Raw genomic sequence first — 72,089 nt, 5'->3', positions numbered from 1 at the left:
CGGTTTGATCTCCAGTAACCAAGATGCGGAGGATGCGCTCAGGAGCCGCCAGGCTCCCGCCGCGGGTTTGCCGGGCCAGGGCGCACCATCCCCGGGGCAGATCCGGCCGAAATGCCGCTGGTCTTTCCCCGGGAGCCCCTGCTCCCATACAGGTGGATGGCTTCGGTGTCGGCCGGTCCGAACAGGTCACATTCCCGGTTAAAGCCGCTGTGACGCGCGCTGCTGCAACCCGACTTCCAGGTTCCCGAAGCTGGATCAGATCAAATTCTCCTGGTTCCCACCCGCTTTAGGAGCAGGGATTTCAGGGGTCTGTCCCAGGTCGGATCAACTTCAACCTGCGAGATTTTCAGGCAAATCTGTCGGTTTGATCTCCGGTAACCAAGATGCAGAGGATGCGCTCAGGAGCCGCCAGGCTCCCGCCGCGGGTTTGCCGGGCCAGGGCGCACCATCCCCGGGGCAGATCCGGCCGAAATGCCGCTGGTCTTTCCCCGGGAGCCCCTGCTCCCATACAGGTGGATGGCTTCGGTCCCAGCCGGTCCGAACAGGTCACATTCCCGGTTAAAGCCGCTGTGACGCGCGCTGCTCCACCCCGCTGGGGAGAGACGGGCTCTGCGCGGTGGAGGATCCGCACAACGGGGTATGAAAAGTTTATTTACTGTTGTGCAGAAAGTGACTGACACCGAGGAAATTCGGACTGGCGCAGCTGAATTAGCGGAGCTCTTTAATGCAGAAACAGAGGTTTTGCTCCCGCTCTATTTTTTAAATAAGCGCTTGTGTGCTTGTGTGTGCGTTCTGCATGTGTGTGCGTTCTGCAGCGGGTGTGTGTGTTTTCCGGCCGGCGTGTTTTGCGGCACGCGTGTGTGCAGCTCTGCTCTGTAGACTGCGCCTTTTGGGTCGGTGCGCCATATGTATGTTTTAAATCTAAAAATGACACACAAAAATGAGGGTGCGCCTTTCCACACGGTGCGCCGAATGGTCGCGAAAATACGGTAATTCCGAATGAAAATGGCCATTCCGAATTAAACTTAATTCTGATTTTAAATCCGAAAGCACGCAGTAAACGCTGGTCAAGAGCAGAGACCATTTATTTAATAAATAGCTTGGAGGACCTGGAAATAATTAAAAGAACAGATGGAAACAGGTAGACGTACAGTAATTTCCGGTCCGCCCCCCTATCCAATCAGAACCTTCCCAACCCCCAGACCTGTAGAGGAATTGGATAAAGCCGATCTAACGTGTTTTCCATGTAAACCTCAATTCGGAATTACTATTTCCATGTAAACTCAAAGGAAAATAGTTTAATTCTGATTTATTTAATTCAGAAAAAATTAATTCCGAATTAAAAAACATCATGTAACCGTGACCAGTGAGCTTTTAAGACAGGATTTCACTCTTCAGTGAGACTATGTCAGGTGTACTAGGTGCAACTTTCTGTGAGTCAGCGTTGATATCTGCTTTGTGGTCCGATGTTATTAAAGAACTGAAGTTACACGTAGAAACAAACTATTTCAATTTCTTGTGTGGGAAGCAAACTAACTGAAGCCTTCTTACCGGCTTCAACGATGATCATAAGCCTGCCGTTTCTCTTCAGAAGACTCTGGTGAAACTTGATCGTTTGACCAAGGTTGTTCACGTAGTAAATCATCTGTGGATAAAAACATTGAGGGAAATGTTTCATTTGAAGACTTTCTGAAGCATGAATGCTACACATGCAAATAACACTTCGTTTTTGTTTAAAGGATGTTTGCCACAAACACTGCATGATTATTATTCAACGCTTCCATCGGTCCACACGGTGTACCAGCAATGAAGGACACGGCATGGACACATTTTTGTTGGCTCGTTGGCTACAGGTGAAGTCACATTTTTCTTACCAAAAGGAAAACAAAAAGTGCTATATTAATGATTAAGCTACACTTTACACAGAGTCACCGCTGTTCAGTAATATCTAAGGCAGCTAGAACAAATTTGACATAAGTGACATTAAAACAAAAGGAAAGAAAGGAGGAAACCTAAAATCCTGACCTGCTACACAAATACCTGAATCATGTGGATGAAGTCAAACTTCTTGATGTCTCTCTTTGCTTTCACTTGCTTCTCATATTCTTCACTGGACATGATATGCCAAGAAAATTCAATATTGTCAAGGCTGGAGGTCTTTGCTACCAAAGCTTTGAGGAAGGAAAAACAAAGGTCAAATCAGTGACACTAACACATATCATAATGTAAATACAACACAACAAAGCACTTAATATTCAGTAAATATTCTGTTTTGTAGGTATCAGAATCAGAATCAGAATCAGGTTTATTATTGGCAGTTTAGAAAAACATGTTTTTGACTTCGGATACACCAGCGGCGACACAATGGTTTTATGCGCCTATTTTACCAAGGGTAACACTGGGATGGGGGGGGTGGGGGGGGACACATCTTCACACTGAGTATAATACGCAGTGTCAAGGTGCAAAAAACACCTCGGCACATAAAGCAACAATTGTCCTTGACCAAGGACAATTGTCATTGTCCTTGATGTTATCAAACAGCTCGGTACAGTTCTGAAAACAGGTCCACAGATGTTCCTGGGACAGGGGAGGGCTAGTGGGGGCAGAGTCCCTTGTTTTTCATTCCACCAGGGAGATTGTGACTGGAGCAACCGGCCAAGCTGCCCCGTCAAGGTCAGATTATAGAATCAACAATTGTATTGAAAAGACAGGCAGACTCAGTAATTTTCCGTCTGCTTAAAGTCTCTGGTTCCGCAATGGCGACTCCAAACAGACGAATTTGTGATCAATTCCCGCCAAGCCGAGCTTCCAAATTCTCCAAGGTCTTATCCATCTTGCCAATGAGCTCAGAGACCGCCGCTAGCCTGCGATTCTGTTCAAGAGTCGCATCCAGCTTGCGGTTTTGCTCTCCCAACGTTAAAGTCTCAGTGTTAGTCGCAGAGCTTATCCCTTCAGCCACGTCCGGCAGCTTGGGAAAGGGCCAAAGCAGCTGTCGACGACTTACACGTTTGTCAATATACCAGGAATCCCCCCACTCCAATTAGAAGAAATCCTGCTATCATAAATCCAATTATGAAGGCATCTTCAACGTCCTCGACAGACAGAATCGCCAGACACAACGGTCTCCAATGTTTATAAGAGTCCATTGTGTATCCGGCAAAAAAAGTCCCATCAGGGCAGGAGGGCTCCCTTGTCCCCTGACTTCTCGTCGCAAAAATTTGGTCAATTGTGCTGAGAGACCAGTTAATCAATTCCATGATTGTAGAATTACGGGGGAGTGAAAAAGAGAGGCTCTGAAGACAAGACAGGATAAAGATCAGCAGCAGGGCAGATAGGGAGGGAGAGGGAGCAGAAAAGCGTCCGCCATCACCGAGAGCCAGAAGAAGAGTTACGATCAAGAACAATCCAAACTCCAGCTTCTTCCTCCAGTTAAAAAACATGCACGTCAGGTCGTTAGTACGGAGCCCCTAAAGGGACACCGATTTTTTTTGTATATAAGGAGTTTTACGCGCGCGTGTGAAACCTTTACGCACGCGCGTAAAACCTTTAAGTGAGCACGTAATGTTGTTTACTTGCAAGCAAAGTGGTTATGTCCTTATAATGAAGTCCCAGGTTAAAATATAGCTCAGCTAAATCCTGTAATGTAATTTCCATTCATAAACAGAGCAGGGAGCAACTGAATGGACTCCTGTTCCAGCAAAACTCCCATGTACTTGTTTTTACACACTCACGTACTGTAGAACAACTTTTAGGCGCTCACTTATAAGTTTTGCGAGAGTGCGTGAAACTTTTTAGTGAGTGCATAAACGTTTTACGTGCTCACGTAAAGAACTTTACATGCTCACTTAAAGGTTTTACGCGCGCGCATAAAGGTTTCATGCGCGTGCGTAAAACTCATGTATTTGCAACCTTGCTCTTGTGATCATGACAGTCTGTGTTGAGTGGTGAAAAGGCAAAAAACAACTTCTTTTTTTTAATTTTTTTTATTCAATTTAATTTTTAATTTGTATAGCGTCTAATACAACAGATGTTGTCTATAGACGCTTTCCAGAGACCCAGAACATAAACCCCGAGCAATTATTACATAAACAATGGCAAGTAAAAACTCCCCTATAGGGAGAAAAGCCTTAAGCCAAACAGTGGCAAGAAAAACTCCCCTTTAGGAGGGAAGAAACCTTGAGCAGGGACAGGCTTTATTAAATGTAAAGGGGGCGTGGGGGCATCCACTGCTAGTCTAAAACGCGAAAAACACATGGAAACAGCACACAAGCCTTGGAGATCTGTAAGAGAAAAAACAAACAGACACGAGAAAAGGCAGAGACATAAGCAGCAACCATTTCAGGTCCCTGAGATCATGCGACCAGGAGGTCCACACCCCCCAGGCTAACGACCCCCACCCAGCGAAAGGCCAGCCTGCCCGGAGAGACGGGGCCACCCCGACCGTTGATGGGAAGTGTCCACATGGGCCACATTATTTTCTCACCTCTTTAAAGTCACAGAAATATGAACAGGTACATCAAGTTTCACATGTCCCTTGTTTAGTTGTTCATGTTTTTTATTGACTCTCCAGGTTGTGTATATAAATAAAAATGCAATATCATTCAAGCTGATTGTAAATTAAGATATAAGTTCAGCAGTGTTAAAAAAATCTTCCTATTACAAATTAAATGAATGTGTGATACAACATTAATACCTTTAAAGTTGTTTGTGAGCTCTGAGCTACCCTCCACGATGTCTGTAGCGATGGGACCACCAGGGAACGTCGACTGCCAGAGGGAAAGCATCTGGACGTCCAACTCACCTGGAGAAAACTGTGAACTTTAATGCTTTTAATGTTATATTACGTTTATAAAAAATATCAACATGTGAACTCTACAAATTTCAAACTGGAGTTACTGACCAGTTTTACAAGTACAGTACATCCTGATCTCTGTCTGCAGAAGGAAGCTTTGTTTTGGAAGCTCTGTTTTGTGATTTATGTGACTTTTTAAAGCTACTTCACTTGGCGGACTTTGTATTGATAGAGCCGACCTGCTCTCCTGCTCTGTAATGACTATTGCCAGACGACGCGTCTTGTTTTGCGTTCTGTTTTTTACATCGGTGCTGGAAATCTCATACACCGCCCCGCAGCTACGGCATTGGCGCAGCTTCATGGCTCCATCTGACAAAGGGTTTACAGCCCACTTTCAAGAGTGTGGGATTTTGAAAAACAGACCTCGCTACATCCATAGAGGCTCGCGCAGCGGCTTCAACGTGGAATCAGGAAATAAAACAAGTCTCGGAGTCATCGTCAGGAAAAACATCGTGAGACTACCCAATACTAGGCACAACGGAAGACACGGAGTGGATTGCAGTGTATCACGGAGCTTTCAGGGATATTCAACCCGAGCTCTGTCTCCTACCACCATGGAGCTGCTAAACACACAATCCCTCACTAATAAATCCCTCCTCATATACGACCATATTCTGGACAAAGCTTGACTTCATGTGCCTAACCGAACCGTGGCATTAACCAGGAGACTACTCCGTGCTTAATGAAGCATGCCCTCCAAGTATGCAACTCCAAGTGCCCGGACAACTTTAAAATCAATCTGTATTTCAGTATGCGTAGTAAAACTATGGAACAGTATCAATGTGGAGATAAAACAATGATCAAGTGTGACTACATTCAAGAAAATGTATAAAGAATCCCTTTTTATGAGGTACATTATAAAGATGATGAACTGCATTAACAATCTATATGGTCAGTATAGTATGTAGTAGTATGTATGTGTGTACTATATGGTCGGTATATATGTGTATGTGTGTGCATATTATGTACATGTGTATGTATGTGTGTACTTAGGTATATATATATATATATATATATATATATATATATATATATATATATATATATATATATATATATATATATATATATATGTTATTGTGTATACAATGCATATATGCACAGAAGGATGAGTGATATCATAATGATAATGTAGAATCGTCAGACTCGTAGATAAGGTGTTGGTGTCAGAGGGAAGCAGACATGGGGAGCTGGACATCAGAGAGCGAATGTTGTTGATCTTTGATCTGAAAAAGTCAATGAAGCTGTTGCATTGCTCGTCTGTAGCCTCAGTTGAAGAGGATGGTTGTGGCTTCAAGAGATGGCTTATGGTTGAAAAAAGCTGTTTGGAGTTGCCAGGATTTTTATTGATTAACCTGGAATAGAATTTTGAGCGAGCATCTTTAAGAGAGTTGGAGTAAGCCCTTTGATGCTAACGGTAGGCCAGTTTATGGACAGTGAGCCGAGTGTCTGCAGCATCGCTCCAGGACACGCCTAGCTGTTTTTATTGTCCTTAGCTCATGTGTGAACCAGGGAGCGGAGCGGGAGAAATTGACCTCACATGACTTGACAAGGACATGGAGATAAACACTGCTCGGGGATGTTTTGTAGAGTTCCACTAATTCTATTTGACGCTTAGGTCTAATATGAATGAATGAATCCTTTGCTTGAACATGGTTAAAAAATAAAAATAAAAAATATATATATATGACATAAAGAGTCATGGGTGGTGTCATCGGACTTAGAGTCCTTGACCTTTATTGGTGAAAATTGCACGCGCATTGTTCATTGCTGCTTGCAGCTTTAATTATTATTGTTTCTTTTTGTTAGCGTATGAGTGCACCCCCAAGCCCACCACTGCACTTCCATTGGATTGTGTTTTTTCTAAATGTAACTTTGTGGCAGCCTAATTAATTTGAGTCGGTTCTTTTTAATAATAAATTTGCACATATCAATACATACTGTACCTCCACCGCTTCCAACTCCAAGAACATCCAAGCTTCCTTTAAGTGCTCCAATTCTGTAGTAAAGATGAAAATGGCATAAAAAATGAATGTTAAAAGTGTAAACTGATATAAAAAATATACATGGACACGTTCTTATCTGTCTGAGACCAAGCATTGCTGTGTGAAAAGATTGGCCAGAACATGTCAGGGTTTGACCCTTCCTGTCTTATTTTGAAGCCCGTGTCTTTGTGTTTAAGATTGGTTTGACCTTCCTGTCTCTCATTGGCCCTGATTGTCTGCACCTGTGTCTCGGTACCCCTTGTGTATATCTGGTGTTGTCTTTCCCTTGCTCCCGGGTGGTCCGTATTGTTTCCTCCCTCTGTGTTTCCATGTGTTTGCAGTTTTTTATTCTAGTTCCAAGTTTTTTTGTATCCTGCAAAGCAGCACTTTTTGTTAGTTTAAAATAAATCCTGCTTTTTGAGAACCCCTGCCTCCTGCTCTCTCCTACATCTGGGTCCGAACAAAAACCGTCTTCTTTTTTTTTTTTTTTTAATAATTTTTTTATCCCCGATTTTTTTACCCATTTCATCACCCAGTGCTCATACCTAAGTAACAGTCCTGGGCATTGCTCCCCTCTGCCAACCCAGGGAGGGCCCTACACTGAGCTCAGGTCTCTTTCAACTTTCAACCGATGCGAGTTCTACCAGCAGATGGCGAAATGGACGGAGACCAGTTGGCAGGGGCAGGAGTCCCCCTTCTGGGGAACACGCCGGGCTCAAGGCGGGCCCAGGCGTTTTCAGCCCCAGGGGAAATGACAGCGGAGCCAGCCCCAGCCTGTTCCGGTGGGTCCTGGACGCACCGTCCAATGTTCCCGAGGTGGTCCCGGACGCACCCGTCGCTGTTCCCGTGGTGGTCCCGGACGCACTAGAGCCAACACCTAGGCCCCCGCCGAGGACCCGGTCTCCCCCTCAGCCAGTGCCAAAGACCCGGTGTCCCCCAAAGCCGGCCCCTAGGATTCTATGTCCCCCGAAGCCGGCCCCTATGACTCTATGTCCCCCAAAGCCGGCCCTTAGGGTTCTATGTCCCCCCAAGCCAAGGCCCCAGTCCTGAGGACGCCCCTGTGCTCGGTCCCGAGGACGCCCCTGTGCTCAGCCTGCTCAGTCCCGAGAACGACTCTCTGGCGGGTCTGCCCGGCCCCGAGGACGGCCCCCAGAACTTTGACTATGCTTTTTGTTAGTTTAAAATAAATCCTGCTTTTTGAGAACTCCTGCCTCCTACTCTCTCCTACATCTGGGTCCAAACAACTACCATTTCCTAAAAGAACACGTTTCTGGATTTAAAAGCTTTATTCTACCAAATGAAGCTGAGAAAAAACTACAGTTGTCCTAAAGCACTCAACACACTAATTCAAAGTATTGCGAATCAAACCTCCAAATCTGAGAATCAAAATTCAACATCAAGAATTCCAAAACCCAGAATGTAACCAAGACATTAGAATCTCTACGAGAAGGTGCGATCATCTTTCTCTATTACACTTCTCTTTTCTCGCGATCAGTCCTGAAATGGTCTCTGTTTTGTCATTTGAGCTTCCTCTTCTTGCGGTTGAGGAAAAAGCTCAACTAACAATGGAGATGGTTTTGCTTTAAAAGTGGTGGAGACAGTCAGGCATGGACTGGCAATAGGGGATATCGGGCAATGCCTGGTGGGCCCATGCACATCTTTGGGCTGGGGCTGGCTGTCATAATTGTACCCCCCCCCAAAAAAAAACAAATTGGGTACGATACACGAAAAGCAAGCACTGGTGTAATTTCTTGAAGGACGTTGGGCTAATCCAATGAAATCTAAGAAGACCAAACACTTGAATAATTATAACAGCCTTGCCTATAGTTTTGTGCACAACCTTGTGTGTGTGTGTGTGAGAGAGAGAGAGAGAGAGAGAGAGAGAGAGAGAGAGAGAGAGAGAGAGAGAGAGAGAGAGAGAGAGAGAGAGAGAGAGAATATTTATAATCTTTGTTTTCAATCGTACTATGGCTGAATTCCAATCTCCCCCCTCACAGACTCACACACTTACGTGCGCGCTCCCACGACTTGCATAAGGGTTCAGGGCTGTCCCATTCCTAAAGTCGTTAAGGGTTCAGGGCTGTCCCGTTCCTAAAGTCGTTAAGGGTTCAGGGCTGTCCCATTCCTAAAGTCGTTAAGGGTTCAGGGCTGTCCCATTCCTAAAGTCGTTAAGGGTTCAGGGCTGTCCCATTCCTAAAGTCGTAAAGGGTTCAGGGCTGTCCCGTTCCTAAAGTCGTTAAGGGTTCAGGGCTGTCCCATTCCTAAAGTCGTTAAGGGTTCAGGGCTGTCCCATTCCTAAAGTCGTTAAGGGTTCAGGGCTGTCCCATTCCTAAAGTCGGTAAGGGTTCAGGGCTGTCCCATTCCTAAAGTCGTTAAGGGTTTAGGGCTGTCCCATTCCTAAAATCGTTAAGTGCGCGAGGGCTCCCAGCAGATATTAGAGCCCTTACTGCTCACTTCCCGTAAGTCAGCATCTCCGCAGACTTTTGGAAAGGGAATTACCCACAGTTCATTGCGTTGTGACATAAAAGGAGGTTACCAGGGAGAATGTAAACAAAACAGGGGGCGGAGGAAAATTCAATTCAATTCAATTCAATTTTATTTATATAGCGTCTAATACAACAGATGTTGTCTCTAGACGCTTTCCAGAGATCCAGAACATGAACATAAACATAAACATAAACATAAACATAAACCCCCGAGCAATTATTATATAAACAATGGCAGGTAAAAACTCCCTTAGTGGGAGAAAAGCCTTAAGCCAAACAGTGGCAAGGAAAAACTCCCCTTTAGGAGGGAAGAAACCTTGAGCAGGACCAGGCTCATAAGGGGGGACCCTCCTGCCGAAGGCCAGACTGGGGGAGTCAGGGACGTCGACAGCACACAGCAGGCAGGTGGAAGCAGCAGCGGGATGACCAGAGGTGGGGGGGGGGGGGGGCGTCAGCAGCACACAACAGTCATGTGGAAGCAGCAGCGGGATGACCAGAGGGGGGGGGGGGGCATCAGCAGCACACAACAGTCATGTGGAAGCAGCAGCGGGATGACCAGAGGGGGGGGGGGTGCAGGCAGGCGGAAGCAGCAACAGCAGACATCCACGTAGGCAGGTGGAAGAAGCAATGGGATGACCAGAGGGGGGGGAGGGCCGGGAACACAGGCCAGAACGCAGCTCCTGAGGCTCCGGCCTGCAAACATACACAAAAGAGAAAAAAGGGGGGCCGGCACAAGAAACTACAGGAACAATGGACAAAAATGATAGCTATGAGATATTTATAATAAATAAAAATGGTAATGGAGAAGAGAGGCAGGGAAAAGGAGAGGAGAAGAAGGGTGAGAGGCACCGCCCAGCGGATCATGTCGGTGCCCCCCTGCAGCATAAGCCTATAGCAGCATATCTACCGCGAAGCTATATTTGAGACTAACTATTATAGTTTTGTTCTATAGCTGCGACAATGACTACTGACTCTAACACACTAAAGTTTACACTACCTAGAGATTTACCAACACCAGCTAGAGGTTTACTTAACACTAACTATAAGCTTTACTAAACAGAAAGGTTTTAAGTTTAGTTTTAAAGGTGGAGGTGGTGTCAGCCTCCTTAACCCAGATTGGAAGTTGGTTCCATAGTAATGGTGCCTGATAGCAGAACGCCCGCCCTCCAAATCTACATTTAGATACTCTAGGAACTACGAGTAAACCTGCACCCTGGGAGCGGAGAGCTCGGCCAGGAACATAAGGTACTATCAAATCTTGTAAATACTGCGGAGCTAAGCCGTTTTGGGCTTTATATGCAAGCAATAAAATTTTAAATTGAATTCTGAATTTTACAGGTAGCCAATGGAGCGACGCTAACACTGGAGAGACGTGGTCTCTCCTGCGAATTCCTGTCAGTACTCGTGCTGCTGCATTTTGGATCAGCTGGAGCCTATTCAGCAAATTACTTGGACATCCTGCTAACAACACATTACAGTAATCCAGTCTAGAAGATACAAACGCATGAAAATAATTCATTTGCGACTGCGAGACGAAAGAAGTTCACCTGTAAATATAAATACATAGCCCACTGGTGATTTAAATTCAGAAACTGTTGTCCCGTGATGATTTTTCAACGGACCTATTATTTCCTTTACAAACAGGGAGCGACCAACAAACGGAGGGAAGAAAACCAAAAAAAGGACAAATGAAGTTTTGGACTTTCTTCAAGACTAAAGAAAAGAGGCTGAGGGAGCTGGATGAAAAGGAAGAGGAGAGGGAAAGAAGAGGGATGACCAGTTATCTAAGTCAATTGACATTTTTGGGAAGATGGAGGACAAAATGTAGTTTTCTTCATCATTTTTTTATTCATAAATTGAGGTTCAATTTCTTTTGTTTTCATTTTATATTAGACAAATCCTCAGTTAACCTGGTGTTGAATAAACAAGACTTGCTTTTCTTTAATCTGAGTACAATGTTTGAATTAAGATTCCCTATGTTAACAGAAATGCATACATGTAAATACTAGCAAGATAGTTTTAGATCCAACACAAACAAGTCAGGCAGTAATTTGGTTATTCATTTATTTATGACCACAAAATTTAAGTTGAACAAAAACGTTGCAGTAAATAGTAATAATATAACTGTAATATTTAGCTCAGGTTACCATCAATTTATACGCTCTCTTACAAAAATGAAATGACATCATGCTCAAGATGGAAAGTAATATTAGTTGGTCATAACACAGCTGGAATATTTAACTCAGGATACCATCAATTTACACACTCTTACAAAAATGAAATTACTCGGCGATTGAGCCTGGCATACTGGATGAAAGAAATACACTACATTAACAAGGAAATACATATTGTACTGTGCGCATATTTAAATTGTGTTCTTTGTTGAATTTTATGCTCCTTTATATAGACTACCACTTTGTTTTCAAACATCCGTAGGATGATCATTCCCAAACTTATAATACCGGTATGTAACATTTTGATCTGACTAGGAATTTTTTTAATTGAAATGTTAAATAAAGTTTATTATAAAAAACAACAAAAAAAAAAACATTTTTTGATCTGACGTGTTTCCGGTTTCTGCTAAGTGCTGTCCCATTCTTATTTCTACCATTTGGAGCCCTCACACCCTCGCACACTTGATCAGTTCCAGCTGACGTCACTAAGGTCTGTGAGGGTTCAGGGCTGGAGGGTTTAGGGCGGAGATTGGAATTCAGCCTATAAGTAGACTTGGTGTCCAACTTACCACATAAGCTAACACTTTATTTTGAAGGAGCTTGAGGCCGGTTGAGGCAGAATTTATGAAAAAAATTCTTATACGTTTTAAGTTTTCTAGTAATAATGTCAGATGAAGCGTTCCAAACCAAAGGAATGAGCCCTCTAGTGTATCTCTCCTTTGCCTTGAACAGGCTGTGTGCTGCAAAATGTGCTGCAATTCGGGCCCGAATTTCCCGCACTGTCCTGTGGATGTGACGTCACATGACGCTGCATGCACGTTCTCCCCGTTCTCCCGTGCCGGCTTCACTGTTGGCTGCAGTACCCCCAGCGGCCGTCGTGGTGAAGGGTGGCGCTAGAGAGTCTCATTTCTTAAAAGGAGCCTCAAGCTCCTTTAAGGTGTCCATCTACATAAAAGTGACATGAGCCTTTTTTTGGCAAATTGAAAACCGGATTTTACACTCAACACCAGTGAGAACGACTTTGTTTTACATGAATGGTATTATATTTTCATGTGCATTTAAATGTGAGCAAATTTGCTGATCACAAAAGTTTGGCTGCAGTAAAGACATCCACATCTCTTTTACCTTTTAAACTCTTCAGCCAGGGAGTGGTGAACATATTGAAGAATGGCTCCGTGCTCCCCTGACTGTTCCAAGTACAACTGAAACCTGTCCACATAGCTGCCCCCGTAACAGGTCGTGGGCTTTGCGTCTGCGCTCATGCTCCTGTCCTGTCACGCCGCTGTGAGGCCAAAAATAAAGCCGTTATTTGCAACAAAGATAATGCAAAGGCTTTAAATCACTGAGGTCCTTTTAAGGGTCAACAACCTTGTCTTGTATATGGAGAATTAGAGAGAAGCTCAGCGGTTCTTCTGCTTGAAATGCAGGGCCGGTCCCCCTTCTCTCACACTGGGGGAAGGGGCCTCTGTTGTTGCCAAATCCGTGTATTATGAGCCTTTTGGGACTTTTTTCCCCCCTCAAAAGTCGTTCACAGATACTAGCTGTCACTGGTAGATGATTAAGATGTACAACTTAAAGTTAAGTCAGTTTTTATGCTAAAACTCAACTCTTAGGCTTCAACGCAAGTATATATAGTTTTTCCGTGGTGTCGCCACCACTTTCTTATATTGCCTACATTAATTAGCCATCTTCAGTAACATTTAATGTCATTATATATATATATATATATATATATATATATATATATATATATATATATATATATATGTGTGTGTGTGTGTATGTGTGTGTGAACAATATTTACGAGTGGATGAAACATGTAAATAAAGGGTGTTGATGTTAGAAAGGGAGACAGATTTCAGAGCAAGTGGGCACATTTTTAAAGGCTGTGTGGAGCAGGAGTTATTTAATTTCAATTCGTCCAGTTTTATTTCCGTGAGTTCTTTCAAGGAGGCATTTTTACACTGTAATAACTTCTTTAAAGGAGCTACTGAATGTGTAAGCTCAGCGTACATTCAACAGTACAGAATACTGTTTATTCTCTACCGCACTTGCGGATTTTGCACTTCTGATTAAATGCAAAACTGCATTTTGTTACCCTGTATTTTACATGTGTAATGACAATAAAGTTGAATGAATCAATCTGATCAAGTAAGCAGATCTTAACTGAATAATTCACTTAATGATCAGCACGGTAAGTCCCGGTTAAGCCTGACTTACTATGTCTTTGTTGATTCCATTTATCAAGATTTATCAAGTGACTTAGACTTGCTGTCTGTTTTTAAATGCAGTCACCTGATTTTTATAGAAAGAGATGCTTGTTTATTTAACAAGATCTGGCAACACTGCTTTCATTACGCAATTTATGAACTTTGCGCAAACAAGGGCCCCCCCCCCTGCTCCTGGGCTGTCACTCATTTACTTTAACACGTATTTCAGACCTGAACATTTCTTGTGAGAGGGACTCCTGAAAAGGTGAAAGTGCTCTGTGGAAAACAATGATTATTTTTTTATTTATTTATTTTTTTTTCCCTTGTCTGCACACATATTAATGATTGATACCATGACGGTAGAAACCAAAAGCATATATAAGTGCATTATTACTATATTTAATATATATACATATATATACGCATACATATGCGTACACATACATAAATATACAAAATATACACATACAAAACCAGTGATTTTTTTTTTTTTTGGGGGGGGGTGACGACATCCACTGCCAATCCAGGAAGCAGGAACACACGGAAACACACGTCAAGCACTGGAAATCTGCAACAAAAAACCACAAACAAAACACGAAACCGGCACGGAGCCAACCAAAACAACAATGGCCGGGTTTCCCAGATCCAACCTCTCTTAAGGATTTAAGAGAGGTTCAAAGAAGGTTTGAACTAAGAGAGAACCCTAAGATATGGGTGTTTCCCAGATGACTTCTTAACACCGTTCTTTAGTTTCGCTCTTTCAGAAGCTCTTTGGAGGAGCTGTCCGGTTCTGAAACCAAATCAATCGATGCCAGGCAAATCGATCACCGATCACTATCAGCGCATTTTCACACGCAGCACTGCTACCTAACGCACTAATTCCCTGCTGCCTGTGCGTTATAATGAAAAATTAAGATGATAAATATAATTCAATGACCCTTTTTCATCCAAACGGTGCGTTACTCCGTTATTTCTGGCTACAGTGAGGCTTTTTTTCCCCACACGCAGAGACCGGGAGGAAACGTGGTGGGCGTGTGTGTGCGTTCAAAACCATGAGCCAAGAGAAGGCGAGTTTCGCAAATCGCAACGTGGAATTACAGCAATCCCTGGTTTTTCGCAGGGGTTATGTTCCAAAAAGAACCCATGATAAGTGAAATTCTTTTTACAATTATAGAGGGCTTCAGATTGCAGAGATCATCCCCGCCACGCACGTATTCCTGCTCTTCTGATGCTGCTGCATCCCGACTCTCTTTAATATAAACCGACACCATTGATTATATTTGAGACTGTAATGAACGATTCATCAAAGGATCCCGTTGATCAGCTGCTGCTTCCCTGTCATCACATAGGTGCGCTCGGGCTCGGGCTCGGGCAGAAGGATCGGTGTCGGTCCGACAGCACGTCCAGAGGACTGAAGTGCTGACGCACGAATGCGTTCATAAACAGTTCTGCTTCGCGCACGGTGACGCGGTTGATTTGCATGCTGTATAGCAGCCAAATCATCAAATAAATGATATTCATGATGATCGTTTTATTTGTGCGTAATGCATAAAGCATATACAGGAACACACTTGTTATTCCTTATTTTTCTTTTTTTTTCCCCCTTTGCTGTCACCAATAAATGCTAAACAATATAAATCTAAAGTATAAAATAGATCAAAACTTGTGCGGGGTGCATTGTTTTAATATCTCATTGCTTGGTGTGATATTGATTTGCCTGACGCGCCTGGATCTGTGAGTCTTTGTTCACTAAGATGGTTGTAAAGACTGGGTCAGCAGCATCTCTCATTTCCTTCTTAATGAAAGAGGTTCTTAAGCTAAGAGCGACTCTGGGAAACGCGATTTTCTTTCACAGGCTCCTTAAGAAGGTTTGAAAGAAGTCTTTCGCTGTTAAGAACTACTTAACTGATCTGGGAAACCCGGCCAATAGCATTTGACCTAAATCTTGAGATCTGATCGCAGTCTGAGCTAAGCTACCGCTACTGCTACCTAACCCCAAAAACTAGAGAGCCAGCATGCAGGTGAACAAGCCAGTGTGTATGTCTATGTGTGTGTGTGTGTGTATGTATATGATCATGCGTGTGTGTGTGTGTGTGTGTGTGTGTGTGTGTGTGTGTGTGTGTGTGTGTGCGTGTGTGTGTGTGTGTGTGTGTGTATGTATATGTTTGTGTGGCTGTGTATGTTTGTGTATATGCATGTGACTAAGTGGCTATGTGGGTGTGTGTGTGTGTGTGTGTTGTGTGTGTGTGTGTGTGTGTGTGTGTGTGTGTGTGTGTGTGTGTGTGTGTGTGTGTGTGTGTGTGTGTGTGTGTGTGTAATAAATCAAACAAAGCTCTACCTGAAGTGTATCTATAGTGGGGGAGGGGGGGGAGCAACCCCGCCACCCGCGAGACCAGAGGCCGACACGGAAGAGCCCGGAACCCAGGCCACCGGCAACCCCACAGAGGTGAGAAGCAGGAGGGAGGCAACCCACCGCCTGCGCCTTCAGTGTTGAATGTGCAGTGTCTATTTTGCTGTTAAAACCGTGAGGCGGGGAGTGCCGGGCCACGCGGGACAATGCCCCCCACGACCCGGACCCCCCGCCCTTCGCCTATGTGCGTATGAATCGTGTAGGGGGGGAAGGATGGGGAGCGGAGGCCGAAGCCAGGAGGCGGTGTTCCGCAGGGTTCAGTGCTAGGGCCAATCTTGTTCAGTTTACACATGCAGCCGTTGGGAAGTATAATCCAGAATCACGGCATACACTTTCATTGCTATGCTGATGATATGCAGCTCTATTTGTCTATGAAGCCGGATGAAACAGAACCGTTACTTAAACTTCAGGCATGTCTTAGGGACATCAAGGACTGGATGTCCAGAAATTTCTTGCTTCTAAATTCAGATAAAACAGAGGTTATCATTCTTGGTCCAGAGCATCTTAGGAAGGGACTAGATGGTGTTGCGATGGCTTCCAGTGCAACTGTGAGAAACCTTGTTGTTGTTTGGTGTTGTTTTCGATCAGGATTTGTCGTTTAAACCATATGTTAATCAGGTTTGTAAAATAGCGTTTTTCCATCTCCGTAATATTGCAAAAATTAGGAAAATCCTCTCGCAGAGTGATGCAGAAAAACTAGTTCATGCGTTTGTATCTTCTAGACTAGATTACAGTAATGTGTTGTTAGCAGGATGTCCAAGTAATTTGCTGAATAGGCTCCAGCTGATCCAGAATGCAGCAGCACGAGTGCTGACAGGAATCAGCAGGAGATTCAGATTCAATTTAAAATTTTATTACTTGCTTATAAAGCCCAAAACGGCTTAGCTCCGCAGTATTTACAAGATTTGATAGTGCCTTATGTTCCTGGCAGAGCTCTCTGCTCCCAGGGTGCAGGTTTACTCGTAGTTCCTAGAGTATCTAAATGTAGATTTGGAGGGCGGGCGTTCTGCTATCAGGCACCATTACTTTGGAACCAACTTCCAATCTGGGTTAAGGAGGCTGACACCACCTCCACCTTTAAAACTAAACTTAAAACCTTTCTGTTTAGTAAAGCCTATAGTTAGTGTTTAGTAAACCTCTAGCTGGTGTTGGTAAATCTCTAGGTAGTGTAAACTCTAGTGTGTTAGAGTCAGTAGTCATAGTTGCAGCTATAGAACAAAACTATAATAGTTAGTCTCAAATATAGCTTTGCGGTAGATATGCTGCTATAGGCTTATGCTGCAGGGGGGCACCGACATGATCCGCTGGGCGGTGCCTCTCACCCTTCTTCTCCCCTCCTTTCCCTGCCTCTCTTCTCCATTACCATTTTTATTTATTATAAATATCTCATAGCTATCATTTTTGTCCATCGTCCCTGTAGTTTCTTGTGCCGGCCCCCCTTTTTTCTCTTTTGTGCATGTTTGCAGGCTGGAGCCTCGGGAGCTGCGTTCTGGCCTGTGTTCCCGCCCCCCACCACTCCCCCCCCATCCCCGGTCATCCCGTTGCTGCTTCCACCTGCCTGCCTGCAGCCCCCCCCCCCCCCACCCCCCCCCCCCCCCCTCCCCCCCCCCCCCCCCCCCCCCCCCCCCCCCCCCCCCCCCCCTCCTCTGGTCATCCCGCTGCTGCTTCCACATGACTATTGTGTGCTGCTGACGCCCCCCCCCCCCCACCTCTGGTCATCCCGCCTGCATGCTGTGTGCTGCTGACGTCCCTGACTCCCCCAGTCTGGCCTTCGGCAGGAGGGTCCCCCCTTATGAGCCTGGTCCTGCTCAAGGTTTCTTCCCTCCTAAAGGGGAGTTTTTCTTGCCATTGTTTGGCTTAAGGCTTTTCTCCCACTACGGGAGTTTTTACCTGCCATTGTTTATATAATAATTGCTCGGGGGTTTATGTTTATGTTTATGTTCATGTTCTGGATCTCTGGAAAGCGTCTAGAGACAACATCTGTTGTATTAGACACAATATAAATAAAATTGAATTGAATTGAATTGAATTATATAATGTCCTGACATTTTGTGCCCAGAAAAATATTCTTATGCACTAAATCCCGGATAAGGGCCGTCAGAGTCGGGACAATAATGGAAAACACACCTCTGGACCTTCTCACTGGTCTTCTGTACTCCAAATCTAATGCCTTCCAAAGAATATGGAAACCATTTCTTTACTATATTAATGTAAATGTTTCTGCTTTACTGATGAGAGCATTTGTATAAAAAACAGTATTAATTACTTGTATTTAGTTTTTCTTCCCCTTGTGTAGCTTCCACTGTGTTGCACTCTAGGTTGCATAATGTACCTGTTATATTCACACAGAACTGGGGCCGGATTCACCAATATGATCTTAAGAATGAATGTCTTAAGATCTAAAATTAAGAAGTTCATAAGAAAGTTCTTAAGTGCAATTCCTCAATATTTTCTTAAGAACTGTCATTTCTTACGAATTTCGTATTTTTCCTACTTAAGAACTTCTTAAAATATGTCATTGCATTGCATGCGCCAACAAACAACATTTATAGGTAGTTTGGTCTTAACCGTCAGTCACTCACTAAACATGGAGAAGGAGAAAAAGAGATGCAGGAACTTTTCAAGGTTATGGGGGATGAGATTAATGTGTTGATAAAGGTGATATTAGAGTCTTACACAGAAGACATTTTAAGACAGGTCAAGGTTGTCTTAAAATTAAAAAAAACTTAACTTTTATTTCAAGAATACCATTTATTCTTAAGTTTTTTCTTAAGAAGAAACTTAAGAAGAAAGTTGAGATAATACTTTTTTGGAGAATATGATTTCTTCTCTTTTTTCTTCTTAAGACTGAACTTAAGAAAAAAATGACATTTAAGAAGATTTGTTTTCTTAAGAATGTTTTGTGAATCCGGCCCGATTGGTTTGGGTTCTTGCGTGACTATTCCCAGCTTCTTGTTGTTTTATGGTATTACTATTTTCACTGGTCCTGTCTTTGGTATGTTTGTTTATGAAGAAAAATTAATAAACACATTTAAAAACAAAAAAAAAAGGAAAGTAGATGGTGTTGAGCTGTGTGTAACAAAGACAAGCTCCTCTGGCGCTGTGACAAAGAACCAGCCAATAAAATTCGCTGTGGATCCAATTAACTCATTTAAAAAGGAGAGCAGCCTTTGTGCAGGAAGCATCTTTACCAGCCGGGTTTTATGAGAGGAAATCACTTTTATGATGCTTATACAACTGAAACAACCGTTCATCATTTTCAGTCCAGTAATGCTCGCCCCCAAGATGGCGTCATTAGCACACAGATGCTGAACACCAACGATGTTCCTCTGACAGTTACTGTTCAAGACAGTTCTGCCAGTAAACTATATGAAAAGTAGATATAAAAGCCAGTACCAGTTCTCACCCACACAAATACGACCCACCAGAACTTTCAGAAATAATGCACAGATACATTCATGCCATCTAAAATGAGTTCAGTCTCCAGGAAAAGACAATTACTCAGTTTTTATTTATATTATATTTGCAAGGAAACGATTATTCTTGGACAACGGAGCTTTAATGTTGATTGGCAGAAAATCCAAAATCAGCTATAGTCAGTACTCGAGTTGTAAAAACAATCAGGGGGATGGTGGATTTGATCATATGGGGACAGATAATTTGTGCTGATTACAAATAATATAATATATTACAAATAATAGCAGTGACCAAAACAGCTGCAGAAATACTGCAGGAATGACATAGCAGCAGTTAAATGCAGCCTTCTGTAAGCTTTAAATATCCACTGGGCTTACATCAAATACATCAAAACACAACAATAAAAAACACTTTTCTGAACTTATCAATATGACTCTGTCCTTCACAGGATAAGTAACATGGATCACTGCAAAAACTCACAATCTTAACAAGAATATTTGTCTTATTTCTAGTTAAAATGTCTCATTTTAGTAAAAAAATCTCATTACACTTAAAACAAGACTCATCACTGGGAAAAACAACAATTTTCACCTGTTTCAAGTATTTTAACTTGAAATAAGAAGAAATTCTGCCAGTGGAACAAGATTTTTTTGCTTGTAATGAGAAGATAAATCTTGTCCCACTGGCAGATTTTTCTACTTATTTCAAGTGAAAATTTACTTGAAACAGGTGAAAATTGTCAAATAAGTTATTTTTCTGGTGATGACTCTAAATGTTGAAATAGCAGTAAAACCACATTCATTGATGAAATGACATAAGGGATGGAAAGGAGGGATGGCAGTTTTACAGGGGGGATGATTTGGACTGTTTTTATTTCAGGGGGGGTTCCATCCCCCCTCATCCCCCCTCATCCCTCCTCATCCCCCTCATCCCCAGTACTGGCTATGGCCAATTCAAATTTACATGAAGCTAAAACCTGAAACTAATGTCTGTTTCTGATTTATTCGGGGATATTTCAGTGAATAATGGAAAAAAAACATACATTTGATGAAAAAACTATACATCTAAGACATTTGTTTCTTTTTGCACAAAAATATCATCATACTGTGGTGAAGGAATAACAATCTAATATTAGCTATTTACTGAATCAAATAAATGAAGGCTTGGTGTTCACAGGAGTTAAAAGGCAAAACCAGACGAATGATTTCCACCGTGTTCAAATAATTCAACAGTTATATTTGGGTCAATGACGTGACGCCTACATTTTCTGAAAAACAGATTTTTTTTCAATTCAAAAAAGGTTTAAATGGATAAAAAAATACCATATACATGACCTACCTGTCCCACATATGGACTCACTTCAATTTTACAAAAAATACTAGTTATTTGGGATCTTGTTGTCGTTTTAAGCGTCTAAATGTCATGTGGTGCAACCGTCCGACCAGGACTCTGGTTTTGAAACTCTAAATGTAAACTCTAAGTTTGATCACTTTAAATGTATTTAAATCAATCTTCTTCTATCTGACATGATTTCTGAAGTGTCTTGTAGTGTGTAAGATTTATACACATTTATATTCATATTTCCATCATAATATACAAACAAAGTTTGACTGATGATCATTTTATGAAATATCATTAAAAAAACAACCATTTTTGTATAATACTGAAAACTTGTAAGAAAGAGATGTCAATATGTTAAGGAAATTAATGTATTTTAATATAAATCATGGTTGCACCACATGACCTTTTTTAAGGCTAGTGCCAATTCATCTTGACAAAAAACTCTGAAATCACTTAATTTTAAATCTTTATATGGATTTATGTGTACACAACATTCTTAATGTTTGAACTACTGCTATAGATATTCTGTTTTTTATGATTTTAAAATTGACCTGTTGAAAATCCTTATTGGTCATTGAGCCATTAACAATCTAATAGAGCTTTTCTGTGGCGTCAGCAGAGTCTCCAGGTTTCTGATCTAAGACGATGACTCCCAGGTTGTTGTTGAAGATGATCCTGCCGTCTGAGGCTGCGCTGCAGTCGGGGTGTCGGAGCAGCTCCAGCACTCCGGCTCTCAGCTCAGGAGAAGCTGTTTTACTGAAGTCCAACACCTCTGTGAGGAAGTCGAGCAGCAGCTCTCCCTTCTCGTCCCCCTCACTGAAACACTCGGTGATGTCCATCTGGGACGGCAGCTCGTAGCTCTGGTAGCTCACCGACTTGGACTCCAGGAGGCTTTTAATGTCACCGGTGGTCACGCACTGACTTATTTCAGTGTTGCACAGCTGGTTCCTGTAGGTCCGCCACAGCTTTCCCCAGCCGCTCTTCTCTGGAACAGACAGTCACAGAAACCAAACCAGTGACAACAGTGTTGCTGGAAGCACACTCGTCATCTGCTGGCATCTAAATGTAGCGGATGTATAGAGGGAATGTTCATGACATCACAGACTGCGTTTCCATGCATCAATAACCCTTTTAAAACCTGAAAATTGGCAATAACCCGAATTTGCACGGCCATGTAAACACCAATAACCAAATTTGCTCATATTAGGGTTTTTAAAAACCCCAATATGACCCCTGGGTTACTCCTTTTAAACCTGAATATTGGGTCATGTAAACGCCAAACGGAATATCCCCATCAAACAGAACAGGAATTTGTTTTCTGCACATGTTCTGTTCACAAGGAATCCTGGTCTTTTTAGTCCAGGAAGTTCTTCTAAACACGGAGAAACCAAGACCAGGAGGAGACTAATCACTTCATAAATGTAATGAAGGATATGAACATTTCTGCATTTGTAGACGGTAGAAAGTACCGGGATAGAAGATTTACAAGAAGGTGAGAGAAAAGTTGCGCGAAGCAGAATTTGTTTTGAATTTGGATACAGGAAGAAGTGGAAATGACGGTAATTGCGTCATCACGTTCTCCGTGCGTCGCTGGTTTGATCCAGATATCCCAAATGATTAATTACCATGTAAACGGAATATTCAGAATGTTTCAGTAACCGGAATATTAGCAATAACCCGAATTTTGACTGCATGTAAACGTAGTCATAGATTTAGCAAGAAATCGGAGTTATCGTTTTACAGACTGACGAAAAATAAGCTTAAGAGAGACAAATGGGTTGCTGCAATTCACAGAAACAACTGGATTCCAGACACCGAAACGTGGATTTGTGGTTCCCATTTTGTATCAGGTAATGTTGGATTTTTGGGTAGCTAACGTTAAACGGTCAAATCATAAAGTTCAGTGTCCTCATCACTTTAATTTCTACAACAAATCCTGCCTGGAAGTCGGACCAAGCGTCAAGACATTTGTAAGCCTTCAAGCTTTGCTTCGTGTATTTCCCCGGCGTAGAAATTAAGTACATATAAATATCAGGAAACTGGATTCTTGGCCAAATATTAATGTCCATGGACCACTGGTTCTTGGTAACTGTACCAAATATTAATGTCCATGGACCACTGGTTCTTGGTAACTGTACCAAATATTAATGTCCATGGACCACTGGTTCTTGGTAACTGTACCAAATATTAATGTCCATGGACCACTGGTTCTTGGTAACTGTACCAAATATTAATGTCCATGAACCACTGGTTCTTGGGGTAACTGTACCAAATATTAATGTCCATGGACCACTGGTTCTTGGGGTAACTGTACCAAATATTAATGTCCATGGACCACTGGTTCTTGGGGTAACTGTACCAAATATTAATGTCCATGGACCACTGGTTCTTGGGGTAACTGTACCAAATATTAATGTCCATGGACCACTGGTTCTTGGTAACTGTACCAAATATTAATGTCCATGGACCCCTGGTTCTTGGTAACTGTACCAAATATTAATGTCCATGGACCACTGGTTCTTGGTAACTGTACCAAATATTAATGTCCATGGACCACTGGTTCTTGGTAACTGTACCAAATATTAATGTCCATGGACCACTGGTTCTTGTGGTAACTGTACCAAATATTAATGTCCATGGACCACTGGTTCTTGGTAACTGTACCAAATATTAATGTCCATGGACCACTGGTTCTTGGGGTAACTGTACCAAATATTAATGTACATGGACCACTGGTTATTGGGGTAACTGTACCAAATATTAATGTCCATGGACCACTGGTTCTTGGTAACTGTACCACATATTAATGTCCATGGACCACTGGTTCTTGGTGTAACTGTACCAAACATTAATGTCCATGGGCCACTGGTTCTTGGTAACTGTACCAAATATTAATGTCCATGGACCACTGGTTCTTGGTAACTGTACCAAATATTAATGTACATGGACCACTGGTTCTTGGGGTAACTGTACCAAATATTAATGTCCATGGACCACTGGTTCTTGTGGTAACTGTACCAAATATTAATGTCCATGGACCACTGGTTCTTGGTAACTGTACCAAATATTAATGTCCATGGACCACTGGTTCTTGGGGTAACTGTACCAAATATTAATGTACATGGACCACTGGTTATTGGGGTAACTGTACCAAATATTAATGTCCATGGACCACTGGTTCTTGGTAACTGTACCAAATATTAATGTCCATGGACCACTGGTTCTTGGTAACTGTACCAAATATTAATGTCCATGGACCACTGGTTCTTGGGGTAACTGTACCAAATATTAATGTACATGGACCACTGGTTATTGGGGTAACTGTACCAAATATTAATGTCCATGGACCACTGGTTCTTGGTAACTGTACCAAATATTAATGTCCATGGACCACTGGTTCTTGGTGTAACTGTACCAAACATTAATGTCCATGGACCACTGGTTCTTGGTAACTGTACCAAATATTAATGTCCATGGACCACTGGTTCTTGGTAACTGTACCAAATATTAATGTACATGGACCACTGGTTCTTGGTAACTGTACCAAATATTAATGTCCATGGACCACTGGTTCTTGGTAACTGTACCAAATATCAATGTCCATGGACCACTGGTTCTTGGTAACTGTACCAAATATTAATGTCCATGGACCACTGGTTCTTGGTAACTGTACCAAATATCAATGTCCATGGACCACTGGTTCTTGGTAACTGTACCAAATATTAATGTCCATGGACCACTGGTTCTTGGTAACTGTACCACATATTAATGTCCATGGACCACTGGTTCTTGGGGTAACTGTACGGGTCACTGTCAAGTCCAACTGATGCTAATTTAAGCCCATAATCGGCTGTTATCCCCTCTTTTCCACAGTTTCCCCTGTTAGTTACAGCTTTTTTTGCCACTGGTCCAGTGGGGAAGTGACGTCAATGTTATAACCAATGGAACACTGACTAAATACAGCAGCACTTTTCTCACATTAGAATTAGCTCTATCCACTTACCAGACACGAGAATGATGAGGAGCTTCCCATTTATATTGAGCAGATTTTGGAAGAATTGGATGGTAGCAGAGGGATCCTTCACGTAGTACAGCATCTGTTGATTTCAGGACATAATGAGCTGTAACTGCATGGAAAAGTGCATATTGACATTGCTAGGCTAGACAGATGCTCTAATGAGATGAATTGTTGTCAAGTACAGCCTAATGCGTATCACCTGAAATGTGTCAGAGACGTAGCCTGAGAGCAGGAAGTGCATCAGCACCAACCTGTATCATGTGAATGAAGTCTGCCTTCTTTGTCATCTTGTTGAGTTTCCAGTGCTCCTCAAAGCCCGAGGCCGTCATCTTGTTCCAGGTAAACCTGATGTGGTTCAGGTCTGCTGCTTTCCTCGACACTAAGACTTATGGACAAATGACAATTACAACGTGTCATTGAATTTCACAGAAATGAGACGATGCCAAATTCAGATTCCTCCCGGCTGCTCCTCTTTGGCTTGTGTAGATAAAATGTTTTCTATCTAACATTTAGTGGAAAATGAATGCAGAAAAGAGGTTTTTGTAAGTAGTACTGGAGTTGTAAAAAAGAAATCAGGGGGAATGGTGGATTTTTTAATATGGGGACAGATAATTTGTGCTGATTACAAATAATATATACAGTATGTGATGTATTTCATGTAATGAATGTGGTTTTACTGCTATTTCAACATTTAGAGTCATCAGCAGAAAAATAACTTATTTGACAATTTTCACCTGTTTCAAGTAAATTTTCACTTGAAATAAGTAGTAAAATCTGCCAGTGTGACAAGATTTATCTTCTCATTACAAGCAAAAAAATCTTGTTCCACTGGCAGATTTTTCTACTTATTTCAAGTGAAAATCTACTTGAAACAGGTGAAAATTGTTGTTTTTTCCAGTGATGAGTCTTGTTTTAAGTGTAATGAGATTTTTTTACTAAAATGAGACATTTTAACTAGAAATAAGACAAATATTCTTGTTAAGATTGTGAGTTTTTGCAGTGATCCATGTTACTTATCCTGTGAAGGACAGAGTCATATTGATAAGTTCAGAAAAGTGTTTTTTATTGTTGTGTTTTGATGTATTTGATGTAAGTCCAGTGGATATTTAAAGCTTACAGAAGGCTGCATTTAACTGCTGCTATGTCATTCCTGCAGTATTTCTGCAGGTGTTTTGGTCACTGCTATTATTTGTAATATATTATATTATTTGTAATCAGCACAAATTATCTGTCCCCATATGATAAAATCCACCATCCCCCCTGATTGTTTTTTACAACTCCAGTACTGGGTGTAACAATATATTGTGCCACGAAATTTCGCGATACAAAAACGTCACAATACTTGTCGTGGAGGTGACAAACTGTAGAGCGATATTGGATTATTAATATGAATATATTGTGTTTACTAGTAACATCCTGTTGGTGCAGCGGGATCACGTGACGACCTCGACCCGCGGACCAAAATCTGACTCCGCTCAGAAGAAACTAGTACCGTTTTGGTCTCGATCACGGGACTCTTGGGGGGTTTTGAGCTCCTAACTTTTACTTCTAAGGTGAGCATGAATCAATGTTTTTTATGATGTAAAGATTGTGTCATCCCCGACGGTGGGAGGATGAAACGATAACGGGGTTCACCTTACGGCCTCAGGCTGGAGCAGGTGAAGCTCTGAGCCCTGGCACAAGATCAATAACAGTCATGTTGCATTTGGAGTTTGGGACTCTTCATAGTTTATTTTGCTTTAATTTATGTATTTAATACATAAATTAAATACTGAATCTGAATCTGAATCTGAATTAATTTTAGAGAAACTATTCAGTTTGTGGCAAAATATTTGTACTAAACCTGACATTTACTTTTAGTTCAGTTTGTGGAAAATGGTTGGCCTGGCTTTCTCTTTAAAACTTAAACAGTTATAAAGAATTACAAACTGGAACAATAGGGCAAACGTACAGTATTGTTTTGTATTTTGTGTCTTTCAAATAAAAGACAATTTTTTCCAGTCATATGTTCCTCATTCAAGGTTGTTAAAAAAATACTGCTAGAATATTGTATCGTTATCGTGACCTCGATATCGTGTATCGTACCGTATGGTGAGATTAGTGCATCGTTACACCCCTATTAGATACTAATCCTGATGAGAAAATATAAAAACAAAGAGTTGGACTCTAACACGAGGAACCAGGTGATCTGGGGATCATCGCTGTCACTACAGTCTTCACACGGACAGCTTGAAATCTCAGAAGTCTATACGTTAATAATTGGCACTAACTATTATTCTCCATGTGAAAACTATTTGTGATAAACAGGGGTCGGCAAACCCGCGGCTCTAGAGCTGCATGCGGCTCTTTAGCGCTGCCCTAGTGGCTCCTGGAGCTTTTTCAAAAATGTTTGACCTTTTTTTTTCCTTTTTTTTCTTCTTTCTTTTCTTTTTTTTCCTCTTTTTTTCTTTTTTTTCTTCTTTTTTCCTTTTTCTTCTTTTTTACTTTCCTTTTTAATCTCGACATTTCGACTTTTTTCTCGACATTTCGACTTTTTTCTCAACATTTTGACTTTTTTTTCGACATTTCGACTTTCGCCATTTGCCTTCATTCTAAGGCTGATACAAGACTTTTCATTTTTTGCGGCTCCAGACATATTCGTTTTTTGTGTTTTTGGTCCAATATGGCTCTTTCAACATTTTGGGTTGCCGACCCCTGGTGATAAAGAAGCGAACCTGCGGCTGAGAACATTCCGTAGCAGTAACAGTTACTGTCGGTGTGGAAAACTATTTTTGACGAAGTTACACCTGGACTGATAACATTTTAGTGCTTTCCTAAGAAACGTCTTGCTGATATCAAGGATAAAATGAATAGTGGTGCTGGATGTTCAAGGACCAGGACTCTACAAACACAACTGTAGCTCCATTACTAATTAATTAACGTGAAAACCAAGAACTGCTTTGAAACAGTCTCAGCATTAAAAACTCAATAAGGCAAATACCTGTTTTTTGGTAGTCAAACAGCCTTCTCAACAGATTTTGGAGAGCTAGTAAGCACAGATATCGATGTTCAACTGGAGATGACCATGAGCCTGAGAAAAGCGCACCTTTGTAGTTGTGTAGCTGCTGGCTGCTGGGCTCCACCACCTCGTTATCCACCGTCACCCCCGGGTGCTTCTTGTGGAGTTCAGAGAGCATCTCCAGGTCAATCTCACCTAGAATAACCAAGATGATATTCATTTTGAAAATAAATCGTCTCTTGCAAACCAAAACCTTGCCCACTTTCCCATTTCTTCCTAATGCAGTTCCAGTCCAGCTGGAGCTGCAGATGTAACCATGACGCCGGTAACCAGCTCTGAGCCGGGCAGAAAACAGGACAGTTAGAATGACAAGGTTCAGGGTAGGTAACATGAAAACCAGGCCGAGTGCTGTCATACTTCTTTGAGCCCTACTGAACCATGTAGAGGTTCATTCTCATTTCTGTTTCTGTGTGAAGGCGACATCACGGGCTTCAGGGGCGGCTGCGGGGGGGCGGTACTCCCCCAGCCAAGGGCCCAATGGGGCCCACCGCCCGTGAGATTTTTTTTTTCTTTAATTTTTTTTTTTTTGTGGCACCACTTGGTTCATATTAGGTATAAAGCATTGTATAATATGTTGTGCTGAGATTTTCACACTCACAGTTAACATTAAAACACAAATTGCAAGTGAATCTACAAATGTATTTTGGGTAAAATCATTCGTCATACAACATCATGGATCACTTGTCAACAGAGCAGTACAGCCTAAACATGTGCTTGTCTGATTATGTAAATGCAATGTATGAGATGTATTGATCGGGCATTGTTTCAGCATCGCCGACAGCGCTTTGTCCATCATGCGTAGAGTGCGTGTGTATGTGTATGTGTGTGTGTGTGTGTGTGTGTGTGTGTGTGTGTCTGTGTGTGTGTGTGTGTGTATGTGTGTGTGTCTGTGTGTGTGTGTGTCTGTGTGTATGTGTCTGTGTGTGTATGTGTGTGTCTGTGTGTGTGTGTGTGTGTGTGTATGTGTGTCTGTGTGTATGTATGTGTGTATGTGTCTGTGTGTATGTGTGTGTGTCTGTGTGTGTATGTGTATGTGTCTGTGTGTGTGTGTCTGTGTGTGTGTGTGTCTGTGTGTGTGTATGTGTGTCTAGGCTTCGGTATTTTCCCGGGAAGACTCGGCGGGAGGAATTGGGAGCCTACACATGGTCCAAAATCGAGAGGTAAGCAATATCTTTACATTTTTAACGTGTGTTTAGCGTATTTTGTATGAAAACGTAAACCCAACGAGGTTTGTTTATTTAGTGTTCGGTAACAACTTTTTAAGTCTTTGTCGAAAAATGTTGAGCATGGCCTACCCCAAACTATGAAATGGTATCAGTAACTCACTTCACGTTGTATATTTGGATTTCTTATTTACAAAAACGTTATTTAATCGATGCATTGAGGTAAATTAATCTCGTATCAGTCAGGTCTGGTTCAGTATTGGACTAGTTAGCTGCCTTCACGTTTAGCAACCACATTTTGTTTGTCGTCATTACGGTGTGCACAGGTGTTTTAATATCTGATTAATCCTGGATGTTATCTTTATGTTCAGCTGTAATGGACCTTATTTTGATTTGGGGTTATTTTAATATCCATTTTCGTCATGCACAGTGTAGGCTACTCGGGAGAAATTGCGTGTTTTTAGAAGTAGTTTTGAGCTTTAGGGGACTTTTTTGTTGTAATGCAAAAAAATTCAATTCTAAACTTTTTTATATGCAAATGCAAGTATAAGTGAAGCTGTCTTAAACGTTTTACTTGTAGGCTATTTAGTTTTTGCGTTGTTCTTTAAAGGGGACATATTATGGCATTTAATGTATATTTTAAACAGGCCTTGAATGTCTTAAAAACAATCTAAAGTTTGTTTTTTCTACATAAATCAGAAATTCAGCCTGTGGGCCATGTCTCTAGTTTTACCGCTTTTCACCTAATTTTCTGTGCTTCATTTTAGGGGCGGGGAGGTTATAATAATGAGGCTCTGCGCTGATTGGCTGACGTGTAGTAGGGGAGGAACAAAACCTCCGGCCAGAGCAGCCGGCTCCGTACACAAAGCGTGTCGTGTCCCATGCGAGAAGCTTCTGCGACAAAATCAATTCCATTGCTTTATTTTATTTATTTTTTGTATTGGACTGTCCTAACTGTCCGCGAGTTTAACGGTTTCAGTGTGGACAGAGAGAGTTTAACGGTTTCAGTGTGGACAGAGAGAGTTTAACGGTTTCAGTGTGGACAGAGAGAGTTTAACAGTTTCAGTGTGGACAGAGAGAGTTTAACGGTTTCAGTGTGGACAGAGAGAGTTTAACGGTTTCAGTGTGGACAGAGAGAGTTTAACAGTTTCAGTGTGGACAGAGAGAGTTTAACAGTTTCAGTGTGGACAGAGAGAGTTTAACGGTTTCAGTGTGGACAGAGAGAGTTTAACAGTTTCAGTGTGGACAGAGAGAGTTTAACAGTTTCAGTGTGGACAGAGAGAGTTTAACAGTTTCAGTGTGGACAGAGAGAGTTTAATGGTTTCAGTGTGGACAGAGAGAGTTTAACGGTTTCAGTGTGGACAGAGAGAGTTTAATGGTTTCAGTGTGGACAGAGAGAGTTTAATGGTTTCAGTGTGGACAGAGAGAGTTTAACAGTTTCAGTGTGGACAGAGAGAGTTTAACAGTTTCAGTGTGGACAGAGAGAGTTTAACGGTTTCAGTGTGGACAGAGAGAGTTTAACGGTTTCAGTGTGGACAGAGAGAGTTTAACAGTTTCAGTGTGGACAGAGAGAGTTTAACAGTTTCAGTGTGGACAGAGAGAGTTTAACAATTTCAGTGTGGACAGAGAGCGTCCGATGTCACGCAGCTTGACACGATAGTCGGACACTCATTCAGTTACAAGGTGTAAACGGAGCCTGAATTACGGTTCTGCGTTAAATCGACGCGTACCCTACGCCGTAGGCTCTGCGTTGGTGTAACGCGGAACCATAAATCAGCCTTTAGTCCCCTCGTCTTCACACACGAAGATTTAATTTAATTCTAAACAGGTACACCAGTTATTTACTCCAATTCCTCATTTCATTTCATTTCTTATGTTACAAGACGAATGAATCATGTTAACGGTAAAGAAATTACAACACTGAATTTTCACAAATGACAACTTTATTGTTAAAAAAATAAAACATAAGTTGTATATAAATAACATGTATGCACTATTGCTGGCTCAAGGAAGAACCGTGCATCTTCTGAAGGTGTCGTTGAAAAGCTTCAGGTGCTTGGAAGATCTGAAACCAGACAGAAAAGAATGTATTACTATTAGAGCTCCGGTGTTAACACTGGAGCCACCGGGGCCCGGGGTCCGGAGCTGCTCACGGACCGGACCGGTGAGGAGCCCCGGGGCTCCGGTGCTCCGGAGCTGAGCTAAATACTTAGCCCATGCAAAAACAAACTTTTAGACAAATGTAAATAACATAAAAAAAATTAACGTCACTTACCACTGACTCGTGTGCAGTTTCCGGGTCTGTACTGTGGGAACTGATCCTTTTATGAGGGTAAATGTCGATGCAAAATCTAATTTCTACTCTCCCTCGCTGTGGAAACAGCCAGCGCTTCGGAACAATGGCTGAAGCTCCAGCCGGCGGACAGAGTTGTGGGCGTGGTTTCAGCAGCGGAGGCCGAACCTAGGGAAATCTGCGGGCGGGGGAAACAGACCCTGCAGAAATTCATGGGATTTCACCTTCCCTGTGTTGGCAGGGTGAGGGGAGACCACTTTATATATGTTAAAACAAGAAAAAACGTGTTTTTCATAATAGGTCCCCTTTAACTAATACCGGGCCGGTACCATATAAGGAGTTACTTTTTGTTGTGTAAACCTGACCCCCAGCTTTGGTCATATTTGTCACTAAAATGTTCAAAAATGATATCTTTTTTTAGAAAGTAATATATGTTTGAAGCATTAAAATCATATACAATAAAAATGATCTTTTTGATGCAACCATTTCTATTTCATTTTTTCATTTCATTTTTCTTTCTATTTCATTCAAACACCCTAACACTGGGAGTTAGAAGTGCTCAGTGAGCCTCATCTTTCCTGCTTATTCATTCTAGCTCAGTGATGTTTCAACTAAACCTTCCATTTTCTTCTGGTTTACATTTTTCCCCCAAATATCCTGTATTTTAGTGCATGATGGAGAGAGGGCACTCTTCCACATCTGTGAGTCAGAGTGAGCAGAGTCCAGAATTTGAGCTCCAGCCCAGCTCTGTAGAGGTAAGTCAAGTTTTCCAGGAGTTTGTCATGGACAATTTAAAATACTACAACGTTTACTACCTTCCCATCTATTGGTCTGAAAGTCACATTCCCACTGATGTTCTTGTCTCCTAATAGCAACCTGCCACAGGAATACCTCCCTGTTGAATGCATTGCTTGGTTGTTCATGTTTCTGTTGTCACTTTAGTTTGGTCCTGCTGTCTCTAAAGTGTTTATTTTTTTATTTTTCCTGTCAGTGTCCTAAACACCATGTGGTGCGTGGGGATATGTCTGCCTTTGACAAGTGCAGTCACTGCCTGGGACCTTTTGCTCCTTTGAGATGGTGGGGGTTCAAATGTCAAGGTAAAAAAAAATCTATTGAGTGCAGTGCTTGTAGAAAGTAATAGTATCTTGACTGAAGGGATAGGGTCCAAACCCAAAAAGACACATGGTGCAAATGGCCACAGTTTATATTTCAACCCAGACAACCGGTTTCGATGACCATAACCTCGGTGTATGGGTCACATGACAGAACTAACCGACTAATGGTAGATTTATTTGTAGCCTGATCATATGCAGTACAATCTGCAATGCAATCATGGGTGCCGTCTAGGGGTGTAACAATATATCGTGCCACGAAATTTCGCGATACAAAAACGTCACGAAACGTGTCGTGGACGTGACAAACTGTATCGCAATATTGGGACAAATGTATCCAGTCAACACAAGCAGACGCTGATTTCTTTTTCAATGTAGTGATTTTTTTTAACACAAGAGGGCGCTCGGAGCTAGTGGGTGACTAAACTGCGCCCCCCTCTCCTATCTTTCCAGCGCTTGTTGTTTCAGTGCGCGTAGGATTACAAATACAATGGAGAACGTAGCAATAGAAGACGCCCCCGCAACATTTAAGTCACCGGTATGGCAGCATTTTGGCTTCCCAATTGTGGATATAAACGGCGACCGAGTGGCTGACAAGTCGCAGACAATATGCAAGCATTAGCCCCTTTCACACAGCCAGTTCGAGGCGGGAACGTTGCGCCTTTAAGCCGCCTCGCTGTTCTGTGTGAAAGTCACGGAGGCGGAATGGGGGGGCCAAGTGGCCCCACCAATAAGCCGGCAGCGGAGGTAGTCACAGAGCCGTCACAGAGACGAAACGGGGTCTGTGTGAATGACACAGCCGGCATGCCGGCATGCCACTAGACGCTGACGCTGTCGTCACGCCTCTGATTGCGGAACGCCGGCATGCTGTGTGAATTTACAGACGGGAGCGGCGTTATGCCGGCGTTGTATGGTTCTGTGTGAACCAACAAAGGCGGCGTATTGGCAGGACTTCTTTACACCAATATTGCGGAATCTCTGTGTGAAAGGGGCTATTGTAAGAGAATCCTGCCCTACGCCGCGGCTAACACAAGCAATATGCAAAGCCACATGCAGCGCCATCACGGTGAATTACGGTCAGCGGTGCCTGGGAAGAGGGTGACGTTACCTAAAGGTCAGGCAACGTTGACAAAGGCCTTTCTTCCGAAATTTGCGCATCCAGTGCACGAACCACTGCAATAACCAAGGACATTGGCATTTTCATGGCAGTGGATATGAGACCATTTTCTGTTGTGGAAAATGAGGGATTTAGGCGACTACTCCATACGCTGGAGCCAAAATACACAATCCCGTCACGAGACTGTACGCGAGGCAGGCTTGGAGCTGCACATCAAGTGCTTTGCACATACGATCAATCTGGCTACTCAGGCTGGCCTTCGTGTTGTGCGCATCAGCCGTTTGCTCGGGAAGGTGAGGCGTGTGGCCTCTTTTTTCCATCGGAGTACCACAGCTGCGGCAGTGTTCACTTCCAAACAGAAGCATTTACAGTTGCCGCCACACAAGCTCATCATGGATGTTACGACTCGGTGGAACAGCAGCTTCGACATGCTCGAGCATTATCTGGAGCAGCAAGCAGCCATCGCAGCAGCTCTCACTAGCCCGCAGATCAAACGCAATGCCCGAGACATTGATACTCTGGACAGCTACGACATCAGAGTTGCAGAAGACCTGGTGAAACTCCTCAAACCATTGCAAACCGCCACCACAGTCTTGTGTGACGAGAAGACTCCTACTGTGTCAGGTAGGCCTATTTATAAAATATATAACAGTTGGAGCAAAATTAAGTAGGCCTGTATGGCTTTCTTCCTTTCATCTTCCACATAATAATTGAAACAATTCCTGTGTATGTGTGTATGTGTGTGTGTGTGTGTGTGTGTGTGTGTGTGTGTGTGTGTGTGTGTGTGTGTGTGTGTTGAGAAGGGGTTGCTTGTTTAAAGGGTCATTCCACTTTATGTTGTTAGATCACAGATGAGGAGACTGGTGCCAGGGGAGTAGCAAGTGAAGATCCCACAGATAAAGAAAAGGGGGCTGCAAGAGCTGAGCTGCAAGTGGAAGACCCTCCTTCCAAGAGGACAGCACTTGAAGATCTACTTGGGGACTCATTTTCTGCTGAGCCAGCAGATCAGCCATTACAGGGAGTACAGAGAGAGATTGATATGTACAGAAGAGAGGCCTCTATTCCACTCACTAGTTGCCCTTTGAAGTGGTGGAGAGACAATCGTTCTCAGTATCCTTTGCTGTCTCAACTTGCCAAAGCATACCTCTCCATCCCTGCTACCTCAGTTCCAAGTGGCCCCCCCTTCTCCTCCCTTTTCTCTCTTTTGTCCTGCATGTGGTCGTGGGTAGCTTGTAGCTTGCATTACGGAGCACAAGTCTTTCCCTGACCCTGCACCCCAACCTGGGACTTGCTGATTGGGCCGGAGCTTCGGGAGCTGCGTGCTGGCCTGCGGTCCCCACCCCTGGTCATCCCGTTGCTGGCCCCCCCTTCTCCTCCCTTTTCTCTCTTTTGTCCTGCAGGTGGTCGTGGGTGGCTTGTAGCTTGCATTACGGAGCACAAGTCCTTCCCTGACTCTGCACCCCAACCTGGGACTTGCTGATTGGGCCGGAGCTTCGGGAGCTGCGTGCTGGCCTGCGGTCCCCACCCCTGGTCATCCCGTTGCTGCTTCCACCTGCCTGCTGTGCTGTTGCCGTCCCTGACCCACCAGTCTGGCCCTCGGCAGGAGGATCCCCCCTTATGAGCCTGGTCCTGCTCAAGGTTTCTTCCCTCCTAAAGGGGAGTTTTTCCTTGCCACTGTTTGGCTTAAGGTTTTTCTCCCACTAGGGGAGTTTTTACCTGCCATTGTTTATGTAATAACTGCTCGGGGGTCATGTTCTGGGTATGGGTCTCTGTAAAGCGTCTAGAGACAACTCTGTTGTATTAGACGCTATATAAATAAAATTGAATTGAATTGAATTGAATTGAATTGAATGTGTGTTTTCAACAGCAGGGGACATAGTTACTGCCAAAAGATCCCAACTGCTGCCAGAAAATGTGGATATGCTAATATTCCTGAAGAAGAATATGTCCATCTCTTAGGCTCCTAATAATAATAAATAATGTTTCCCCCCTCGAACAAGAGACGTGATTCTCACATGAGATCTCGTGAGAATCATGCGTGAGTGGCTTCGCATGGAACTTTAACCATCTGTATCATATGCATTTTATCTCCCAGAGCACTCGAAGGAACGCAAAGTCTTATTTGAAAAAATGCGAAATAAGGGAAGTTTTAAACATAACTCGCGATTCTTCAAGGTGAAACGGGTCAATTGAAAGTAAAGAGAAAGCCAAAAGCTGCTGCTATGGCTGGAAATTTTGTGCACTGTATGCACTGCCTGGGTTTATATATCCGTAAGGAACTATGGAGACATGTGCGTCGATGTCCCTGTAGGCCAGACAACAATGATCCGGACAAACAGACTGGGAGAACCAGAGTCCTGGCTTTGGCTACAGCCCAGGAGACAGTGTTCAGCCAACAGTTCTCAAGTGGAATGTGAAAGATTTTGAGCTCCATGAAGGTGGATGAAATTGGCCTGACTGTGAGAAAAGACCTTTCCATTGTGCACTTTGCCCAGTTACTTTACAACAGACATGGGCCCGGTTTCCCAGATCAGTTAAGTAGCTCTTAACAGCGAAAGACTTCTTTCAAACCTTCTTTAGGAGCCTGTGAAAGAAAATCGCATTTCCCAGAGTTGCTCTTAGCTTAAGAATCTCTTTCATTAAGAAGGAAATTAAAGATGCTGCTGACCCAGTCTTTACAACCATCTTAGTGAACAAAGACTCACAGATCCAGCCGTGTCAGGCAAATCAATATCACACCAAGCAATGAGATATTAAAACAATGCACCCCGCACAAATTTTGATCTATTTTATACTTTAGATTTATATTGTTCAGCATTCATTGGTGACAGCAAAGGGAAAAAAAAAGAAAAATAAGGAATAACAAGTGTGTTCCTGTATATGCTTTATGCATTACCCACAAATAAAACGATCATCATGAATATCATTTATTTGATAATTTGGCTGCTATACAGCATGTTCTCGCTGCAAATCAACCGCGTCGCCATGCGCAAAGCTGTTTTTATGAACGCATTCGTGCATCAGCACTTCAGTCCCCTGGACGTGTTGTCGGACCGGGCTGTCCAGGCAGCCGTGACACCGATCCTCCTGCCGTGCCCGAGCCCGAGCCCACCTATATGTGTGATGACAGGGAATTAGTGCATTGAGGAGCAGCGCTGCGTGTCTCCACCAGTGTTGTGCTAGTTACTGAAAAATAGTAACTAGTTACCGTTACTAGTTACCTCATTAAAAAGTAACTCAGTAACTCAGTTACTTAGACCAAAAAGTAATGCGTTACTATGAAAAGTAACTTTTTAGTTACTTTAAATAAAAACATTATTTTAAATGCTCCTATTTCATGCCCCTCTAGCCTTCATTTTAGCAGGTACTGTATGGATTTGCATTGTGCATCGTGTTCTGCATTCTAAACAGTCTCTCCGCTTCTTCACTTCCTGTGTCAATAACGTTGGTTGCTTAGCAACAAGCCGAGAACGACCAATGAGCTTCAGCAGCAGCTGAAGAACAGGAGCCTTTGATGAATCGTTCATTACAGTCCTGAAATATAATAACCAATGGTAGCATGTCAGTTTATAAGAATCTTTTTGCCCAGAAGAAAAAAGAGCTAAGACAACGACCCATAACTATTTTCTTCTCTTGAAAAAACCCACCTGCACCGCGGGGTTTAGGAGAAAAAGACGCTACACAGTCGGGATGCAGCAGCTCAGAAGAGAAAACGTGCGAGGCGGGGCTGATCTCTGCAATTTGAAGCCCTCTATAATTGTAAAAAGAATTTCACTTATCGGGTTCTTTTTGGAACATAACCCCTGCGAAAAACCAGGGATTGCTGTAATTCCAAGTTGCGAAACTCGCCTTCTTTTGGCTCACCATGACCGTCATGTTTTTGAACGCATACACAGCCACTACGTTTCCTCCGGTCTCCGTGTGTGGGGAAAAAAAAGCTTCACTATAGCCAGAAATAACGGAGTAACGCACCGTTTGGTAGCGGTAATTGCGTGACTGAATTAAAAAAGTTATGTGTTAGAGTATTAGTTACCGCAAAACTAACGGCGTTACTGTAACCCGTTACTAAATAACGTTAGTCCCAACACTGGTCTCCACACCCGCTGTGTCTCCACACATCCGTAAATACAACGTTGATGGATGCAATAGTGAAAACGGTCAAGCAGCTAAAAAACTTCAGAGTATTTTTTTGAGGTGAAGGATTCTGTTTTACTAGTCAGGAGGATAAAATGTGGTCCTATATGCTGCATGATCGTTAAGTTAATTTCTCCTTTCGTCCATCTTTCACATTTAATGAAAACAATACATTTCCTCATTATTCTCTTACCAAGACTACTTCTTATTTAGTTGCAGTCTTGTTTTCATCATGAAAAAGGGTCATTGAAGTATATTTATCATCTTAGTTTTTCATTATAACACACATAACGCACAGGCAGCAGGGAATTAGTGCGTTAGGTAGCAGTGCTGCGTGTGAAAATGCGCTGATAGTGATCGGTGATCGATTTGCCTGGCATCGATTGATTTGGTTTGAAGCTGGGGCACACGCTACACAAGATCTGTGACATCGTTCACTGTCGAGCTCTGATGGCAGAGGATGACAGACTGGTTAAGTTGGCTGAAACATTCAGTAAACTGTATACCTCCAACTGGTGTGAGCTAGTTTCCCACAGTGCTATCAACACGCTGAGTAGTGCAAAGTATAGTAAACCAGCAACACTGCCCTTCACAGAGGACGTTCAGACACTACACCAGTACCTGCAGAAGTCTGCAGACTCTGCTCTTAGCAGCTTGAGGGAGGAAGCCACAACCAAGACCTATGCTGAACTTAGTAAAGTTGTTTTAGCTCAGATCATTCTATTTAATCGTAGACGTGCTGGAGAAGTGTCAAAAAGGCTTCTCAGAAGTTTTGAGGAACGAGACAGAACAAAGCTGCACCAAGATGTTGCCATGGCCCTGTCCAAGCTGGAGAAGCAGCTGTGCAGCTATTTCACCCGTGTGGAAATTGTTGGGAAGAGAGAGAGGAAGGTGGTAGTTCTTCTCACACCGTTTATGGTGGATGCCCTGTCACTATTGACAAGTAAAAGAAAGGAATGTGGAGTCCATGACGACAATGTTTTCCTGTTTGGAAGAACTCAAGGTCTGAGCCACTACAGAGGACAGGACTGCCTGCGGGTTTATGCAAGCCAGTGTGGAGCAAAGCACCCAGAGCTCCTTAGGTCCATCCATCTGAGCATGTCGCCACACTCTCTCAGATCCTGAATCTGAAAAACAATGAGCTTGACCAGGTTGCAGATTTCCTTGGACACGACATCCGTGTCCATAGGGACTTCTATAGGTTGCCAGTCCCAACCATGCCGTTGGCCAAGATTTCTAAACTACTGTTGTCCATGGAGAAAGGAGATCTTTCTGGCCTAGAGGGGAAGTCCCTGGATGAAATTGAGATTGAAGGTGAGTACAGATGTAGGATCATAGGATTCTGGTTTTTGCTCTTTTTTTTATTTTTATCTTTAACATGTGTACTGTACTGTGCATTGTTTTTTTTGTTTTTGCTAGGTGTGAAGTAATGCTAAGTGAGAATGCTCTCAAAAAGTACATTGCATTTTAATCAATTTACTTATCCAAAGTGAGCAAATGAAAGAAAATATAAATCTAAACAAGTTGAATATTTGGTGTGACCACACTTTTCCTATTAAAAAGCACCAGTTCTTCCAAGGACACTGATGTTGGGAACAATCTGGTTGCAGAATAGAGAATGAGGTCGAGGTCTTCAGCTAGTTCTGTCCCATCTTTGAGTCATCAGTCCAGTGTGCCTGCTGCTGTTTATCTACAGCCCTCTCTTCCAACCTGTCTAAAACATAGCTGAGTTTTGTCTTTAATGTATTAAGTCAATTACCACGAGTTTACTCAAGTAAGTGGTCGCAAGAATGGTAACCTATTAGGAAAGGTTTCTCATGTGACTTGAGTAGTCTTGAAATAAATCCTGATTTGCTCTTTAATTTTCAGCACAATTTTTCATTACATTTCCTATTATTATAGGGCAGCACGGTGGCTTAGTGGTTAGCACTGTTGCCTCACAGCAAGAAGGTCCCCGGTTCGACTCCCAGGCCCGGGAGGTCTTTCTGTGTGGAGTTTGCATGTTCTCCCCGTGCTTGCGTGGGTTCTCTCCGGGTACTCCGGCTTCCTCCCACAGTCCAAAAACATATATATTAGGTTAATTGATGATTCTAAATTGCCCGTACGTGTGGTTGTGAGCATGGTTTGTGTGTTTCTATGTGGCCCTGTGATGGACTGGTGACCTGTCCAGGGTGTAACCCCTGCCTCTCACCTGAAATGAGCTGGGATAGGCTCCAGCAGACCCCCGTGACCCTGCAAGGGATAAAGCGCGTATAGATAATGGATGGATGGACATTTCCTATTATCCAAATTCATATATCGTTCAAGACTGTCCCCACAAGTCGTTAAACCAGTAGGACCTCCAAGTCAAATGTTGACGGGTGTTTCTCTGGATGATTAGATCTTGTTTTTAATTTGCCAGGTCTCTTCAGTGGAGACATGTTCAGTTTTGAAACTGAACTCAAGCTCTCATCTGGTTTTGGAACTGAAATTGAATCTCCAATTTAATTCCACTCAGATAATGTTTATCTGCTCTTGTCTGATGAATCGCTTTGTCCAGATGAGATATCATTCAGTGACACTGAAGCTAAGGACAGTTGCAGTGATTAGCAGCACAGAGGCTAAAGGACTACAACTTGAAGACATGCACTGTCTGGGTCAGTCCTCAAGCTGTTCTGTCATGGAGCCATCCCAGAGCTCTGGGGACTGGGGTAAGTCATTTGTTTGTACTGGGTTTTCTCTCAGCATCTTGGGCAACACCTGCTGGTGACAGATTCTATAGACAACACAACTCTTCATAAGTCCTATTTTGTTTTCATCAGACCTGCTGTCTCAAGTGACATCCACAGCAGAAGAGACTATGCCTCAATTTGAAGGTATGACCAGTTTTAGGTATTTGGATAATGCTAAGATATGCAATGACCTCCATAAGAATTAAGCGATGTAAATGCTACCTTACAGCACAGGACAAACCTAAAGATGTGAACTTCAGGTCACACCAACAGGACCAATCCAGATACTTTCAGCTCATGGCCTCTCTGCTACTCTTTGCCTAAACCAGCTGGTGGTTTTATTTTCCACTTATAGAGATTGGAGTAGCAAATCTATTTTTGATTTTCCACTTTTTCCCATTCATTATGAGGAGACATGCCTCTGCAACATTACATGGACATCAGGGGGCAGTTCATCTTGATTGGCAGACTGGGATGGTGGTCCCCCTCTTTAAGAAAGGGGACCAGAGGGGAGGTCTATCCAGTGTTCCTGTCGAGGATGGTCTGATAAATGCAGTTTAGGATGAAGAGCCAACCACACCCTGCTGCAAAGTCTGCCTGAAGGCAGTATTTGTTAAAGACAGCAAGCCCAGCTCCTGAAGAACAACCCCACACCATAATCCCCCCTCCACCAAACTTTACACTTGGATCAATGCAGTCAGACAAGTACCGTTCTCCTGGAAACTACCAAACCCAGACTCTTCCATCAGATTACCAGATGGAGAAGTGTGGTGCTTCCCTCCAGAGAACATTCCTCCACTGCTCTAGAGTCCAGTGGTGGCTGCTTTACTCCACTGCATCTGGCTCTTTCCATTGTTCTTGGTGATGTCTGGATGGATGCAGCTGCTCCACCATGGAAACCCATTCATGAAGCTCTCTGCTCTGTTGTTAAGCTGATCTGAAGGACTCATGAAGTCTGGAGGTCTGTAGTGATCGACTCTGCAGAAAGTTGGTGACCTCTGACTACTATGAACTCAGCATCTGCTGATCCCACTCCGTCGGTTTACGTCTCCTACCAATTTGTGGCTGAAATGCTGTTGTTCCCAGTCTTTTCCACTCTGTTCTAATCCCACTGACAGCTGACTTGAATATTTAGGAACGAGTAAGTTTCACTACTGGACTTGTTGCACAGGTACCATCCTATCACAGTAACACGCTGGAATTCATTGAGCTCCTGAGAGCGACCCATTCTTTCACAAATGTTTGTAGGAACATCTGCATACCTAGGTGCTGATTTTATACACCATACAATATCATTTTTTTACTTTAACTGGCAATATGGTGTAGTTGTACCTTGGATCCAGAAGGATCAGAGTGGTTCTGGTCCTGGCTGTGGAACAGAAGTGCAGTCTAATAAACTTAACACTTTTCTTGCACCTGTCCTTGCAAGAAAGTGATGTTATAGAAAAACTACTAGTCACTGAAGATACGTATTAGCTGTTTCCAAGTACCTGATTCAGAACTAATTTATCACCAAATCATAGTGTGGTGGTAGTACTAACAAAGTGCATCATTTTATTTCCAGTTTCACAAGCTTTCCCTCTGAGAACCCAATCCACACCCTGTATTAGCCCTTTGCCTGCCACTCAAGAACCTTTGCTTCCTGTTAAAGGAACTTGAGGCAAGAATAAGAAATGAGACTCATTAGCGCTACGACGACCGTCAGGGTTACTGCAGCCAACAGCGAAGCCGGCACGGGAGAACGGGGAGAACGGGGAGAACGCACATGCAGCGTCATTTGACGTCACATCAGCAGGACAGCGCGGGAAATTCCGGTCCTGAATTTCCCGCGCTGTCCTGCGGATGTGACGTCAAATGACGCTGCATGCGCGTTCTCCCCGTTCTCCCGTGTGTGTGTCTGTGTCTGTGTGTATGCGTGTGTGTATGTATGTGTCTGTCTGTGTGTGTGTGTGTGTGTGTGTGTGTGTGTGTCTGTGTGTGTATGTGTCTGTGTGTATGTGTGTGTGTGTGTATGCGTGTGTGTATGTATGTGTCTGTCTGTGTGTGTGTCTGTGTGTGTATGTGTCTGTGTGTGTGTCTGTGTGTATGTCTGTGTGTTCTAACTTTTGGTATGGTTAAAAGGCCAGCACCGGAGGACCTCAGGGTCCGCGAGGGTCGATAGGGTAAAAGTAGTGCAGACAAATAAGAAGGCCCAAGACCATTAAGACACTTAAAAACTAGTAAAAGAACCTTAAAATCGATCCTGAAGCGCACGGGGAGCCAATGCAGCGATTTTAAAACAGGTGTAATGTGCTCCCGCCCTCTGGTCCTCGTCAGCACGCGTGCGGCTGAATTCTGTAATAATTGTAGATTGTACATGTTCTTTTTGGGAAGACCAGAGAGCAGGGCGTTACAATAATCTAAACGACATGAGATAAAAGCATGCATTAGCACCTCCGTACTAGCCTGAGAGAGAAACGGGCGGACTCTGGCTATGTTCTTAAGATGGTAAAAACCTATCTTTGTTATGTTTTTAATATGAGGAATAAAAGTGGGCTCAGAGTCAAAAATCACGCCCAGATTTTTAACTGATTTTGAGGGTTTAAAATCCTGTAACTTTGGTAAAAGTTTCTCTCTCTGGCCTTCGGGACCTATGAGTAAAACCTCTGTTTTGCCCTGGTTGAGCTGTAGGAAGTTTGCTGCCATCCATGACTTGATGTCTAAAATACAGTTAAAAAGGGCATCAATTGGCCCAGTGTGATCAGGAGACACGGCGATGTACAGTTGCGTATCGTCAGCGTAACTATGGAAGCTGATGCCGTGTCTCCTGATGACGTCCCCAAGGGGCAGCATGTACAGATTAAAAAGAGTTGGACCTAAAATTGACCCTTGGGGAACCCCACACCTTATCTTTCCTTCCTCAGGCAGCCATAAACAGGACCATGGCATCAGTAAGAGAAGGTGATTCACAAACGCCTCCTCACTTCAGCGTCTCCGGCAGAGCTCAAGCAGCTGTTTAGGGCGTCAAGCTGCACATAAGCCACGTCCAGGAGTTATCATCCCACAGTCAGTGCGTTCACACGGGAAGTTTAATTCCCCTTTAATTCAGAATTAAAATTAAATCCGATTTAAAATGAGTAAAAATGACCATGTAAACACCTAATTCTGGATAAAACTGGCCATTCCAAATTAAACTTAATTCCGAAGTAAGTGGCTGGTTTATTCCAATTTTAAATCCCAATAGAATAATTCCACGATCATGTTTACACTCATTCCTCTTTAAATTAATTCTGGTCTTTCTTTCTGCTCGTTCCCTCGCCCGTCTGTCTCCATGACCTTATATTCCACGCTGGGCTGGTTTTCCAAACAAAGTTTCAAGATGCAGCAGCAGTAAACGCTGGTCAAGAGCAGAGAACATTTATTTAATAAATAGAAATAATTAAAAGAACAGATGGAAACAGGAAACATTAAAATTGTGAGCTTTTCAAAGTTGTAGCGGCTAAGTTAGTTTTTCTTCCGGTAGTTTAACTTCCGGTCCCCCCCCTATCCAATCAGAACCTTCCCAACCCCCAGACCTGGAGAGGAATTGGAGAAAGACCATCAAACGTGTTTTCCATGTAAACCTCAATTCGGAATACTATTTCCATGTAAACTGGAAGGAAAATAGTTTAATTCGGAATGATTTAATTCGGAATAAGTAATTCCGAATTAAAAAACATCATGTAACCGTGGCCAGTGTACATTCTTACCAGCCCCGCTTCCAACTCCGATGACATTTAGATGGGGTTTTCCATCTCCAATGCTGAGGGACAAGCAGAGAAACAGAGAGTCTTCCGTGAGTAAAGATCTTGAAGATGAACAGCCTGCAAGCTGCAAAATGTGGGTCACATTCTGGGCCGTCAGATCTGCCTGACTCTAACGGAGGAACCCAGAAACACAGAGGCTTTGACTGGTTCTGCGGTGCGTTCTGTCATCATAACACCTTTTACAGCTTATTATTAACTTGTGAATCGTATCCCTACAGACTTTGCTCTGCTCTGTTCCTCAGATCTGTCCTTACATCAACACAGAGAGACCTGGGGTTGCCGTGATCTCACCATCGCACACACGCATTGTGGCTGGTTACTCTGTTATTCATGATGTACGTTACCACATTTTTCAACTAAATTTGCAATAATGCTTGCATATACAGGACTGTCTCAGAAAATTAGAATATTGTGATAAAGTCCTTTATTTTCTGTAATGCAAAAATGTCATACATTCTGGATTCATTACAAATCAACTGAAATATTGCAAGCCTTTTATTATTTTAATATTTCTGATCATGGCTTACAGCTTAAGAAAACTCAAATATCCTATCTCAAAAAAATTGAATATTCTGGGAATCTTAATCTTAAACTGTAAACCATAATCAGCAATATTAAAATAATAAAAGGCTTGCAATATTTCAGTTGATTTGTAATGAATCCAGAATGTATGACATTTTTGCTTTTTTTAAATTGCATAACAGAAAATAAGGAACTTTATCACAATATTCAAATTTTCTGAGACAGTCCTGTATTGTTTTAGGATTCCACTTCGTCCTTGAAAACCAAAACTATTGACAATTTTCAGCACTGCTGCAGTAAGTGGGACACGCTACATAATAGGTTACGTAACCTTTTGTGTGTGTGACTCATAACTTCCTTCATATTATTTTTTTAACTCCCGTTTCTTTTCTTAACAGGATCAGTACTTTTCTATGTGGAAGATTCATTTTCAAGCTGAAGTTTTGTTGCAAATATAAAATACAAAAAAACATGCAGTGACAAAAATGTTTTGTAATACGTTGATATATTTCTATTGACACTGAATCCTGGACCTGTAACTTCTAATGAGGACGTTCAACCTGGAGGACACTGCTGGTGGACAACGATGCTGCTTTAACCTTAACCAAGTTTAGTCCTCAGATATCCTCATACTGAATACAGAATGAAACAATTGCTAATTTGACAAAACACTACTCTTAAAGTCTCAGTTTCAGCTGTGTTGTAAATATGTTCATGTTTTACCCTTCCAGGTCATGAGTTAATAGAGGGTTTGCATTGATGTCACTTCCCCACTGGACCAGCCCCCTTACTGCACTGAGTGGTAAAACATCAGCAAAAACAGCTGCAACTAGTGGAGAAGACGGGATAACAGCTATTTATCAGCTTAAATTAGCGTCAGTTGGACTTGACAGTGACCCGTACAGTTACCCCAAGAACCAGTGGTCCATGGACATTAATATTTGGTACAGTTACCAAGAACCAGTGGTCCATGGACATTAATATTTGGTACAGTTACCAAGAACCAGTGGTCCATGGACATTAATATTTGGTACAGTTACCAAGAACCAGTGGTCCATGGACATTAATATTTGGTACAGTTACCCCAAGAACCAGTGGTCCATGGACATTAATATTTGGTACAGTTACCAAGAACCAGTGGTCCATGGACATTAATATTTGGTACAGTTAACAATAACCAGTGGTCCATGGACATTAATATTTGGTACAGTTACCAAGAACCAGTGGTCCATGGACATTAATATTTGGTACAGTTACCAAGAACCAGTGGTCCATGGACATTAATATTTGGTACAGTTACCCCAAGAACCAGTGGTCCATGGACATTAATATTTGGTACAGTTACCCCAAGAACCAGTGGTCCATGGACATTAATATTTGGTACAGTTACCAAGAACCAGTGGTCCATGGACATTAATATTTGGTACAGTTACCAAGAACCAGTGGTCCATGGACATTAATATTTGGTACAGTTACCAAGAACCAGTGGTCCATGGACATTAATATTTGCTACAGTTAACAAGAACCAGTGGTCCATGGACATTAATATTTGGTACAGTTACCAAGAACCAGTGGTCCATGGACATTAATATTTGGTACAGTTACCAAGAACCAGTGGTCCATGGACATTAATATTTGGTACAGTTACCAAGAACCAGTGGTCCATGGACATTAATATTTGCTACAGTTAACAAGAACCAGTGGTCCATGGACATTAATATTTGCTACAGTTAACAATAACCAGTGGTCCATGGACATTAAAGAGCATATTGCAGGTTAGGGTTTTTTCAAAAATTATACCTGACCTTATGTGAAAATGACTATGTGAGAAGATAATGTAGGATTTCATATGTTTTACAAGACATAAGGGCACGTATTCAGAGGAAAAAGTGGCTGATTTTAGCAAAGCTCCTAAAAACGCTTTTTTTTTCGAACACCGCATCATATGACGCAGCATCAAAGGAGACGTCTCCACAGCTCTGCCCCATCTAACTGCGCAGACCCCGTACACACGTAGCCGAGTATCTGCTAAACCCAAGATATTTTCCTATGTTTGGACCTGTCATGCACATGAAAACGCAAATAAACAAATGTTTAAAAAAACTCTGGGCAAAGTGAAGATTTTTGAAAACTCTGTTTATGTAGATGCGTGTAGACAGAGACAACCGGAGTTTTGCGTTTTCGAACGTCACATTATGCTCCAAAACAACAACAAATCTGCTCTGACGTCTAACGTGCGACCTTTGTTTACTACAGAACTACAGATGATCCACCATCTGTTCTCCAAGCTATTTATTAAATAAATGGTCTCTGCTCTTGTTCACCGTTTACTGCGTTACACCGACGCAGAGCCTACGCCGTAGGGTACGCGGTGACGCGCAGCCCTACGGCGTACCCTACGGCGTAGGGCTGCGTCGATTAACGCGGCAACTCCGTGGTGGGACACGGGGGGACTCGGGCTCGTTACCGAGAAGGAAGCTGCGCCGCGGAGGCGGCCCGAAGAACAGGTTTGGAATGCTTATGAATGTGGTCGAAAACGCAGATCTTCGGTTATGTGTGGAAGGTTTTTTTTTTAACAACGATGTAATGTGGATACAAATTATTTTATAAACGAAGGGGGGGAAATATTCGGTTTTAAAAATACCCGGCTATTTCGGATGCATTTAATCAGAAAAAAGAGAAGATAATAAGCTTGTTTTCTGTTTAGAAAGTACAAACGTAGACAGATTACAAGTACTCACCCATCTTTTAGGAGTTATTTTCTGAGTTTCTTTCAGGAGCGCAGGGTGAATAAAGGCTGATTTATGGTTCCGCGTAAAATCGACGGCGTAGCCTACGGCGTAGCCTACGGCGTAGTTTACGCAGCGCACACACGGCGTGCGCCGCGTAACCTACGCCGTAGAGTCTGCGTTGGTGTAACGCGGACCCATAAATCAGCCTTTTAAAAAGCGAGTTTCAGTCAATCTTCTGTCAATCAGAAGAACGTGGGGGCCCTAACGGGTTCGTAATTATAAGGCTGTGGCCCGTCATATTGGTGTGAATACACATTCACAACCTCTTCAGTGTCACAACTAACATTAAGATCCATTATTTTTCCTATTGTTGAATTCACCGCACTCCCTGCTGCTACGCCACTTCCGGTTCAGCTTTTTCAGATGCGGAAGTAAAATACTCTCACAAAAACCACTCTGGAAGTCACTGTAGTATATATTTATGCGTATTTCAATGAAAATTCAGTTCCTACATTATTTTCCTACACATTGATTCACAGGTGTCTCCAACCTGCAATATGCCCTTTAATATTTGGTACAGTTACCAAGAACCAGTGGTCCATGGACATTAATATTTGGTACAGTTACCAAGAACCAGTGGTCCATGGACATTAATATTTGGTACAGTTACCAAGAACCAGTGGTCCATGGACATTAATATTTGGTACAGTTACCAAGAACCAGTGGTCCATGGACATTAATATTTGGTACAGTTACCAAGAACCAGTGGTCCATGGACATTAATATTTGGTACAGTTACCAAGAACCAGTGGTCCATGGACATTAATATTTGGTACAGTTACCAAGAACCAGTGGTCCATGTACATTAATATTTGGCCACCAATCCAGTTTCCTGATATTTATATTTACTTAATTTCTACGCCGGGGAAATACACGAAGCAAAGCTTGAAGGCTTACAAAAGTCTTGACGCTTGGTCCAACTTCAAGGCAGGATTTATTGTAGAAATTATAGTGATGAGGACACCGAACTTTATGATTTGACCGTTAGAATCAGAATCAGATTTTATAGGCCAAGTTTGAACATTGCCCAGTTATTTTGCTCACTGTACCCAGATTCAAAAAAATAGCAAACAGTAAATAAACAAGTGTAGCACTTATTAACATATATACAATTAAAAAAACGGAAAGGTGCAGCAGAATGAGGTAGGCTCTAAATAACATACAATTTTTAAAAGTGAAAGGTGCAACACGTGCAGCAGAATGAGGCAGACACGAATATTGTTGGAAGGTGCATTGTTACAGCATGTGGTAGTGTTATTAAATTACTGTTATTATTAGGGCCCGAGCACTTACAGTGCGAAGGCCCTATTGTATCTGTGGGACATGTTTTTATTTTTCTCATTTTTCTTCCGACAAAATGAGGGCCTAAACGTGTCCCAAAAGTCACCAAATTTTGCACGCAAGCCAGGCCTGGCGAAAAATTTGATATTTCATGGTTTGCATTAATGGGCGTGGCAAAATGGCTCAACAGCGCCCCCTAGAAAACTTTGTGCCTCAAGCCCCACAATACGGTTTGACGTACATGCACGAAAATCGCTACACACCTGTATCATGTCGCAACTTAAAGAAAAGTCTCTTGGTGCCATGGCCGAAACCCAACAGGAAGTCGGCCATTTTGAACATTTTGAATTAATCGCGTAATTTTGGCGCAATTTATGCCATTCTTTCGGCAGTTAATACGGCCCGAACCGTAACGTGCACCCAGGTGTGTTATACATCAAAATGTGCGTCATCATGCAACAACGCGCATTACTTTTCTCTTTCAAAAGCGTTACCGTGGTGACGATAAGACGCCAAAAAGCGCGCCCCCCCTTCATCTGGTTGGTCCATATTTGATATGTCCTACTTTCTGCCATAACTTTTGAATGGTGTGACATAAAGACTTGTGGGTGGTGTCATCGGACTCGGTATTGAGTACTTGACCTTCATTGGCATGAATTAGCCCCGCCCCTTCTTCTGATTGTTCGGTATTTGATAGATCCTATTTTCTGCAATAACTTTTGAATGTTATGACATACAGACTTGTGGGGGGTGTCATCAGACTTAGTTTTGACTCCTTCACCTTAATTGGTGCAAATTAGTCCCGCCCCTTCTTCTGATTGGTCGATATGTGATAGTTCCTTTTTTCTGCCATAACTTTTGAATGGTTTCAGCTTTAATTGGTATTGCACGGTGATTGATTTCTCTGAGACTGTTAATTGTGGGAGTTCATCAGAGCAACAGCTCAGGGGAAGAAACTGTCCTTGTGTCTGGAGGTTTTGGCGTACAGAGCTCAGTAGCGCCGTCCAGAGGGGAGGAGTTGGAACTGACTGTGTCCTGGGTGTGAGGGGTCTGGTCCTGGTCCTGGACCTGGTCCTGGTCCTGGTCCTGGTCCTGGGTGTGAGGGGTCTGGTCCTGGTCCTGGTCCTGGGTGTGAGGGGTCTGCAGAGATGCTACCTGCCTGTTTCCTGGTCCTGGACCAGTACAGGTCCTGGATAGATGGAGGTTAGTCCCAGTTCTCCTCTCTGGAGACCTGATTGTCCGTTGCAGTCTGTTCTGTCCAGTTTGGTGGCTGATCTGAACCAGACAGTGATGGACCTGGACCTGGTCCTGGTCCTGGTCCAGTCCAGTTTGGTGGCTGATCTGAACCAGACAGTGATGGAAGTGCAGAGAACAGACTGGATGATGGTAGTGTAAAAGGTGTTCAGCATCTGCTGTGGAGGTTAAACTTCCTGAGCTGACGCAGGAAGTACAACCTCTGCTGAGCTTCTTCCTGACAGAGTAGATGTGGGTGGAACCACTTCAGGACCACTTCAGGACCACTTCAGGTCCACTTCAGGTCCACTTCAGGTCCACTTCAGGACCACTTCAGGTCCACTTCAGGTCCACTTCAGGTCCACTTCAGGTCCACTTCAGGTCCACTTCAGGACCACTTCAGGTCCACTTCAGGTCCACTTCAGGACCACTTCAGGTCCACTTCAGGACCACTTCAGGTCCACTTCAGGTCCACTTCAGGTCCACTTCAGGACCACTTCAGGACCACTTCAGGACCACTTCAGGACCACTTCAGGTCCACTTCAGGTCCACTTCAGGACCACTTCAGGACCACTTCAGGTCCACTTCAGGTCCAGGTCCACTTCAGGTCCACTTCAGGTCCACTTCAGGACCACTTCAGGTCCACTTCAGGTCCAGGTCCACTTCAGGTCCACTTCAGGTCCACTTCAGGACCACTTCAGGTCCACTTCAGGACCACTTCAGGTCCACTTCAGGTCCACTTCAGGTCCAGGTCCACTTCAGGACCACTTCAGGTCCACTTCAGGACCACTTCAGGTCCACTTCAGGACCACTTCAGGACCACTTCAGGTCCACTTCAGGACCACTTCAGGTCCACTTCAGGACCACTTCAGGTCCACTTCAGGACCACTTCAGGTCCAGGTCCACTTCAGGTCCACTTCAGGTCCACTTCAGGACCACTTCAGGACCACTTCAGGTCCAGGTCCACTTCAGGTCCACTTCAGGTCCACTTCAGGACCACTTCAGGACCACTTCAGGTCCACTTCAGGTCCACTTCAGGTCCACTTCAGGTCCACTTCAGGACCAGGACCACTTCAGGTCCACTTCAGGACCACTTCAGGACCACTTCAGGACCACTTGAGGTCCACTTCAGGACCAGGACCACTTCAGGTCCACTTCAGGACCACTTCAGGACCACTTCAGGACCACTTCAGGACCACTTGAGGTCCACTTCAGGACCAGGACCACTTCAGGTCCACTTCAGGACCACTTCAGGACCACTTCAGGACCACTTGAGGTCCACTTCAGGACCAGGACCACTTCAGGTCCACTTCAGGTCCACTTCAGGACCACTTCAGGACCACTTCAGGACCACTTGAGGTCCACTTCAGGTCCAGGTCCACTTCAGGTCCACTTCAGGTCCACTTCAGGACCACTTCAGGACCACTTCAGGTCCACTTCAGGTCCACTTCAGGTCCACTTCAGGACCACTTCAGGTCCACTTCAGGTCCACTTCAGGACCAGGACCACTTCAGGTCCACTTCAGGACCACTTCAGGACCACTTCAGGACCACTTCAGGTCCAGGTCCACTTCAGGACCACTTCAGGTCCACTTCAGGTCCACTTCAGGTCCACTTCAGGTCCACTTCAGGTCCACTTCAGGACCACTTCAGGACCACTTCAGGACCACTTCAGGACCCGGGAGGTTGTGGATCCAGGAACCTGAAGGAGTCTGTGGTGGATCCAGGAACCTGAAGGAGTCTGTGGTGGATCCAGGAACCTGAAGGAGTCTGTGGAGGAGACGGTGCTGTTGAGGATGGTGAGGGGGGGGGGGTGGCGGTGGGTTTTTCCTGAGGTCCACTGTCATCTCCACAGTCTTGAGCGGGTTCAGCGCCAGGTGGTTCTGACTGCACCAGTGGACCCAGCCACCCAAAAAGCAAGAAATCGGAGTCATCGTTTTACAGACTGCCAAAAAATCAGCTTAAGAGAGACAAATGGATCGCTGCAATTCACAGAAACAACTGGATTCCAGGCACCTAAACGTGGATTTGCGGTTCCTATTTTGTATCAGGTAATGTTGGATTTTTGGGTAGCTAACGTTAAACGGTCAAATCATAAAGTTCGGTGTCCTCATCACTTTAATTTCACCAACAAATCCTGCCTTGAAGTCGGACCAAGCTTGCGTCAAGACTATTGTAAGCCTTCATGCTTTGCTTCGTGTATTTCCCCGGCGTAGAAATTAAGTACATATAAATATCAGGAAACTGGATTGGTGTCCAAATATTAATGTCCATGGACCACTGGTTCTTGGTAACTGTACCAAATATTAATGTCCATGGACCACTGGTTCTTGGTAACTGTACCAAATATTAATGTCCATGGACCACTGGTTCTTGGTAACTGTACCAAATATTAATGTCCATGGACCACTGGTTCTTGGTAACTGTACCAAATATTAATGTCCATGGACCACTGGTTCTTGGTAACTGTACCAAATATTAATGTCCATGGACCACTGGTTCTTGGTAACTGTACCAAATATTAATGTCCATGGACCACTGGTTCTTGGTAACTGTACCAAATATTAATGTCCATGGACCACTGGTTCTTGGGGTAACTGTACCAAATATTAATGTCCATGGACCACTGGTTCTTGGTAACTGTACCAGATATTAATGTCCATGGACCACTGGTTCTTGGTAACTGTACCAAATATTAATGTCCATGGACCACTGGTTCTTGGTAACTGTACCAAACATTAATGTCCATGGACCACTGGTTCTTGGTAACTGTACCAAATATTAATGTCCATGGACCACTGGTTCTTGGTAACTGTACCAAATATTAATGTCCATGGACCACTGGTTCTTGGTAACTGTACCAAATATTAATGTCCATGGACCACTGGTTCTTGGTAACTGTACCAAATATTAATGTCCATGGACCACTGGTTCTTGGGGTAACTGTACCAAATATTAATGTCCATGGACCACTGGTTCTTGGTAACTGTACCAAATATTAATGTCCATGGACCACTGGTTCTTGGTAACTGTACCAAACATTAATGTCCATGGACCACTGGTTCTTGGTAAGTGTACCAAATATTAATGTCCATGGACCACTGGTTCTTGGTAACTGTACCAAATATTAATGTCCATGGACCACTGGTTCTTGGTAACTGTACCAAATATTAATGTCCATGGACCACTGGTTCTTGGTAACTGTACCAAATATTAATGTCCATGGACCACTGGTTCTTGGTAACTGTACCAAATATTAATGTCCATGGACCACTGGTTCTTGGGGTAACTGTACCAAATATTAATGTCCATGGACCACTGGTTCTTGGTAACTGTACGGGTCACTGTCAAGTCCAACTGCCTTTAATTTAAGCCGATAATCAGCTGTTATCCCGTCTTCTCCACTAGTTGCAGCTGGGGTCCAGTGGGGAAGTGACGTCAATGCAGACCCTCTATATTGACCTTAACCCGAATTTTGACTGCATGTAAACGTAGTCATGGATGAAACCCAGACTTTGCCCTGCATCTCTGAGGTATCTTTTTAACCAAAGCATGTCACATAATTCAATAAAGATCTTTAGATTTATGTCAACCTTTGAAAAGAGAGCCCACTTCTCCTGCAGGGCTGCAGGGCTGCAGGGCTTTATTACTTGCATATAAAGCCCAAAACGGCTTAGCTCTGCATTATTTGCAAGACCTGACTTGATAGTGCCTTATGTTCCTGGTAGAGCTCTCCGTTCTCAGAGTGCAGGTTTACTCGTAGTTCCTAGAGTATCCAAATGTAGATTTGGAAGGTGGGCGTTCTGCTATCAGGCACCACTACTATGGAACCAACTTCCAATCTGGGTTAAGGAGGCTGACACCACCTCCACCTTTAAAACTAAACTTAAAACCTTTCTGTTTAGTAAAGCCTATAGTTAGTGTTTAGTAAACCTCTAGCTGGTGTTGGTAAATCTCTAGGTAGTGTAAACTCTAGTGTGTTAGAGTCAGTAGTCATAGTTGCAGCTATAGGACAAGACTATAATAGTTAGTCTCAAATATAGCTTTGCTGCAGGGCTGCAGGGCCACAGGGCCACATGGCCGCATGGCCGCAGGGCTGCGTTACCTGGCCAGTATGTCCGGCAGCGTGGTGTGGATGAAGTCCTGCATGCACCGGTGTTCAGACGAGCGCTGCAGGAACAGCTGGAAGGCCCTCTGGTACCTGTCATCATCACGAACCAGACTCTCCAGGCCGGAGGACATGCTTCCCGACCTGGATCACGGGGAAAGAAGGTGTACTTTAGACCTGCCGTAAAAACACGGCTTTATTCAGGCTACAGCGCGTTTCCCGGCTTATAACATTGTAAACGTGAGGGTTGGATGGGTGGTATTTAGACACTCTTCATGAGGGAAAACAGCAGACGTTAGAGAGTCAGTTTTCCAGCAGAACTTTTACTGAAGCTCTCAGCATCAGAAATCACCATGACAACAACAACTTCCTTCTTTCTGACCCCATGTGACTAAACCAACCAATCAGGAGCCAGGAATGACCTAGATCGAGGCAAACGTAACAGAATAAACACATTCAAGAGTGTTTTAACTGTTGTGCTGGTATAAACATCTGAATCTGTAAATATGCACAAATGCATAACTAATTAAATACATAAACATTGTAAATATATTTTCTTGCTAAATTAACTTCACTTTTAAATCTTACATCACAGTAAAAGTATCGTAACGTCTCAACAAACTCACCGAGATGTTCCCAGCTTAGAGTTGTTTAATAAATAACTCCACAGGTCACTGTGGGCCGTAACCAGCGGCAACCAACTACCCCTCACTCAGTTACTCCTCTTATCTCTTTTCGTCCCTGACAGCAACCACGAACCGCCCGTAATTTACCCATCACCATGGTAACTAGGGTTGCCAACTGTCGTCCCATATTTATTAACTAAAGTATGTCCCGTATTGAGCTGAAAAGGGATGCACTTTGTCCCGTTTTACTGTGAGAATCAGAAAATAGTCATAAAATGCCAATGGAAAATGGCATTGAGCTGTTGAGTTCATGAGTTATTGTTTCCTGTTTTACTACAACTGTAGCTACAGTCATGGCCTTTGAGGCACAAATGTGTTTAAAAGTTTTCTACAGACTTTCTGTTTGCACTTTTGTTATTGCACTAAAAATGTGCACTATTACAGAATGGATGTTCTGCTTTCTTTCTATTGTTTTATATCAATTTATACAATTTTAAGTTAAGAAGGAGAGGTTTCTGTTCAAGAAAGATAATTATTTTATTCAGTTAATTTTGTTATTTTGTATTAAAGTGAATTGCTGGATAATAATTTGTTTTCCAGATGTTCATGGCATTGAAAAATAGGCAACTAATTCAATTCAGGTTTGAGTCAAATAGTTAAAAAATTGTTTCACTCACAAAAAAAGGGGCTAAAAAAATTCACCACGCCAGGAAGGGTGAAGGCTTGGGTTGGTGTATTTATTTTATATGAAAAAACTAAATGCTTTGGTTAGAATATGGTGTAAAAGTTCATTTATTTCAATAATTCAACTTAAAAGGTGAAACTAATATATTAAATAGTCTCATTACATGCAAAGCAAGATATTATAAGCCTTTATTTGTTATAATTTTGATGATTGAATTGTTTATTGATTTTATACAATATTCTATTTGAGATTTTTTATTTGGGGGTTTCATGAACTCTGAGCCACAATCATCAAAATTATAACAAATAAAGTCTTGAAGTATCTTGAAGTCACTTTTCATGTAGTGGGAAATAATTGTTTCACCTTTAGTTGAATTTACTGAAACGAATGGTTTTGCAATATATTCAAATTTTCCATATATAATAAATAAATAAATAAGAGCATAATAAATGTCCCGTATCAAACCATATCAAGCTCAGGGGACGTTTCAGGTATGAAGAACTGTGCAACGGATGTTTCTGTCTTTAATATATCCTGTCCTTTATTTTGTTCATTATTGTTAGTTCGTTGTTAGTTCTTTTAATTCCCAATTCCGTAATAATTCCCCTTTTTCCAGGGACGGGTGGCGACCCTGCCTGCAGATGAGGTGGCCTGCATTTATTTTTCAGGGTGTTGGCTAAAAACTGAATTATGGTTCTGCGTTAAATCGACGGCGTAGCCTACCGTACCGTGCGCGTCGCCGCGTACCCTATGCCGTACGCTCTGCGTTGGTGTAACGCGGAACCATAAATCAGCCTTAGTGGTAACGCTAGCCCCTGAGGCGTTCACGGACACCTGGACAACACAACACTTACTAAACTGAACAGAACTGAACAGTAGAGAACAAAACAGATAAACATTCCACATTACATTTCGTTACAGTATTAAGCATCCGAGCTTTATCCTATCTAACGTCCGTGACTTGAACCGACACGAAATGGACTTCAGTGGGGCGACCGACGGCGGGTATCCTGTTTTCAGAGACGTGTCCGCGGCGGCCAAGGCCGATTTATGGTTCCGCGTTACACCGACGCAGAGCCTACGGCGTAGGGTACGCAGCGACACTCACCGTACGGTGTGCGTCGCCGCGTACCCTACGCCATCCAATTTAACGCAGAACCATAATTCAGCCTTCACCAAGCAACTTCGATCATTTACGGCGGCGGCAACATTTACAGGAGAAAATAAAAATGATTACTTACATGTCTCTCGCGGATATGCGTGGGGAGAGTGAAAGCCCTCCCACCAGTTAACCAGCTTCCCTTTTACGAGACGAACGAGACAGAAAATCAGTCCAGTAAACACGCGCACGCCCCCCAGGTCCGTGTGAAATGTGGAATGGGCTCCAAGAAGATGTGGTTAACCGTTTCAGGTGCGAGTGTTTGCGTTCTCACGGCAGCTCTCAAAGCCCCTGGACAGATGGGGACAGATGTGGACAGATGTAGACAGATGTGCACAGATGTGTACCAGGGGAAAACTCTCCAGTTTTATGCTTCTGCTGTTGAGTGACATGTGGATGGTAAATCCCGATGATTTGAAGGCATCTTTCCGGAGTGGGCTGGTAACATGGGCAGCAGCTTTATCCATGAAGATTCCCACAGAGAGAACATTTACTTTATCGGCCCTTTCAATTTCCACAACACAAATAACCCAAAATAAACGTGTAAATAAAAAAAATAAAAAAAAATAAATATATATATATATATATATATATATATATATATATATATATATATATATATATATATATATATACACACACACAGGACTGTCTCAGAAAATAGGATCTAAATGTCCTTCAGAGTCCACCAGATCGCAGTCTAACACAATGTTTTTGAGGGGAGACACATTGTGGATGGAAACCTGAAGAATCAGCAGAAACCATGTGATGTTGTCGTGTCAATAAGAGCCCAGATCTCAAAACAATATTTCCAGATTCTTGTTAAATCTGTTCCGGAAAGAATTAAATTAGTTCTAATGGCAAAAGCGGGCATGCAAGGTTTATTAATGAAGTGGCTGTGAGTGTATGTTGTCAGCTTATTTTTCAGGCTGGTGTGGTGAGGACCCAGATGCAGGAGAGAGAAGGAGGCCGGAGGCAGGAGTTCTCAAAAAACAAGGATTTATTCCAAAGAAGGCAAAATCAAAGCGCTGCTTGGCAGGATCAAGAAACTAACAGGAACAGGGATAAAAAAACTAGAAAACGTGGCAGGAAACATGGAGGGCAAACCAGTACGGACCGACAGGGAACAAGGGAATGACAAGACCAGATATACTCAGGGGATAACGAGACACGACGAGACACAGGTGGAGACAATCAGGGCAGATGGGACACAGGCGGGGCAAAACAGAAACTGAAAGACTGGGGGAGGGAAGTGTCAAACCCTGACAACTGTATTCTGAATCACAGAAAATATCAGATGAATAAAATCATTTTTGATACATCTCAAGTTCCAACAAACCTTTGCACCTTCTCATAACAGTTCATTGACCTCACAAAGAGAACTATGGTGGTCATATCAAAAAAAGACACTTACCAGTACAGGCAACGTCCAGCTGGGGCAGGGGTTTTCTTTGGTTTTGCACGTATTTAATCGTGAATCATTGGATAAAAAGGAGTTCTGACCTGGGGCTAAATGGAAGGTTAAGGCATCACCAAATATATTCAAGTACATTTTGAGTTATCTGCAGTTCAAATAGGTTGAGTGGAATTTAGCAGATGACTTCAAAGCTGATCCTTCAGGATAGATTCTGAACATGAATAAATTAGATATCGAATTCAGCAAACTGAATATTTTTGTTATATGCTCTGTATGTTTTCAACATGTACTCATTCTTAGTACTGCAGCTTTAACAAAACAGGCAGCATCTTAGAGATTTGCACAGGAAACTGACTGGCAATTGCCACCTTTATATGTAATAACATGTGCACGGTTGCACACCTGTTACTAAACCTTTGGCGTGGAGAGCAGTTATCGATTTCCTAAAAGGGGATTACCGTATTTTCTGGACTATAAGCCGCTACTTTCTTCATAGGTTTTCAACCGTGCAGCTTATACAAAGGTTCTATTCTGTGGATTTTTCTTCCACCGCTAGGGGGCGCTCTAACCGGAATTAGAATCAAAACTAAGACAAAATAAAGGCAAAGAAGAATACGCTACTTCTTCTTTAGCAGATAGAAGTAGAAGCAGATTTCAAACAGATAAATAGATAAATAAATACCGGTTATTTCTTGGTTCTGTCCTGTTAATCAGCAAAGTTGCTGCCGTGTTAAAAGACACTGTTAGGAAAGGATCTATTTAGATACAAACATGTACATCATTTACAGTTCAAAATCCTTCTGTAGATGTAGTAAATATCTAATCTAACAACATAAATATCTGCGGCTTGCATATCTTTTTTTTTAAATAGAGCGAATGCGGCTTGTATGCAGGTGCAGCTTATAGTCCAGAAAATACGGTACTCCTGAGAGGACCCAAAATTATTTGACAGAGGATCCTGGATGCCATTCATTTGCAGCAAGCAGCACAAATATGAGTCATTGTGGTTTGTTGCAATATGAAGTGATACAGCACATCCTGGGCCACGCAGGAGTCTGCTGGAGCTGGGCGGGTTCAGCTTCAGTCTCAACACCTTCACCTGAGAGAGTTATTGTTCATGGTTTTATATTATTCTATACAACAGCTTTCATCGTAGTCATTCCCATAGTATTTACAATCCACAAGCTTGTCATCATTATTGTGTGACAGCAGTGCATAGACCACATTTACATGTAGTCAATAACCCTATTCTAACCGGAATATTAGCAATAACCCGGTTGCGGACGGCCATGTCAACACCAATAACCCCTTTGAATAACCCGAATTTGCTCATATTCCGGTTTTTAAAAACCCCAAAATGACCCCTGGTTTCCTCCTTTTCTAACCCGAATATTTGGTTGTGTAAACGCCAAACGCAGGGGTCGGCAACCCGCATGCGGCTCTGTAGCGCCGCCCTAGTGGCTCCTGGAGCTTTTTCAAAACTGTTTGAAAATGGAAATAGATGGGGGAGGGAAATATATTTTTTGTTTTAATGTGGTTTCTGTAGGAGGACAAACATGACACAAACATTCTTAATGTTTTCCAATGCTGTAAAAATGTGTAGAATAAATATTACATTTCAACATTTCTGTTTACGAAGATTTACGTCAGAGCCTGCGACACACACCAGCAGGGGGCGCTAGGCAGGAGGCTGTTGGAAACAAACCGGCCAAAGGGATTGTTTCCAAAGGGAAAAAGAGAAAAATAACTGAGGAGAAAAGAGGATTCAACGTTTCTTGGACCGAATCATTTGCATTCATTGCCTGAATGTTAATAATATAACTAATATGGATACATACATCACGTGTTGCCTTCATTCTAAGGCTTATACAAGACTTTACATTTTTTGCGGCTCCAGACCTATTTGTTTTTTGTTTTTTTGTTCCAATATGGCTCTTTCAACATTTTGGGTTGCCGACCCCCAGCCTAACGGGATATCCCCATCAAAAGGAACAGCAATTTGTTTTCTGCACATTATCTTTTTGCACGAATCCTGGTCTTTTGAGTCCAGGAAGTTCTTATAAACATGGCGAAACGCAAGACCAGGAAAAGACTAATCACTTCATAAAAGTAATGAAAGATATGAACAGTTCTGCATTTGTAGACGGTAGAAAGTACCGGGATAGTGAGATTTACAAAAAGGTGAGCGAAAAGCTGCATGAAGCAGGATTTGTAGGAACGCCAGACCAGATCAAGCTCCGCTGGAAGACGCTGGAAAAGGCGTCAGTACCAGCACCAAAGCGCAAAAGAGGGCGACTTCTACCCTACCCTACGGCGTAGGTTTAACGCAGAACCATAATTCAGTCTTAACTCAGTGTGATACTTGGCAGTGAGTTATAAACAAGACACTTCCAGTACTTTTATTGCTTCATCTGAAGAGGATCCGATCTACTTCTGGTCCTTCTATATTGATGTTATTTTATACAAAATGTATGACATATTATTTATAATTATATATAATGGCAGTCTTAGAACTATGCAGATGTTGCTCTACCTACCTGTACTCACTAATATACGGAGAACATGATGTGATCCTCCATCTGTGTGTAAACTCAGAGGGAACGGTGTTTGGTGCTTGAGGTATTTTGTTCTTCATCAAAGAGGATTCATGGATTCAACTGATTACTGTTTATTAGAAGGACAAAGCAGTCTCACTGCAAATGTGTCCTAGCTTAAACACACTGTCTACCAACGTCTACCAATGTGGCATTGGGAAAACTCCAAGATAATACAAATCCTGAACTTTTTGGACTCCAGCAGTGTTGGATACCCATGTCTTATATAGGGTTATCATGCCTGATCAAAAAAGGTTAAAGTTACAACATTTTCAAGGTGTTAAGATTGTTAAATGCTGACACTAACAATGAGGTTGACAAGTAAAAGTATGTTAACCCTTTGGAATTCATTATTTTCTGTATTAACTTTGATCCGATATTAATCTACAAAATAATAAACTAAGAAAAATGCTTTTGAGCTGATGACAAGAACTAATCTTGCGTCTGTATTCGTAACGCTGATTGCACTGAGGGGGAAAAGTTTGTGAGCAGGTTTAAAGCTACTTTAATTGATAAAAGACACTGAAACACTTAGTTATTTGCTCATTCCAGTAATCTGCTGATGAGAAACTGCAAAAAGAAGATGTCATCATGTCATCTTCTCCCGCTTTATCCGTTACCGGGTCGCGGGGGCAGCAGCCTCAGCAGGGATGCCCAGACTTCCCTCACCCCAGACACCTCCTCCAGCTCTTCCGGGGGGAGTCCGAGGCGTTCCCAGGCCAGCCGAGAGACATAGTCTCTCCAGCGTGTCCTGGGTCTTCCCCGGGGTCTCCTCCCGGTGGGACATGCCTGGAACACCTCCCTAGGGAGGCGTCCAGGAGGCATCCGGTACAGATGCCCAAGCCACCTCAGCTGACTCCTCTCAATGTGGAGGAGTAGCGGCTCGACTCCGAGCTCCTCCCGGGTGACCGAACTCCTCACCCTATCTCTAAGGGAGCGTCCAGCCACCCTGCGGAGGAAACTCATCTCGGCCGCTTGTATCCGCGATCTTGTCCTTTCGGTCACTACCCAAAGTTCATGACCATAGGTGAGGGTAGGAGCGTAGATTGACCGGTAAATCGAGAGCTTCGCCTTTCGACTCAGCTCCCTCTTTACCACGACGGTCCGGTACATCGACCGCATTACTGCGGACGCTGCACCGATCCGCCTGTCAATCTCCCGCTCCATTGTTCCCTCACTCGTGAACAAGATCCCGAGATACTTGAACTCCTCCACCTGAGGCAGGACTTTTCCACCCACCCGGAGAAGGCATGCCACCTTTTTCCGGTCGAGAACCATGGCCTCGGTCTTGGAGGTGCTGATTCTCATCCCTGCCGCGTCGCACTCGGCCGCAAACCGCCCCAGCACATGCTGGAGGTCCCGGTCTGATGAAGCCAACAGGACAACATCATCTGCAAAAAGCAGAGATGAAATCCTGAGGTTCCCAAACCGGATCCCCTCCGGCCCCTGGCTGCGCCTAGAAATCCTGTCCATAAAAATTATGAACAGGACCGGTGACAAAGGGCAGCCCTGCCGGAGTCCAACATGAACCGGGAACAAGTCTGACTTACTGCCGGCAATGCGAACCAGACTCCTGCTTCGATCATACAGAGACCGGACAGCCCTTAATAGAGGGCCCCGGACTCCATACTCACTCAGCACCCCCCACAGAATGGCACGAGGGACACGGTCAAATGCCTTCTCCAGATCCACAAAACACATGTAGACTGGTTGGGCAAATTCCCATGAACCCTCGAGCACCCTGCGGAGGGTATAGAGCTGGTCCAGTGTTCCACGACCGGGACGAAAACCGCATTGTTCCTCCTGAATCCGAGGTTCGACTATCGGCCGTAATCTCCTCTCCAGTACCCTGGCGTAGACTTTCCCCGGGAGGCTGAGAAGAGTGATCCCCCTGTAGTTGGAACACACTCTCCAAAAAGAAGATGTCTGTGTATATACAATCAAGGATATCCTGCTAACGGTCGGCTAAATACTACGTTTTCCAAATCTTGACTGACTCTAAGGCCATTTGAGACCACAGATATGAGGACAGTCTCAAAGATTTTTTAATATTATAATCCAACAAGCACATATTTACTCTCACTGAGCGTGACAGTGACAATCCAAACACTTTGGATTGTTTGTACAAATAAACACTTTCAGCAAACTTCAAATTGGGGCATGCCCCCTGGTCTTGTGGGAAGCAAATCAGACTCAAATTTGGACTTAAAATCCTCTAGCGTACGGCCTGTCGAAGGTCTGAAAGACATACAGAGTCACTTAAAAGTGTTCAGGTATACAGCAGTCACAAAGCAAAGGATAAATTGTCTATAAGTAGAGTCAGTTTAATACTGTAGATGCTCTTCCTAGAAGTGGGCCATGATGGCTCTAAAAGCGCAATGCAGAATCCTCAGTGAGGTAAAGAAAAACCCCCAAGTAACAGCTAAAGCCTTGAAGACATCACATGAACTGGCAAATATCTCCGTTCATAAGTCTACCATAAAGAAGTCAATAAACAGGCAGGGTGCTGCTCTGAAGTGGCTGTCTGCCAGCTGGAGCCTCATAGAAGTCGGGGATACAGCAGGACAATAAGCATCAAAGTAAATCCAGCTCTGAATGGATTCAGAAAAAGAAAATCTGCCTTTTGGAGTTGATTTATCAAAGGCTAGAATTTGAGATGCTGAGGAATGACCTCGAGAGAGCTGTTCATACCAGACATCTTAGAAATACAGTGTCTGAAGTGAAGCAGCTCTAAAGAGAAGATTAGTGAAAAATTCTCCCTGAATGTCGTGATGTTAAACAGAGATACCACAAAGGTTTTTCTCTAAGTCATTGCTGCACAATGAGTTTAACTAGATAACACCAAGGGTTCACTTATTTTTTCCTCAAGCACTGTGAATATATAATGTGTTATTAAAGGGATGAAAAATGATGATCGTTTGTGAGCGTTATTAGCATAAACACATGATGTTGGTAATTATTCGATGAGATCTTATGTTACGACAAATGGATTCAGAGAAGTGGTAGGCTGCCACCATAGAAGCTTTAAAAGAAAAAAAAAAGGTTTCAATATTAATGAATACATAGTTGCAGGTTGGAATCGTATGAGGACACTACAAAAAACACTGCATCCTAAATGTAAATATAACATGCTGAGGAGATATGGCCAAATTAAATGGTGTTAGAGACGCCGGCAAAGCGGCTCCCTGCAGTTAACTCCATGCTCCAGGTTGGAGCCCAGCTGGTCACTTCTGTTTTTTGGTTTTCCACTTTTTTTTTAACTTCAATTCAATTTTATTTGTCTATTACAACAGAAGTTGTCTCTACGCGCTTTCCAGAGACCCAGAACATGATTCTCGAGCAAATATTACATAAACATAACAAACAATGGCAGGTAAAAACTCCCCTAGTGGGAGAAAAACCTTAAGCCAAACAGTGACAATAAAAACTCCCCTTTAGGAGGGAAGAAACCTGGACCAGGACCTGGATCATAAGGGGGTAGAAACCTGGACCAGGACCTGGATCATAAGGGGGTAGAAACCTGGACCAGGACCTGGATCATAAGGGGGTAGAAACCTGGACCAGGACCTGGATCATAAGGGGGTAGAAACCTGGACCAGGACCTGGATCATAAGGAGAAACCTGGACCAGGACCTAGATCCTAAAGGGGGAAGAAACCTGGACCAGGACCTGGATCATAAGGGGGTAGAAACCTGGACCAGGACCTGGATCATAAGGAGAAACCTGGACCAGGACCTGGATCCTAAAGGGGGGACCCTCCTGCCGGAGGCCAGCTGGACAGAGCTGGAACAAATTAGATTAGATTATCCTTTATTTCTCCCTCAATAGGGAAACTCACTTTGTCCAGCAGTAGTAACTTAACACACACATGCAGGGGAGGGTTAAAAAAGTAAAAAATATATAATTACGAAATATAAACAGTATATACATTGGAATGAAAATAAAAGTAGTGCAGTACGGGAAAGAAAGAAAAACAGTGCAAAAAAAAAGCAGGTAGGATGTGTGTGAGGTAGACAGATATTGCACATCTTATTGCACGTTATTGCAAATGTTCCTTTTTCTTCCGGCTCTCGGTGAAGGCGGACGCTTTTCTGCCCCCCTTTTTAAGTGCAGTTAAAAGAAACTGTGCAGGGAGGAGCGAGCAAGCCAGTAGGCTTATGAGGAGCCCCCACCTAATAACATTTAACAAAATACTTACATAAAAATTGCATGTAGAACATGAATGAAAATAAAATAATAAAAAAATAAAAAAAGAAGATAAAAAAAATTACTGTACACATGATGATGAAAATATGAGTATTATGCTGAACAAATGGCATCACAGAATATGAAGTGCTAAAGAACATTAAGAGCTTTCTTGACTACATTGTTGAATTAAATGTTCTCTTGAGCGACTTTTGAACATGGATAGGGACCTACAATTATTTGCAATATGGTACCAACTATTCCAGACTTTGACACCTCTAAATCTAAACAAAAATTGGCTTCTTGATTCCAGACATTTAGGCGGATGTAGGGCTAGGGCCTGCAGAGTTGAGTAGGAATGAAATTGAGAGTTAGTGGCAAAGTGGCGGTCCAGTGTTTTATCTCCTCTGGTGCTGCAGGTGACGTACTGGCTGAAGGTTGGCAGTGTGGATGAAGGAGAGGCATGATAGAAGTCTCCGGTAATAAGGAGGAGGGCATGTGGGTGCTGTGTTTGCAGCCTGCTTACACTGCTGTGTAGGACATCGCGGGCTGCGTCTGCATTAGCAGAGGGGGGAACGTACGCAGCTATCGTGATAACATGCGAGAGTTCCCGCGGCAGGTAGTGTGGCCTCATGCTAACGGCTAGCAGCTCAATGTCCGCACTGCAGAGTTGTTCTTTGATAGTGATGTGCCCAGGGTTACACCATCTATCGTTCACAAACATAGCAAGCCCCCCTCCTTTTTTCATACCACTCTCCCGTGTCCTGTCTGCCCTTATGAGGATAAATCTGTCCAGAGTAACGTCAGAGTCCAGTGTATGCTCCGTTAGCCAGTTCTCTGTGAACAGCATCATGCTACATTCCCGGTATTCCCTTTGGTGCCGTGCTAGCGCCGTTAGCTCATCCATCTCGTTTCCGATGGATCTCACATTCCTGGTGATGATGGTGGGGAATGTCGGCTTGAAGCGCTTCTTCTTTTTCTGGCCCATAACACCCGAGCGTTGTCCTCTTTTCCTCCTCTTCAGCTCGGGAGAACGTCGGGCTTGTAGCGGGTTCCCTTGGCTACAGAGGGCTAACAGCTGTTCACGGTTGTAAATGTAACCTGTGTCTTGTAGTCCCCTTTAGTAGGGATTTTATACTCTTGACCTTGGCGTTTAATATCTAATCTACAAAAATATCATCATCTTCAAAAATATAAAACACCAACAGCTAATCACAGGTTCACTCAGTTTTAAATTCTCACAGGTTCAGGAAGGGTGATTGGAAGTAGCAATTCAAGAACTCCAGCCCACATAAAACACACTCAACCACTTCTTTAAAACAAAATGTGATAAGACACAAATTTATTGAAACACACTATTCTAATTGTCTCTTCTTATTCATTTCTAACAGAAAGTTCACTTATGACGTCACTTTTTTTAGTCTCTGGTTACCTTGGGCCCAAGAACAAAAAATACCTGAGATCTCAGTGGAAAAAAAGGGTTCACATCGTCGTCGTCGATCACATCGTACACAACACTTGTGCTTGCGTGTGTGGTGTTTAAGGACCCTAGCAAATGAATTAAAATAAATACAGAAATAAAATAATAAAATAACCCTGGTTACATAAACAATGGAGCGTTTACTTCTGTCACGGCTCAAAAAGACAGAGAACCCAAAAGCACAACACCAAACAGAATATCAGAGTTCAAAAAGGCTTTAATCAGGTCGAACGTAGGCAGGAGTCAAAAACCGGGCAGACAGGCAGATCGGGCAGACAAACCAAAGGGAGCAGGCAAAAATCCAAAAACCGGGAATCAGGCAAGTAGCAGGCAGAACAGACCGACTAAGGATCGCTGGAAAGCTAAGCATGAACACTAGACAATCTGGCAGAGGGCATGTGGAAGTGGGCCGGTATATAAAGGGGAACTGATGATCATGGGAACCAGGTGTGGAGATGGGCGGGGAAGCACAGGTGAGGGGAAAGAGTAGATTGTCTGGCTGATGAGGGTGGCAGGATCTGAAATGACAGGAGAGTGAGTGATCATGTAAAAACACATTCCAAACTGAGAAACCATGACAACTTCCTGTTTCGGTGGTTGCTGGGGTGATGAACCAGGTAAAAAATAGTAAAAAATAATAGGGCCAGCCTTACATATTTTTGCAAACTTGATGCCGCCCGGTAGAAAAAAAACACATTTTCACAGAAAACAGGACTGAAAAAAATAGTCTAAAACAGATAAGACGAGACAATATATAGACTTCTTCAAAAATATAGTAATCTCTACAACTCTGACAGCCTGGTGGAATGCCTGTAGAATCACTGGATCATCAAAAACACCTTGTAAATACATCCCAATTTGGCACAACCCTGATTTCCTTTCTGGCAACACTCCCATTCACTTTCCCACATGGCAAGACAAAGGAATCACTCACCTTCATCACCTTTTTGAAAATAAACATTTTATAAGTTTTAACACACTAATTTAGAGGTACGGGGTTGGCAGAAATCAGCTCTTCCAACAACTTAAATCGATTATCAAATCTAAGATTAACATAACCAACAACTCCCTTCAACCCTTCAGATTAGGTGACGAAATCAAGGAACTCACAGACTCAAAAAAAAAAATCTCTAAACTATATAAATTTCTATCCAACTCAGATGAATCCATAACACTCCCAACCTCAAAATGGGAAAATGATTTGGCTATTTCTCCCAACTCCGACTTCTGGACACAAATCTGAACAAATAACCTTTCTATGACAAATGACATAAACTTACAACTTACACAGTATAAGACACTACATAGGACTCACATCACTCAATACAAAATGCTAAAAATGGGTTTAACTGATACAGACATCTGTTCACAATGCACTTTATGCAGCACCGACGATTAGGTTCATGTAACCTGGACATGCCAACCAGTTAACACCTTTTGGATAGCAGTCACAAAACAACTCTCCAGAACCCTGCCATCTCCATCCCTCTTCTTGCTCGGAGATATCGCACAAATCACCCTCCCAACCAGATAGTGAAACCCACTGCTCATTTCTCTAACTATCGCCAAGAAAACAGTACTGCTAAATTGGAAATCAAAACAATCGTTACACATCCACCACTGGACCAACCTTCTCACAGAATTCATATTAATGGAAAAAATGGCAGCCTCTATAAAACAATATGTCGGCCTAGTTATGGAAACCTGGAATCCATTTCTTACTTTACTAACATATTAAAACAGCCTACGCACATCTCCACAAGCCCATAGTAAACTCTTCTTCTTTATCTCCTCCTGTATTTTTTGTTTTATTTATTGATTTATTTATCTTTTTTAAATGTGTGCATTATTATGAGCAATACTATATTAATATTAGATTATTATTGCTTATAATTAAAAAATATATAATTATAAAAAAAAAAAAGTTCTTTTCTTTTCTGAATGAATGTGTATTTTTGGGTCTGGCTCTCAAAAAAGCTGACTTCCATCGGACCGTTCCCGCCCTGGCGCACCCCCCCATCCCTTTCACTCTCATTTCTTCCTGCATTAATGACTCCTCCTTGTAAACCCTATTCATTTATTTAGATTTATTTACTTGTTTATTTACTTATTTATTTATTTTTGGCTTCACTCCTCTCCTTAAAAAAACATCATTGTAGAACACCATCATACCCATACACACCACACACGTCACGTGCATATATACATAAGCGCACTCATAGATGCACACACCTGATCGAAATCTGTGCAAAAACATTGAATTTGTTGTTTTGTATTGCTTCGTTTGACTCTTTGTCTTGTTTGTTTTCTAGTGTAAAAATTTAAGCTGCAAGCAGCGATGAATGGGCCCTCGCACCCTTGTGCACGTTCTGGTGTGCTGCAGTGGAAGCTTGTATGACTTGCATGTAGATTCTTCAGGCCTGGACATTTAGCGTATGACACCACCCACCACTCTCTATACCAAACCATTCAAAAGTTATGGCAGAAAATAGGGATTATAAAATATCGACCAATCAGAAGAAGAGGCGGGGCTAATTAATGCCACTGAAGGTCAAGTACTCAATACCGAGTACGGTGACACCATCCACGAGTCTTTATGTCAAACCATTAAAAAGTTATGGCTGAAAGTAGGAACTATCAAATATGGACCAACCAGATGAAGGGGGGGCGCGCTTTTTGCCGTCTAGCGTCGCCACGGTAATGCTTTTGACTGAGAAAAGTAATGCGCGTCGTTGCAGGACTGAGACGCACATTTTGGTGTATAACAAACCTGGGTGTACGTTACGGTTCGGGCCGTATTAACTGCCGAAGGAATGGCATAAATTGCGCCAAAATTATACGATTAAGTCAAAATGGCCGACTTCCTGTTCGGTTCTCGGCCATGGCGCCAAGAGACTTTTCTTTAAGTTGCGACATGATACAGGTTTGTACCGATTTTCGTGCATGTACGTCAACCGTATTGTGGGGCTTGAGGCACAAAGTTTTCTAGGGGGCGCTGTTGAGCCATTTTGCCACGCCCATTAATGCAAACCATTAAATATCACATTTTACGGCAGGCCTGGCTTGCGTGCAAAATTTGGTGACTTTTGGGGCACTTTTAGGGGGGCAAGAAGGCCCTCATTTCATCGGAAGAAGAAAAATAAGGATGAGGAAAAGGAAAATTCCTACAGATACAATAGGGCCTTTGACTGTAAGTGCTCGGGCCCTAATAAAAAAAAACATACAAATGCATGAACTCTGCATCACTCTGCGAGTGGATTTTCTTAATCTTTGCAATATTACGGAGATGGAAAAATGCTATTTTACAAACCTGATTAACATATGGTTTAACCTTCGTCTGGTGTTAGGGTCGCCACCGACCCGTTCTTAGGTTTTAAATTCATAAAACTACCACAAAAATCCGTTTATTGCATCAAGGCTTTTTGACTTTGTCAGGAACCTCTATTTCAACAAAATAATATCAAAACAAATTTTGTCACTAAATTATAAATTGCTCTGGTTGAAATTGTTACCTTTGTGGGGTTAGGGTCGGTTTCGACCCGGTTATAAAATTATGCTTATAAAGCAATAATTAGAGCCAAAACTGAAATCATAAGTGCACTGTCAGACAGCCAGCTCCTCTCCCAGTCATGTGAGCTTCAGTGGATTCTCATTTTGGATTTTTGTCTTCCAGTTTACCTGCACATAAACAAAAGCAAATAAAGTCGGGCATGTCCAGCCATGTAGGTCAATTCACTCATTTCACTTGCAGAGTGCACATCTCCAGTTTGCAGCATGCAAAGATGAGAAGAAGATTTACAGTAAGCCAAGTTCTGGACTATATTTTTGGTGAAAATGATAGAGACGACAATGAGCAGTGTAGTGATGCAGAGGAGCAGGATTCTGAGGAGGAAGACGATGTGGAGTATCATCCAGAAGATACTGACACATCTGGTGAGTCTGACGAGGAGGTCACTGGTGCTGAAGCTTCTCCTGCTGAAAAATTCAAGTCCAAAAATGGAAAGATACTTTGGAGCTCAGTACCTCATGATGTACATGGCAAGGCAGCTGCTGAAAATGTCATCAAAAAGACCCCTGGAATCACAAGGTTTGCTGTGACAAGAGTCAGTGATATCAAAACCTGTTTTATTTATGCCATTGTCAATAAAAAGAGTCATAATTGCTATGACAAACCTTGAAGGGGAAAAAAGTCCATGGTGACATGTGGAAAGACATGGATGAGGAATGCCTGGGTGCTTATATTGGTGTTCTTCTTCTTGCTGGAGTGTACAGATCCTGCAATGAATCCACTGATCTCTGGGATGCATCGACAGGCAGAAATATTTTCTGGGCAACAATGTCACTTACGACCTTTCGAATGGTATCACGAGTCCTCAGATTTGACAACAGGAATACCAGAGCAAGATCTGACAAGCTTGCCCCCATGTCTGGGAGAAATGGGTGCAGCTCCTTCCACTGATGTTCAACCCAGGGCCAGAGGTGAAAGTGGATGAACGTCTTCTCCCTTTCCCAGAAAAATGTCCCTTCCGGCAATACATACCCAGTAAGCCAGGGAAGTACGGCATAAACATCTGGGCAGCCTGCGATGCCAAAAACAGCTACAGATTTACACAGGCAAAGCTGCGAGTGGCATCCCTGAGAAGAACCAAGGAAAACGTGTGATCCTTGATTTGACTACTGGCCTGCAGGGTCACAATATCACTTGTGACAATTTTTTAAAGTTCTATTGCTGAAAAAATACTTTTGTTCCATTTCCTTGAGGTAAATGTATATGGGTCGAAATTGACCCCTAACACCATAGATGTTATTATAGTTAATAATATTAAAATGAAAAAATAAATGAAACAAATGTATTTAAGAGATGTGTTCTAATACGCCTCAGTGATAGCCAGGTAACACAACAACCTTTTATTTATTCATATGATTCTCTTGAGGCTCATTTGACCAGTTTTTTAAATTGAAATCAAAGGCTATACTGACAAAAAAAGGCCCAGAGTTCCCACACCAAAAATATTAAAACCAATATTTTCATGGATAAGGAAGCCTAACAATGTAACCAAGAGATGAGAAACAAATGGGATGATGGATAATTGCTTTTAGTGTATTTTAGAGATGATTTAAAACACGGGTCAAAACCGACCCGTTAACATCGGAGATGGTAACAGAAAGCTAACACCAGACAAAGGTTAAACAACACATCCTGATCGAAAACAACACCAAGGTTTCTCACAGTTGCACTGGAAGCCATCGCAACACCATCTAATCCCTTCCTAAGATGCTCTGGACCAAGAATGATAACCTCTGTTTTATCTGAATTTAGAAGCAAAGAATTTCTGGACATCCAGTCCTTGATGTCCCTAAGACATGCCTGAAGTTTAACTAACGGTTCTGTTTCATCCGGCTTCATAGACAAATAGAGCTGCGTATCATCAGCATAACAATGAAAGTGTATGCCGTGATTCTGGATTATACTTCCCAATGGCTGCATGTATAAACTAAGATTGGCCCTAGCACTGAACCCTGCGGAACACCATAACAGACCCTTGACTGTTCTGAAGAAACCTCATGTACATGAACAAACTGGAACCTGTCAGATAGATATGATTTAAACCAACGTAGAGCTGTCCCTTTAATCCCAACAACATGCTCTAACCTGTGCAGTAAAATGCTGATCTACAGTGTCAAAAACAGCACTGAGGTCCAGTAGAACTAGTATGGACACTAGTCCCTTATCTGAGGTCC

The 72,089-nt window shown here is 42.8% G+C and overlaps 2 protein-coding genes across 3 annotated transcripts in view; both read right to left on the bottom strand.

Moving 5' to 3' along the window:
- LOC133446309 (histamine N-methyltransferase-like) overlaps positions 1–12,915 on the bottom strand; it is a 14,375-nt gene extending 1,460 nt beyond the window's left edge. The window contains exons 1-6 of the mRNA XM_061724319.1: positions 12,866–12,915; positions 12,623–12,779; positions 6,799–6,851; positions 4,694–4,801; positions 2,041–2,171; positions 1,552–1,645 (exon numbers count right to left, since the gene is read on the bottom strand). Of these exons, the coding sequence (XP_061580303.1) occupies positions 1,552–1,645; positions 2,041–2,171; positions 4,694–4,801; positions 6,799–6,851; positions 12,623–12,759 (523 nt within the window). The 5' untranslated portion in view covers positions 12,760–12,779; positions 12,866–12,915. The remainder of the gene's footprint in view (positions 1–1,551; positions 1,646–2,040; positions 2,172–4,693; positions 4,802–6,798; positions 6,852–12,622; positions 12,780–12,865) is intronic.
- Positions 12,916–20,295: 7,380 nt separating this feature from the next.
- On the bottom strand, positions 20,296–56,942 carry hnmt (histamine N-methyltransferase). Of its 2 annotated transcripts, none has more exons than XM_061724317.1 (7): positions 56,754–56,942; positions 54,199–54,345; positions 44,210–44,262; positions 27,979–28,086; positions 25,145–25,278; positions 24,879–24,972; positions 20,296–21,860 (listed from the first exon to the last, which is right to left on the bottom strand). In XM_061724317.1, coding segments are annotated over exons 1-7 (933 nt in total). In that variant the 5' UTR covers positions 56,756–56,942; the 3' UTR covers positions 20,296–21,465. The 2 variants fall into 2 exon arrangements, with proteins under 2 accessions (XP_061580301.1, XP_061580302.1); XM_061724318.1 differs by lacking the exon at positions 56,754–56,942 and adding an exon at positions 54,828–54,955.
- Between the last annotated feature and the right edge of the window lie 15,147 nt (positions 56,943–72,089).

This window comes from Cololabis saira, chromosome 6 (assembly GCF_033807715.1).
Source record: "Cololabis saira isolate AMF1-May2022 chromosome 6, fColSai1.1, whole genome shotgun sequence".
NCBI classification, from domain to species: Eukaryota; Metazoa; Chordata; class Actinopteri; order Beloniformes; family Belonidae; genus Cololabis; species Cololabis saira.
Note: the sequence above shows the minus strand (reverse complement) of the source record. Positions and strands in the feature narration are given on the sequence as shown.

Coding starts and splice junctions, on each gene's coding strand:
- hnmt (XM_061724317.1), bottom strand. Junction 25,279..27,978: donor GCAGCTACACAACTACAAAG/GTGCGCTTTTCT, acceptor TTTGTCCATAAG/TCTTAGTGTCGAGGAAAGCA. Junction 21,861..24,878: donor CCTCATCATTCTCGTGTCTG/GTAAGTGGATAG, acceptor TGTCTGTTCCAG/AGAAGAGCGGCTGGGGAAAG.